Here is a 72,089-nt window from a genome sequence, read left to right on the forward strand (position 1 = left end):
TTTGTTGGGGGTGCACTCATCCAGGCAAGGGGAGAGTATTCCATCACACTCCTGACTTGCATCTTGTAGATTGTGGATAGGTTCTGGGGAGTCAGGAGGTGAGTTACTCGCCGCAGGATTCCAAGCCCCTGATCTGCTCTTGTAGCCACAGCATTTATATGGCTAGTTCCGTTTCTGGTCAATGGTAACCTCCAGGATGTTGATAATGGGGAATTCAGCAATGGTAATGTCACTGAATGTAAAGGGACAATGGTTAGATTCTCATTGGAGATGGTCATTTTCTGGCACTTGTGTGGCACAAATGTTACTTGCCACTTGTCAGCCCAAGCCTGGATGTCGTCCAGGTTTTGCTGCATTTGGACATGGACTGCTTCAGTATCTAGATGCGCATGGTGATGAATATTATGCAATCATCAGTGAATATCCCCACTTTTGATCTTATGATGGAAGTAAGGGCATTGATGAAGCAGCTGAAGATGGTTGGGCTGAGGACACTAACCCGAGGAACTCCTGCAGTGATGTCCTGGAGCTGAAATGACTGACCTCCAACAACCATAACCACCTTCCTCTGTGCTAGGTATGACTCCAACTAGTGGAGAATTTTCCTCGATTCCCGTTGACTCTAGTTTTGCTAAGGCTCCTTGAGGCCACACTCGGTCAATGCGCCCTTGATGTCATGGCCAGTCACTCTCACCTCACCTGTGGAATTGAGCTCTTTTGTCCATGTTTGAACCAAGGCTGTAATGAGGTCAGGAGCTGAGTGGCCCTGGTGAAACCCAAACTGAGCATCAGTGAGCAGGTTATTGCTACGCAAGTGCTGCTTGATTGCACTGTTGATGACCCCATCCATCGCTTTACTGATGATAGAGAGTAGGTTGATTGGACGGTAATTGGCTAGGTTGGATTTATCCTGCTTTTTGTGTACAGGAGATACCGGAGCAATTTTCCACATTACCGGGTAGATGCCAGTGTTGTAGCTTTACTGAAACAGTTTGGCTAGGGGCATGGGTAGGCAAGGGTATAAAAGGATAGGAGTAGGAGGGGGCTGAATGGTGTCTCAAGCCTGTTCCATAATTCAATTAGATCATGGCTGATCTGAATCTAAACTCCATTTACCTGCCTTGGTTCCATATCTCAATATTCTTGTCCAATAAAAAACTATAAATCTTAGTTTTGAGGTTTTTTTCCCCTACATTAATTTGTGGGATGTGAGCATCACTGGCTAGGCAAGCATTTATTGTTCATCGCTAATTGTCCTTGAGAAGGTAATAGCAAGCTGCCTTCTTGACCGCTGCAGTCCACGTGGTGTAGGTACCCCAACAATGCTGTTAGGAAGGTATTAAGGTCATGGTTTACTAGGTAGCAGTGATCCCCGTGCTCCTATATGCTTCAGACAACATACAGCAGGAAGCTCAAAGCACTGGAGAACTACCACCAGTGCAGCCCTTGTAAGATCCTTCAAACCAGTGGCAAGACAGGCGGTCCAACAGCAGCGTCATCTTCCAAGCCAATTTGCACAGCATGGAGGTACTAACTACTGAAAACCTGCTCCACTGGGATGAACATGTCATTCATATGCCTGAAACCAAAGTCTCCCAAAGCATTTGCTCTATTCAGAACTCGGTAGCGACAGGACAGCGGAAACACTTTGGGGGAGTTCTGAAAGCAACCCTGAAGAGATCAAAGATCCCACTCAACTCATGGGTGCCCCTGGCTTCTGACTGACCAAAACGGAGAAGGTTCATGTGGGAAGGCATCGAGCATATCAACTTAGTCAGGAACACGTAGCGGTGAAGCCGAGGTGCCAGAAGGAACGCACAAATCTCCAAACAATCTCCACTCCACTCAATCTTGAAAGCCTCACCTGCCCGCAAGTGACATTCTGCAGATCGCACATTGGACTTATCAACCAGCTCAGAATCTATTGCTTTGGAATGGAAGCAAGTCATCCTTGATCCCAAAGGACGGTCCAAGGAGAACGAGGAGGGAATTCCAGGATTTTGACCAGTCACAGAGAAGGAACGGCAATATAGTTCCAAGTCAAGATGGCGTTTGCCCTGGAGGAGAACTTGCAGGGGGCGGTTTATCCATGCATCTGCCGCTCCTGACCTTCAAGGTTGGAGAGGAAGTAGGTTTGTCAAAGGAGCCTTGGAAGTTGCTGCGGTGCATCTTGTAGATGGCACACACTGCTGCCATTTTGTGCTGGTGGCAAAGGGGGTGAATGTTCAAGGTGGTCAATAATCGATCGCTAGTCTCAACAGCATTTTTTTTTCGGGGGGTGGGGGCTGGTGCAGTGATGCGTGAGTGAGTTCCAGGTACCCTTTGTATAAAGAAGTGCTTCCTGACATCAAATAGCCTTTTCTTGACTCCCCCACCATAGGGAATAATTTCTCCCAATCTACTCCTGAAATAATTGGTGATTTTCTTTGGACATTATACCACCTCAGGCAATTAGGCTCATTAACATTGTTACTAATTAACTTCAATCTAGCATTATGATTATTCACAGTGGAAATGTACGTTTGAGTCTTGCTGCTCCTGTCTTGCGGCTGGCAACTGTTAACATGATGTATTAAAACAAACCATTAAGTTGAATTTCTATTGCCAACTGCTTGGAGATAGTTTGGACTGAACAAAAATCTGCCATTAATTATCAATTACAAATTTCATAGATTATATAATTTAATCTATGCACTAGTAGTGGTAAAATGTCCAACAATCTTTGCAAAGTAGTTGGTGTGTTACACTCTGATTATCTGATTACAGAACAGCCTGAAGCACAGGTTTAGCAAGTCAGTGTTTCAGGCGCTACTACAGGTATCTATGCTAAAGTTAATCAGAGTGGTGTGTATTTCTGCTAAGAGTCTCTAACGGTCCTACTTCTTCTGTTAACAGGCGGTTAGTAGCCATCCAATCCCCCCCACCCAGCCTGCTCCATCTTTCAATATCACAGCTCATCTTATAGCTCAATTCCAATTTCCTACCTTATCCTCATATCCTCGATTCTTTTAGAGCCCAAAATCTATCAGTCTCAGTCTTGAATATACTCAATAACCAAATAAACACAGCCATCTGGGCTGGAGAATTTCATAGATTCACAATCTTCTGAGAGAAGAAATGTCTCAACTCTAAATGGCCGACCCCTTATCCTGAGACAATAATCCCAAGTTCTAGACTGTCCAGCCAGGAAAAACAGCCTCTAGGCAGTTACATAAACTTGGAAGCATAAAAATCTAACCTCCTCTACATAATCTAACAACCCTAGGGCAGACATGCACCTGCTGTGACGACATTCTGACCTTCTGCACAATTGTTACAGTTTATGATTCTGTATGAACAATATACACCGAGGTTCCAGCAGGACTTTGAGCTCATTATATTGTTTAGTTTAATTTAACATTGTGACTGGGGAGATGATGGTGTAATGGTAATGTCACTGGAATAGTAATCCAGGGGATCTGGGTTCAAATCCCACTGCAGCAGCTGGTGGAGTTTCAATTCTTTTAATAAATCTGGAATATAAAGCTAGCATGGTGTCCATGACAACTATCATTGATTGTCGTAAAATCCCTTCTGGCTCACTATTGTCCTTTAGGGAAAGAAATCTTCCATCCTTACCTGGTTTGGCCTACATGTGACTCCAGCAGCAATGTGGTTGACTATTAACTGCCCTCTGAAATGGCTTAGCCAGCCACTTAGTTCAAGGGCAATTAGGGATGGGCGACAAATACTGACCTTGCCAGCGACACCCGCATCCCATGAAAGAATAAAGAAAAAGAAAATTACACATGCAGATTTCCGAAAAGTTGGTAAAGAGACTTGTGTTGCATAAAGTTATGGCATTTTAAAATTATTTTTTCAAGGGGTGTTGCCAGCATTTGCTGTCCATCTCTTTTTGCACTTAAGAAGGTGGTGGTGAGCCACCTTCTAGAACCGCTGCAGTCCATGTGGTGTAGGGACACACACACTGCTGTTAGGGAGTGAGCTTCAGGATTTTTGCCCAATGACAGTGAAGGAACAGCGATATAGTTCCAAGTCAGGATGGTGTGCAATTTGGAGGGGAACTTGCAGGTAGTGGTGTTCCCATGCATCTATCCTAGGTGCTAGAGGTTGGGGGTTTGGAAGGTACTGTTTAAGGAAACTTGGTAAGTTACTTCAGTGCATCTTGTAGGTGGCACGCAGTCATTGTGCGTCAGTGGTGGAGGCAGAATGTTGAAGGTGGTGCCAATCAAGTGGGCTACTTCCTCTTGGAGAGCATCAAGCCTCTTGAATGTTATTGGAGCTGCAATTATCCAGGCAAGTGGAGTAGACAAGCTTTGGAGAGTCAGGGATTGAGGTATTTGCCACAGAATTTCCAGTTTCCCTTGACCTGCTCTTGTAGCTAAAGTATTTATATGGCTGGTCTAGTTAAATTTCTGGTCAATAGTAACATTTATAGTAATTACTACATATCTGCTGTTTATCAGTGTCAATGCGGCTCAGTGGACGGCATTCTTGCCTCAGAGTGTGAAGGCCCCACTCCAAAGGCCTGAGCAAATTTCCACTGACTCCCCCAGTGCTGCCTTTCGAATGAGCCCTTCAATCTGCTTTCTTGGCTTGAGGGAAAAGACCCTATTTGCACTATTTCAACAACAAAAACACATTTCTATTTTGAAAAAGAGCAGGGGAGCTTTATTTGGTATAAGAGGCCATATTTATCCCTCAGCCAACACCTAAAATAGATTATCTGGTCATTTAGTTTGTAGGATTTGGCTACCTGAATTGGTGCTGCATTTCCCGGAATTACTGCAGTGCTTACACTTCAAAAGTATTTCACTGGTCTGAAAGTGCTTTATGAATTTCAACGGTTATGAAAGTCATTGTATAAATGTTGAAGTCTTTATTTTCACATTTTGATAAAGTAACATTTAACAAGCTGTCCAGTGCTGCCTTACACCTTTTAGTTCTTGTAACATTTCTAAGTATTTACCCTTACTTGCAGTGAAATGCTTGGGTTCCACTTTCACTCAGCCATCCACAGCAATATCCAGCTGTTCACTACATGAGGACCTGCGGGTGTGAATGTGGGGCCTACTGATCTGTGGTAGCATGCAAGAAACAGAATATCTGATCTTCATCAGTGCACATTCTATAAATAACACTCCATACACTGAACTCTGTCATGCCAAAAATAATATGATTCACAGGTTCTATTTGAACTTAAATGCATGCCATTTTTCAATTTTAAACATAGATAAAATGGTCAAAAATCTCAATCAGGAAGGGCACTCTAGTCCCCATAGAAAGGTTTAGTGGTCACCAATTATATCTGGGCCATGGATACAATGAGTGTTCCTTCAACAACAAACATTGCATTTATATAACACCTTCAGGTGCTTCACAGGAGAGATTATCGAACAAAACGTGGCACTGAGCCACATGAGGAGGTATTAGGACGGGTGACCAAAAGCTTGGTCAAAGAGAAAGATTTTTAAAGAGTTTCTTAAAGGAGGAAGGAGAGGTAGACAGGCAGAGGGGTTTAGGGAGGGAACTTCAGAGCTTAGGGCTAAGGCAGCTGAAGGCACAGCTGCTGATGGCGGAGCGACCAAAATTGGAGATACCCAAGAGGCCAGAATTGGAGGCGCGCAGAGATCTTGGAGGGTTTGAAGGCTTGTTCTTCAATTGTTTTTCTCTGTACAACGCAGCAGATTCTTTGCACAGCGTTGTGGAAGCACAATAATACTAACAAGAACAAATCATACTTCAGGCATTCACTTCTAAATTGAAAAGGTGCCAAATTCCACAGAGGGTTAACGTGTCGGAACAAACGGGTCTTGTGGGAAATTGAATTAGAATACTGAAGAAATAGGAAGTGTCCCTGGTCACGATAGAAAAGGAGGTCACTTTAATCGCGAAACAGTTGGATTTTACAACCGCTGGCTGTCATTCATCGGCCATCTCCCCACCCCAACAAAACTGAACCCTCTGCCAAATCACATCATGACAGCAAAAGGGTTCAGTTTGTACACTGCAGCTTGTTTGTTGAAAGCATCTGCATCTCATGGTTGACTTATTAACTACAGGAAACCTGTTGTGTACGTGTTTATATTGCAAGCACTGATATTCGTCTTTCTGTTGAGACTTTCAGCCAAGGGGCCTGTCTGCCCTCTCGGATGGGCATAAAGGATCACACGCCAACTGTTTAAAGAGGTGCAGTGCTAGCTCTCCCTGGCCAAGATTTACCCGTCAGCCAACGAGCTGCCGGGGCTATGGGGCCAGCAACTTCTCAGCAGCTCAGGAGGAGGCTGTGAGGTGGAGGGAGTTGAGGTACAGCCACAGGGGATTTGATCAGTGGGAGACAGCTGAGGCCACTGCAGGTTACAAAGATTTGATAAGTGGCAGGATGGAGGGTTCTGCACGGGATGGGGATACACAGAATGATACAGCATAGCAGGCCATTCAGCCCATTGTGCTTGTGCCATTTCTTTGGTAAGCCTATCCAAATAGTGTCTGCTCAGTTCCCAAAAGCCCAAGTGTATTTATCCCCAATACCCTTTTAAAAGTTACTACTGAATCTTCTTCCACCGTCCTTTCAGGCAGTGCTTTTCAAATCAAATCACCTCTGCTTATTTTGCCAATCACCTTAAATCTGTGCCTTCTGGTTACCAGCCCTTCTGCTGCTCAAAACAGTTTTGCTTCACTTCTTTATCAAAACCATGCATGATTTTCAACACCTCTATTAAATCTCTTTTTTAACCTTCGCAGCTTGAAGGAGATGCACCCAGTTTCTCCGGTCTCTCTGAAGGCACCCAACCCCACCCCACCCTACCCCGTCTCAGGCTCGAACCCCACCACAGCAGCTGGAGGAATTTAAATTCTATTATGTTATAAATCTGAAATTGAAAGCTAGTTTCATGGTCACCATTACTGAGACTATCATCAATTGCTGTAAAAGCCCAGTGTCCTTTAGGGAAGGAAATCTTCCACCCTTACCCAGTCTGGCCTACATACAACTCCAGATCCAAAGGACTCTTGTGCTCTTTGAAATGGTCTATCTAGCAAGCCACTCAGTTCAAGAGCAATTAAGAGTGGGCAACAAATGCTGGCCTTGCCCACATCCCATGAAGGAAGGGAAAAAAAAATACCACCCCACACTCCCTGCACCTCCCTACCCCCAGCCCCAGGCCTTCCTTAGAATTTATAACACAGAAGATGGCCATTCAGCCCATCATGCCTGCGGAGGCCAAAAAAAGAGCTATTCAGTCAATTCCCACTTTCCAGCTCTCTGGTCTGTGGCCCTGTAGGTTACAGGACTTCAATTTCGTTATATAAGTTTTTAAAATGTGAAGAGGGTTTCTGACTCTCTTACCCTTTCAGACAGCAAGTTCCAGGGCACCTCCACCACCCTCTCGATGAAAATAATTCTCCACTCCCTCTCATCCTTCTTCCATTTACTCTTAAATCTATGTCCTTGGTTATTGACCTCTCTAATGGAATCCCCAACTCTCCATCCAGGTCTCTCAAATCTCCCCTTGATCCCCGGTATTCTAAAGAAAACCCAAGCCCATTTAATCTTTCCTCTTAGCTAAAATTCTCCAGTCCTGCCTCCATCCTTGTGGGGTTTTTTTTATTTGTTCATTTATTGCCCATCCCTAGTTGCCTAAGGGCATTAGTGAGCCAGATGGGTTTTTATAACAATCGACAATGGTTTAATGGTCATCTTTTAATTCCAGATTTTTATTGAATTTAAATTACACCTTCTGCTGTGGCAGGATTTGAACCCAGGCCCGCTGGGCGTTACCCTGGGTCTCTGGATTACTAATCCAGCGACAATACCATGGTGCCTACTGTGCCCTTTCTAATATAATCACACCCTTTCTGTAATGCAATGACGAGAACTGAAGGCAGTAAGGGCTACCTGTATTTTATACAGGTTCTAGCCTAATCTCCCTTCTCTTAAATTCCACGCCTCAGCCAGCAAAGGATTCCTTACAAAAATAAAAATACCTGGAAAAACTCAGCAGGTCTGGCAGCATCTGCGGAGAGGAACACAGTTAATGTTTTGAGTCCGTATGACTCTTCAACAGAACTAAGTAAAAATAGAAAAGAGGTGAAATATAAGCTGGTTTAAGGGGGCGATGGGACAAGTAGAGCTGGATAGAGGGCCAGTCATAGATGGAGATAGCCAAAAGATGTCATAGACAAAAGGACAAAGAGGGGCCGAAGGTGGTGATATTAACTAAGGAATGTGCTAATTAAGGGTAGAAAGCAGGACGAGCAAGGTACAGATAGCCCTAGTGGAGGTGGGGTGGGGTGAAGGAATCAAAAAAGGCTAAAAGATAGAGATAAAACAATGGATGGAAATACATTTAAAAATAATGGAAATAGGTGGGAAAAGAAAAATCTATATAAATTATTGGGAAAAAAAAGAGGGGGATCGAAAAGCGGTTGGGGATGGAGGAGAGAGTTTATGATCTAAAATTGTTGAACTCAATATTCAGTCCGGAAGGCTGTAAAGTGCCTTGTCAGAAGATGAGGTGCTATTCCTCCTGTTTGCGTTGAGCTTCACTGGAACAATGCAGCAGGCCAAGGGCGGATATGTGGGCATGTGAGCAGGGTGGAGTGTTGAAATGGCAAGCGACAGGGAGGTCTGGGTCATGCTTGCGGACAGACCGAAGGTGTTCTACAAAGCGGTCACCCAGTCTGCGTTTGGTCTCGACAATGCAGAGGAAACCGAATTGGGAGCAACAAATACAGTAGACTAAATTGAGGGAAGTGCAAGTGAAATGCTGCTTCATTTGAAAGGAGTGTTTGGGCCCTTGGACGGTGAGGAGAGGGGAAGTAAAGGGGCAGGTGTTGCACATGTTGCATGGGAAGATGCCGTGGGAGGGGGTTGAGGTGTAGGGGGTGATGGAGGAGTGGACCAGGGCGTCCCGGAGGGAACGATACCTGCGGAATGCCGCTGGGGCAGGTGAAGGGAAGATGTGCTTGGTGGTGGCATCATGCTGGAGTTGGCGGAAATGGTGGAGGATGATCCTTTGAATGCAGAGGCTGGTGGGGTGATAAGTGAGGACAAGGGGGACCCTATCATGCTTCTAGGAGGGAGGGGTTTCCTTCTGCCTTCTTAACCACTTTATCGACTGACCCGCTGCTTTCAGGGAAATCTGTGGACATACAAACCTAGGTTTGTCTATACTTTTAAGAATCCTACCATTTATTCTGTATTCCTTCATCTTGCTTGCCCTCCCAAATGCACTGCCTCACACTTCTCCAGGTTGAGCTTCATTTTCCTGCCTACTTGACATTGATATTTTCCTTCAGTCTCCAGCTTTCCTCCTCACCACCAACTACATGGCCAATTCTGGTATCAGCTGCAAATTTCTTAATCACGCTCCCTACATTTAATTCTAAATCATCAACATGTATACCACAAAAAAAACAAGGGACTCAGTACTGAGCCCTATGAAACCTCACTGGAAACAGCTTTCCAGTTACAAACACAAGTTGACTATCACCCTTTGCTTCTTGCCATAGCCCACTCTGGATCCCACTTGCCACCTTCCCTTGGATCCCAAGCTTTCATTTTTCTGACTGTCTGCATATTGGACTCGATCAAAAACTTTGCTAAAATCTATAAAGGCCACATCAAACACACCAGTCACCCTCATCAACCCTTCCCGTTACCTCAAAAAATTCAATCAAATTAATCAGACACAACCTTCCCTTAACAAATTCATGCTGATTGTCATGGATTAATTAATCTGTGCCTTCCTACATCACTACTTATATTCTCAGAATTTCTTCCAATAACTCGCCCACCACTGAAGTTAGCCCAACTGGCTATCCCTTCCTCCCTTTTAAGCCACGATACAACTTTAGTAGACCTCCTATCTTCTAGCTGCATGCCTGTAGATAGAGAGGGTAGCAAAACGATGGTCAGAGCCTCCCCTATTTTCTCCATTGTTTCCTTAAACCTAGGATACATTTCATCCAGGCCTGGTGATTTATCCAATTTAAGGACACCTGAACATTTCCTCCCTATGTTTATTCCATCCAATATTTCATATTCCACCTCCTCACCTACAATTGTCTTCCACATACCTGTGAAAACAGACATAGTCATGAAGAATCATGCCCATATCTTCTACCTCCTGACATGAATTACCATTTTGGTCACTAATTGGCCCTACTCTTAATTATTCTCTTGCTGTTTATGTTTTTATAAAAGAGATCTGTTTTTGTTTGCCAGGATATAATCATGCCACCTCTTTGCCTTCTGATTTTTAAAAAAATTTCACCCCTGCACGTTCCATACCTCCTCCAGACTTCCTCCAATACTGAGCTCTTCCCTTCTTGGCTTTGTCCTGCTGTATATGCTCTTCAACATCTGGTTTGGGGGGGTTGGGGAGGGATGGGTTCTAGATTTGAGACCCCCACCCTTTTCTTTGTAGGAACATACTTGTTCTAAACTCTCTGCATCTCCGCCATGAATGACTCCAACTGCTCTGGCACTGATTTATCTTCAACTAGCCATCTCCAGTTTACTTTTACCAAATCAAATCTCTGATTAGTAAAATTGGTCTCTCCCTAGTTTATGACTTTTAGTTCATTTAGTTCAGTTCACCTGCCTCATTCACTAGACTGGCATCAAGTCTCTCTTCTGAATCGACATTCAGATTGCAGTCCCCCACTCCCCCTGCCAAGCTCGTTTAAACCTTCCCGAGCAGCACTAGCAAATCTCCCTGTCGCAATATTAGACTTGACTTTGTTGGGGTTTAACCAGTCTGGGCTCATAGCATCCATCACCCTAATCCAATTCCCCAAAAATCTGCCTGCAAGACTTCATCCTTCATTCTACCAATACCTTAGCTGGCAGCTGCGGCCAATGTTTCCTAATTTAAATAGGCGGGGATCGACAACATAGTGATTGCTGCAGTGGCTTCTCAGGGAGGTGCAAACCACTTTTAATATCAAGGGCTGGGGCTCCACCTTACGATATCTACAGCTCAGAGTTAACAGACAGTGCAATCATAGAAAGGGCGGCTCAAGGAGGGGGGAGGCAGAGGGAACACAAAGTGCGGGTGGGGTGAGGCATTGCAAGAGGGGCCGAAGACCCACCAGAGTGTTGGGGATCAGCAGCAATATCAGAAGGCTCCCATCAGCAACTCACCTTGCTGAGCACATAAAGCAGTGATGTACAGCTACAAAAAAAATTCATGGATAAAAACAAAAAGCTACTGCGGATGCTGGAAATCCAAAACAAAAACAGAATTACCTGGAAAAACTTCAACAAGGGTCATGTTGGACTCGAAACGTCAACTCTTTTCTTCTCCACCGATGCTGCCAGACCTGCTGAGTTTTTCCAGGTAATTCTGTTTTTGTTTTGAAAAAAATTCATGGCTATCTTTATTTTAAAACAAAGCACAGAATGGGCCTGGGGAATTAAATCGGATTTTCACGCCAGGCATTGCACTCAGTCTGGTGGGGTGCGGACAGGGAAAGAGAAAGTGGTTTGTGCTCCTTTGTCCACCAGGTACCCAGCACAGAAGCAAATCTACACCAACAGATTGCCCAAGACCATGATTTCAACACAGCAGAGGCACAAACCAGATTCCCTCTGCTCAGGGGTTAGCTCTAAACATATCCAGACAAAGTCTCCGACTGTTTCCATTCACCTGACATTGCCAGACACAAATGAAATTAAATAAAAATGAAAAGCAACTATGTAGGAGATTGTCAGCAGGGCCAGAGAGACTGCCTCATTTAAACTTTCCACCACATCCACACTCCCTGCGGAACAGGTTTAATGTGTAGGCAAAAATCACCTCAATCTGTCAATCACAGTGCAAATTTCTAGCAGGGCGACAGAACCGCAGGTGGCTTGTCTCTGCTAAAATTCCAGAGTCAAATTCTTGGAGGAAGTCAGCAGAACGGTTTCTGAGGTGACCTGCATATTAACTTTATGCGCTGCAGTATTGCTGAGGATTTTTAAAAAACTCTTGCAAGGCAGTGGACTATATTTAAAACGCAGCCACAGAGGAAATGATTCTTCAATGCAGCGATACAAACACAATTTGCATCTTTTTTTAATATTGAGGCTGACACTAAGGTCAAGCCAAAAATAAAAATACCTGGAAAAACTCAGCAGGTCTGGCGGCATCTGTGGAGAGGAACACAGTTAATGTTTCTAGTCCGTATGACTCTTCAACACAGCTAAGTAAAAATAGAAAAGAGGTGAAATATAAGCTGGTTTAAGGGGGTTGGTGGGACAGGTAGAGCTGGATAGAGAGCCAGTGATAGGTGGAGATAACCAAAAGATGTCATAGACAAAAGGTCAAAGAGGTGTTGAAGGTGTTGATGTTATCTAAGGAATGTGCTAATTGGTGACATTAAGGGTAGAAAGCAGGACGAGCAAGGTGGACGAGCAAGGTACAGATAGCCCTAGTGGTGGGATGGGAGGGGGGGGTGTTGGGGGTGGGGGGGGGGATCGAAATAGTCTAAAAGGTAGAGATAAAACAATGGATAGAAATACATTTAAAAATAATGGAAATAGGTGGGAAAAGAAAAATCTATATAAATTATTGGAAAAAAAGGGGCGGGGGGAGATTGGAAAGGGGGTGGGGATGGAGGAGAGAGTTTATTATCTAAAATTGTTGAACTCAATATTCAGTCCGGAAGGCTGTATAATACCTAGTTGGAAGATGAGGTGCTATTCCTCCAGTTTGCGTTGAGCTTCACTGGAACAATGCAGCAGGCCAAGGACAGACATGTGGGCATGAGAACAGGGTGGAGTGTTGAAATGGCAAGCGACAGGGAGGTCTGGGTCATGCTTGAGGACAGACTGAAGGTGTTCCGCAAAGCGGTCACCCAGCCTGCGTTTGGTCCCTCCAATGTAGAGGAAACCGCATTGGGAGCAACGAATGCAGTAGACTAAATTGAGGGAAGTGCAAGTGAAATGCTGCTTCACTTGAAAGGAGTGTTTGGGCCCTTGGACGGTGAGGAGAGGGGAAGTAAAGGGGTAGGTGTTGCACCTTCTGCGATTGCATGGGAAGGTGCCGTGGGAGGGGGTTGAGGTGCAGGGGGTGATGGAGGAGTGGACCAGGGCATCCCGGAGGGAACGATCCCTGCGGAATGCCGCCGGAGGGGGGTGAAGGGAAGATGTGTTTGGTGGTGGCATCATGCTGGAGTTGGCGGAAATGGCGGAGGATGATCATTTGAATGCGGAGGCTGGTGGGGTGATAAGTGAGGACGAGGGGGACCCTATCATGTTTCTGGGAGGGAGAGGAAGGTGTGAGGACGGATGCGCGGGAGATAGGCTGGACACTGTTGAGGTTGTTTTATCTCTACCTTTTAGCCGATTTCGATCCCTTCCCTTCCCCCCACCTCACCCCCACTAGGGCTATCTGTACCTTGCTCGTCCTGCTTTCTACCCTCTCCGCAGATGCTGCCAGACCTGCTGAGTTTTTCCAGGTATTTTTATTTTTGTTTTGGATTTCCAGCATTCGCAGTTTTTTGCTTTTAACCAAGGTCAAGCCGGTCAGTGTAAGCTTTGTCTTGTGGCCCCGCTAGCACGATCAGTTAAAATAAAGCTGCAGGCTTTGAAATGGGCCTAGCAAAGCAAGAATGCAAGCTTAAAGTCTGTCACCTCCTGATTCCCCAAAGCCGGTCTACCATCCACAAGGCACAAGTCAGGAGTGTGGTGGAATACTCTCCTCTCCACTGGATGATTGCAGCTCCCACAACACTCAAGAAGCTTGACACCATCGAGGGCAAAGCAGCCCACTTGATCAGCATCCATCCACCACTTTAAACATTCACCACCTCCACCATCATCAACAGTGTGTACCATTTATAAGATGCACTGCAAAAACTCACCAAGGTTCCTTCGACAGCACCTTCCAAATCCATGACCACTACCAGTTACAAGGACAAGTGCAACAGACACATGGAAACACCACCACCTGAAAGTTCCCATCCAAGCCATTCACCATCCTGACTTGAAAATATATCACCCTTCCTTCACTGTCACTGGGTCAATATCCTGGAACTCCCTTCCTAACAGCACTGTGGGTGTACCTACACATGGACTGCAGCAGTTCAAGAAGGCAGCTCACCACCACCTTCTCAAGCGAAATTAGGGATGGGCAATAAATGTTGGCACAGCCAGTGACACCCACATCCCATCAATGGATACATTAAAAAACGATATGTGGAGGAAGAATAGATTGAGCAAGTGGCTGAACATTGAAAGTCACATTCTTCAGCTCAATGTGAAGTATTTTATAACAGACAAAAGCATAAGCAATTAAAAAGCAGAGATACAAGTTTAACTTGTTTGACAAATCAGATACAAGTGCTCCCTGTAAAGTTTCAACAGAAGCTCAATATTAAGCATTGCTTAACACTCATATCTACCGACGTGCGTCAGCCTGAGCTCAACGTCAGCCTCCAAGTCAGCAGTGTGTTCAAATCCCACTCCAGAGACTTGAGCAGAGAAATCCAATGCCAGTCCTGAGGGAGGGCTGCACTGTCAAAAGTGCTGTCTTTCGGATGAGACTTTCAAATCGAGGCCCTGGCTGCCCCCTCATGTGAGCACAAAAGCTCCTATGGCCACTATCTTGAAGAGCAAAGGAAGTCCTCGCCGATTTCCTGGACAATATCCATCTCTCAACCAACATCACTGAAATATTTTATCTGGTTAACACGTTGTGCTTGTGGGAGCTTGCTGTGCATAACGTGGGTGCCGTGCTTGTCTCCATTACAACAGTGATCATGTTTTAGAAGTATTTAATTGGCTGCAAAGTTTTTTTGGGATGTCCTGAGGATGGTACAGGTGTTACATAAATGCACATTTCCAATCAAACTGACAGCTAGGGGAGTTAACTGGTTTGTGGAATGCAGGTTGTTGATTTAAATCAAAATAAATCAACACATTTTGTTTTATTTTCTTTTGACCAAGTTACTCATCAATGTCCCCTGGCATGGTACATGGTTTATGGTACATAAATAGGCCATTCGTCCCCACTGGACCATATGGGGGTTTGATTTCCACCTGTTATCTCACCTTATTGTATCCTTCATTTCTCTTTCTTCTGTCTGCTGATCTAGCTTCATATTTAATACATCTAATACTATGCACCTCAGTGACTGCACGCGGTAGTGAGTTCAGCAGTCTAACAACTCTCTGGGTAGAAGTAATCCTCTTCATAGCGTGACTGGAGGGCAACACCAGCTCCAAGAACTGCCCCAACTGTTGCCATCTAGTATTGTGGATTCAGGGGGTTTACACAGGATAAAACAGCGTAAGGAGAGCGGCGGAGGCGCGGGATAAAAGAGCACGAGGAGAGCGGCGGAGGCACGGGATAAAAGAGGGCGAGGAGAGCGGCGGAGGCGCGGGATAAAAGAGCGCGAGGAGAGCGGCGGAGGCGCGGGATAAAAGAGGGCGAGGAGAGCGGCGGAGGCGCGGGATAAAAGAGCGCGAGGAGAGCGGCGGAGGCGCGGGATAAAAGAGCGCGAGGAGAGCGGCGGAGGCGCGGGATAAAAGAGGGCGAGGAGAGCGGCGGAGGCGCGGGATAAAAGAGCGCGAGGAGAGCGGCGGAGGCCCAGGCTAAAAGAGCGCGAGGAGAGCGGCGGAGACGCGGGATAAAAGAGCGCGAGGAGAGCGGCGGAGGCACGGGATAAAAGAGGGCGAGGAGAGCGGCGGAGGCGCGGGATAAAAGAGCGCGAGGAGAGCGGCAGAGGCGCGGGATAAAAGAGCGCGAGGAGAGTGGCGGAGACCCGGGATAAAACTGAAAAAGTGACATCGCAGGAAAGCTGTGACCTGATTGGTTAGTAGGAAATCTGCACCAAATTTGAACAAAAAAAAACACTGCAAAGCTAATTAATAAACTAATTAACTAAGTCGAGATGGCTGGACAGGTGATGTGCTGTAGCTGTACGATGTGGGAGCAGGCAGATCCCATTGCGAGCTCCAGTGACCACATCTTCAGCAAGTTTTGGTTGCTGGAGGAACTCCGGCTCAGAATTGATGAGCTGGAGTCCGAGCTCCGGACGCTGCAGCACATCCGGGAGGGGGAGAGTTACCTGGACGCTTTGTTTCTGGAGGCGGTCACACCTGTTAGATTAAGTACCTCAAATTCGGTCAGTGGTCAGGGTCAGCAGGGTGTGACAGCAAGTGAGGCAGGTAGAGGAATCCTGTGTTCAGGAACAGAGGAGCCTCAGTTCTTGACCTTGTCCAACAGGTACGAGGTACTTGCTCCCTGTGTGGATGAGGATCGCTTCTCAGCCTTTTGGCTAAGATCAAGTGTAGTCGTGAAGCGATGGCTATAACCAATCAAGCCCCATACCATGGGGTACGTAACACCATTCGGGAGACGGTGAAGGACAGTGAAGGAGGAGCACCCATGGATCGGGCCTTCTTCATCAGTGGATCCTGTTGAAGGCGTGTGGATTTGAAGCGGAAGAGATCTACCCCCTGCAAGATTTCCCCAGCGCTGGATTTTTCGACGTGACTTTCAAGCCTGTGGCAGCTTGCGTCAAGTTCCTGAAGGTGTTCGAGGAGAAGAGAGACCAGCCGGAGATGAAGATCCTGATGGTGGAGTCGCTCTTCGCTCTGCCCTTGCAACGGGACCGTGTGGTGACTGTGCATCTCTGCAACCCCTACGTTCCTGGCGCCGACGTGTTCACTTTCCTCGCCAGGTAAGTCGACAAGGTTGGGAGCTGCACCGAGGTTAGAGACTCCTTCGGGATTTGGACATGCAAACGCCAGGTTAAGGTCATGCTCAAGACCAATGGTAAGGGAGCCATCTTCCACCCTCCTTCCAGCTTCGCTATCGGGGGAAGCTGTGGCTACCTTGTCTACACTGGGCAGCCCAAACTTTGTCGCTCATGCGGCAAGTCTGATCATGTGGCGGCCAACTGCAGCGCCGCCCTCTGCAAGGTCTGCAAACAGACTAAGTGCTGCAACCTGTGTGGCAAGGCAGGCCACCTCTACAGGACCTGCCCCAAACGCTGCCTCACTTATGCACAGGTAGCCAAAGCCAACGAGGGGGAAGCAGAGGAAATGCTTCGTGTCACTACTACCAAGGACATTTGCAATACTCCAACCACCAAGGCCCCCAGTGAGAACAACGGGACAAAGGAGGACACAGAGAGAGACAAGGTGGAGGAAAAGATTGAGGCAGCAGACAGCCAAACAAGAGCACTGCCCCCTGAATCTCCCACTCCTCAGGAGAGCGAATCAATGGAGGAGGAGGAAGCAGCGGAAAATCAGCAAGGGGAGTGGCAGCTGGTGAAGAGAGCCAAAAGGAAGGAGGGGCTAAGAAGGGACCAAGCCACTTCCCAGACAAGTGGCAAGAGGCGTCTCCCATCTAACAAGGGCAGCTGCTCTTCGGACGAAGAAGTGCAAAGGCGGCACCTACAGAAGAAGCGGCAAAGCTCTAGGGAGTTGGAGGACGAGACACCCGAGCTCCAGGATATTGGAGACAATGAAGAGACCAGCGCACCCCAACTTTGCCCACAACCCGAAGAGGCCAGCGCACCCCAGCCCCAGGAATCTGGGAGCAGTGAAGCGCTCAGCGCACCCCAGCTCCGGGAAGCCAGGAGCAGCAACGCCCCAGAGGGGGCGAGGATTGGAGAGACTTCTCTAGCAGAGGACATTTCAAATCCCGTTCTTTGCATGAACCCCTAGATGCCACCTGAGCAAAACATTGCCAATGTGGTGGTTCAGGACAGTTTCCTCAGCCCATCCAAAGTGAGGCAATTTGTGAATACTATGGGTATGCAAGAGCAGACCAAAGGTCTGGAACTCTCAAAGACAACAGGTTTGGTAAGAAACTTAATGCTTTAAAATGGGTGTAAAGATTGCATGCATAAATGTGTGTAGCATTAAATCTACTATGTGATGTGTTGCGACCTTGGACTACCTTGCCAAGGTCAAAGCTGACCTGTTGTTTCTGCAGGAGTGTGCGATACCGCACCTCAGCTCCTACAGGCAATGGTCACGATGGTGGTCCCATGAGCCATCGAACTGGTCGGGAGGAAATGACTCTCGTTCCTCTGGCCTGGGTATTCTGCTGCGGGGAGGCAACTTCACCATCTCCTAGGTTAAGGAGGTGGTGGACGGGTGCCTCCTTGTAGCAGAGGTAATGTACAAGAATGCTCCACCCCAGTTAATTAACATGTACGCCCAGGCACAAAAGGGCGAGCGGCTGGCAATCTTTCATCAGCTCCCACTGCTGCTGGCGACCTCCAGGCTGGTCATTCTGGGTGGTGAATTCAACTGCGGCTGGACGATCCGGCAGGGCCGACAGCAGATTGGACACTACGTCCAGATCCCTGATGGAAACAGTTAAGGATGCCAAGCTGCAAGACGTCTTCAGCAACCCTGCAGACGGAGCGCAGCGTAGATACACCTGGTCGCGGCTAGACGGGTCCATCCGTTCCAGGATAGACTTCCTGTTTGTGTCCCGTGCGTTCGCAGTCAGATCCACCGACGTCAAGCCGGTGTTTTTCTCTGACCACTGCCTCCTACTGGCTGACTGTCACTTAGAGAAAGACCAGAGGATGGGCAGGGGGGGGCATGGAAGCTAAACGTGCAACTGTTGACCCCAGAGAACATTGAGGAGCTCAAGAGGGATTACAAAGGTTGGAGAATCGTGAAACCCCTCTTTGAGTCCCTGACACACTGGTGGGAAGTGATCAAGGGAAACAGCAAGAGGTTTTTCATCCTCAAAAGCACCCAGAAAGCTAGAAAGGAACAGAGGGAAATGTCCCGACTCCAGAAAAACATGCAGAACCTGCTCCGGCTGCAGTCGATGGGGGTCGATGTCAATTAGGAACTCCAAGAGGTGAAGAGCCAGCAAGCCTCGCTCTTTGCCTTGGAGGCCTCCAAGATCATCTTCCGGTCCAGAGTTCGCTCCGTGGAGCAGGATGATACCTGCTCACGTTTCTTCTTCCAAAAGGTACACAGAGAGAGCTCTGTGATCAGCAGCCTGAAGGAAGAAGACGGCTCAGTAAAGTCATCGCAGTCCGACATTTTGAGGATCAGCAAATCCTTTTATGCCGGATTGTACGACGTGAAGCCCACAGACAGCACGGCCTCCCAGTCCTCTATCACGGAGGTCTTAGACGACAGTGCACGGGAGAGCCTGGACAAACCGCTAACTCCTGACGAACTGACTAAAGCCCTTGAATCCTTCGAGAAGAGTAAAACTCCCGGAAGCGATGGCTTGCCGGCAGAGTTGTATTCGGCTCCGTGGGACTGGATCAGCCCAGACCTGCTAGAAGTGTACGAGAGTATGCTTCTGGCCGGCAGCATGTCAGAATCCGTGAGGAAAGGCACCATCACCCTCATCTACAAACACAAGGGGGAAAGGGAGGAAATTAGAAATTGGCGACCCATTTCACTGTTGAATGTGGACTATGAGATTCTGTCCAAGATCATCGCCAATCGGGTTAAGTCCGCTCAGGAATTGATGATCCACCCTGACCAGACCTGCACTGTGCCGGGCAGGAAGATCTCTGACAGCCTCGCGCTGCTCAGGGATACGATTGCCTATGTGCAGGACAGGGGTGTGGACATCTGCCTCATCAGCCTGGATCAGGAGAAGGCCTTTGACAGAGTATCGCACACCTACATGGTGGATGTGCTCTCCAAAATGGGGTTTGGGGAGGGAATTCACAATTGGATCCAGCTGCTCTACACTAACATCAGTAGCGCAGTCTGAATCAATGGGTGGGTATCAGATAGCTTTCCTATTAAATCTGGAATCAGGCAGGGCTGCCCTCTCTCCCCTGTCCCGTTTGTGTGTTGCATAGAACCCTTTGCTGAGTCCATCAGGAAGGATCCGGGCATAAGAGTAGTGACGATCCGAGGTAGTGGAGGCACTCAGGTCAAAGCTTCCCTGTACATGGATGATGTCGCCGTCTTCTGCTCGGATCCGCTGTCGGTGCGCAGACTGATCCACATCTGCGACCAGTTTGAACTGGCCTCGGGAGCCAAGGTAAATCGTGGGAAGAGCGAGGCCATGTTCTTTGAGAACTGGGCTGACCGATCCTTTGTCCCCATCACCATCAGGGCTGACAGCCTGAAAGTCTGGGGATATGGTTCGGAGGGACCGGGGCACGCATTAGAAACTGGAAGGAGCGAGTGTCTACGGTGCAAAGAAAACTGGGCATGTGGGAGCGACGCTCCCTCTCCATTGCGGGTAAGAACCTGGTCATCAGGTGTGAGGCACTCTCGCTGTTGCTGTATGTGGCGCAGGTCTGGCCTATTCCAGACTCCTGCATGATGGCAATCACCCAAGCCATCTTTCGCCTTATCTGGAGGTCGAAAATGGATCGTATTTGCAGGGATGCGATGTAGAAGCCTCTAGATAAAGGGGGAAAAAATGTGCCCAACATCGCCCTCATACTGATGGCCACCTTTGTGTGTGGCTGCATCAAGCTGTGCGTAGACACTCAGTACGCAAACACCAAGTGTAACTAGGTGCTGAGGTTCTACCTGTCCCCGGCGTTGCGAAGGATGGGTCTGGCCACGCTGCCGCGGAACGCTCCAAGTAGTTGGACCGTGGGGTACCACCTGTCCCTCGTGGAAAAATCTATGCAGAGAAACACCTTTGACCACAAGTCCATCAGCCAGTGGTCAGCACGTAACGTCTTAGAGGCCCTGCGGGAAAAGGAGAGGGTGGATCCTGTGGGATGGTTCCCCGAGCAGACTGTCAAAGTCATTTGCGGAATGCCTCATCGCCAGAACTTTCCAACAAGCACCAAGATGTAGCTTGGCTGGTGGTGAGAAAGACCCTCCCCATCAGATCCTTCCAACATGCCAGGAGTCTCACCCCCTCCGCACATTGCCCTCGAGGTGGCTGTGGTGGGGACGAGGCCGTTGTTCACCTCCTTGTGGATTGTGCCTTTGGAAAGAAGGTCTGGAGAGAGATGCAGTGGTTTCTGTCGAGGTTCATCCCGGGCAGTTCTGTGACACAGGACTCTGTGCTCTACGGGCTGTTCCCAGGGACACACACCGAGACAAACATCAACTGCAGCTGGAGGATCATCAACTCAGTGAAAGACGCTCTTTGGTCTGCCCGAAACTTGTTGGTCTTCCAGCGCAGAGTTGTCCCCGACCGAGTGTTGCAGACTGGCACATTCCAAGGTCCAGGACTATGTGCTGAGGGATGCACTAAAGCTTGGGGCAGCCGCCGCAAAGGCGCAATGGGGAAAGGTCGCTGTCTAAGACTTTTCTGCCCACAGTGCACCGAGGGGCTGGGAACTGTTGAGAGCCCCTCGAGCTAGACAGCTCAAAATGAATGTATGCAGTGAATACTAATTGTATTGAAGCATCTCAGAGTGCAACATGATGTATGTTGATAACTCCAATATCATTGTCTGATTTTCTGCATTGACCATATTGAAAGGATTGTAATATTCATTGATTGTATTGATGCACCTGTGATTCATGTGTAAAAGTTGAATCTGATTGTACTTTTGTGATGGTGATTTTGAAATGTTTTGGAATGTTTTTCCAGATATTTTATGAATAAAGTATATTTTTCAAAAAAAAGTACTTGCTCCGTGTGTAGGTGAGGAACAGGGCTGTCGGGAGGATGAGCCAACTGACCACGGCACCGTGACACAGGAGGCCATTCAAGAGGGGGGAGCAAAAAGACAAGTGGTAGTTGTAGGGGATTCTATAATTAGGGGAATTGATAGCATCCTTTGTAAGCAGGATCAAGAGTACTGCATGGTATGTTGCCCGCCTGTTGCTAGGGTGAGGGGCATCTCTGACCGGCTTGAAAGAATATTGGAGAGGAAGGGAGAGGATCCAGTTGTTGTGGTCCACGTCGGGACAAATAACACAGGTAAGACTAGGAAAGAGGACCTGTTGGGGAATTTTCAGGAACTAGGAAATAAATTAAAGAACAGGTCCTCAAGGGTTATAACCTCCGGATTACTACCCGAGCCACATGCAAATTTGCACAGGGACGTGAGAATAAGGGAAGTAAACACGTGGCAAAAGGAGTGGTGCGGGAAAGAGGGGTTCCATTTCATGGGACACTGGCATCAGTATTGGAACAGGAGCGATCTGTACCGTTGGGACGGTCTCCACCTGAACCGATCTGGGACCAATGTTCTAGCGAAAAGGGTAAATAGGGTAGTCAACAGGACTTTAAACTAGAAAGTGGGGGGGAGGGAAAGGGTAAAATTCCAAGAAGTATGACTAATGGGAAACAAAGCAGCAGGTTAGCATGTGGGGGGGTGGATTCAACTTCATGGAAAATTATGAAAAAGCTGAAAAGGAAGGAGAGCCCAGGAAAGGCTATTAAAGTCACCAGAACACAAAATAGGAGTGTGTTTGGAAAGGGCTAGGAATCTAACTTCAAGCACATCAGATAAAGGGACGACAATGAGAAGGGGAACGGGAAATACAGGACTGAAGGTGTTGTATCTGAATGCACACAGTATACAAAATAAGGTAAATGAGCTTGTGGCGCAGATTGAAATTGGCAGGTATGATGCGGTGGGCATCGCAGAGACGTGGTTGCAGGGGGATCAGGACTGGGAGCTAAATATCCAAGAATATACATCCTATCGAAAAGATAGGCAGGTTGGCAGAGGGGGTGGGGTTGCTTTGTTAGTAAGAAATGAAATTAAATCGATAGCAAGAAACGACGCAGGGTCGGATGATGTAGAATCTGTGTGGGTAGAGTTGAGGAACCGCAAAGGTGAAAAAACCATAATGGGAGTTATGTACAGGCCTCCGAACAGTAGTCAGGATGTGGGGCACAAGATACACCAGGAGATAGAAAAGGCGTGTAAGAAAGGCGAGGTTACAATGATCATGGGGGATTTCAATATGCAGGTAGACTGGGAAAAACAGGTTGGTAGTGGATCCCAAGACAAGGAATTTGTGGAATATCAATGAGATGGCTTCTTGGAGCAGCTTGTGGTGGAGCCCACTAGGGAACAGGCAATTCTAGATTTAGTGAAGTATAGTGAGGCAGATTTGATAAGGGAGCTTAAGGTGAAGGAACCCTTAGGAGAAAGTGACCATAATATGATAGAATTTACCCTGCAATTTGAGAGGAAAAAGCTGGAATCAGTTGCAACGGTATTACAGTTGAATAAAGGTAACTACAGAGGCATGAGGGAGGAGCTGACCAGAATTGCCTGGATGATGAGCCTAGCAGGAAAGACAGTGGAACAGCAATGGCAGCAGTTTCTGGGAGTAATTTGGGAGACACAGCAAAAATTCATCCCTAGGAAGAGGAAGCATACTAAAGGGAGAACGAGGCAACCATGGCTGACAATGGAAGTCAGGGACAGCATAAAAGCTAAAGAGAAAGCATACAATGCGGTGAAGAGCGGTGGAAAGCCAGGGGATTGGGAAGCCTACAAAGACCAACAGAGGACAACTAAAAAAGAAATAAGGAGGGAGAAGATTAAATATGAGGGTAAACTAGCCAGTAATATAAAAGAAGATTGCAAGAGTTTTTTTAGATATGTAAAGGGTAAGAGAGAGGCAAAAGTGAACATTGGGCCGCGGCAAAATGACGCTGGAGAAGTTATAATGGTGAACAAAGAAATGGCGGAGGAACTGAATAGGTACTTTGCGTCAGTCTTCACAGTGGAAGACACGAGTAACATCCCCAAAATTCAAGAGAGTCGGGGGGCAGAGGTGAGTATGGTGGCCATTACCAAGGAGAAGGTGCTAGGAAAACTGAAAATCTGAAGGTAGATAAATCACCTGGACCAGATGGATTACACTCCAGAGTTCTGAAGGAGATAGCTGAAGAGATAGTGGAGGCGTTAGTGGTGATCTTTCAGGAATCACTGGAGTCAGGGAGGGTCCCAGAGGACTGGAAAATCACGAATGTAACAGTGTTGGGACCACAACTTTTCACTTTATACATTAATGATCGAGATGAAGGAACTGTGGGCATTCGAGCTAAGTTAGCAGATGACACAAAGATAGGTGGAGGAACAGGTAGCATTGAGGGGGCAGGGAGGCTGCAGCAGGATTAAGACAGGTTAGGAGAATGGGCAAAGAAGTGGCAGATGGAGTACAACGTGGGGAAGTGTGAGGTCATGCACTTTGGTAGGAAGAATAGAGGCATAGACTATTTTCTAAGTGGTAAGAGAATTCAGAAATATGGAGTGCAAAGGGACTTGGGAGTCCTAGTCCAGAATTCTCTTAAGGTTAACTTGCAGGTTGAGTCAGTAGTTAGGAAGGCAAATGCAATGTTGGCATTTATTTCGAGAGGACTAGAATATAAAAGCAGGGACGTGCTGCTGAGGCTTTATAAGGCTCTGGGCAGACCACATTTAGAATATTGTGAGCAATTTTGGGCCCCGTATCTCAGGAAGGATGTGCTGGCCCTGGAGAGGGTCCAGAGGAGGTTCACGAGAATGATCCCAGGAATGAAAGGCTTGACATATGAGGAACGTTTGAGGACTCTGGGTCTATATTCGATGGAGTTTAGAAGGATGAGGGGGGATCTGATTGAAACTTACAGAATAGTGAAAAGCCTGGATAGAGTGGATGTGGGGAAGATGTTTCCATTCGTAGGAGAGACTAGGACCCGAGGGCACAGCCTCAGAGTAAAGGGAAGGCCTTTTAGAACAGAGATGAGGAGAAACTTCTTTGGCCAGAGAGTGGTTCATCTATGGAATTCATTGCCACAGAAGGCTGTGGAGGCCAGGTCATTGAATGTATTTAAGACCGAGATAGATAGGTTCTTGATTGGTAAGGGGATCAAAGGTTACGGGGAGAAGGCGGGAGAATGGAATTGAGAAACTTATCAGCCATGACTGAATGGCGAAGCAGACTTGATGGGCTGAATGGCCTAATTTCTGCTCCTATATCTTATGGTCTTATGGTTTGTGGGTTCAAGGCCCACACCAGAGATTCAAGAGTCATAATCAAGGCCAAAATTCAGCGGCAGTGCAGAGAGAGATGGCAGAATTATGAAATAATTATTTGGGTCTGGTATTTACGAGGGCGATAGAGCAGGTAGACAGGACATTGACTGGAAATGAGTAGTGAGGTAAGTGCATTTAAAATAAAAATTGGGGATGGTGGAGTAAACAAATTCAGGATAAAGTCCCTGATGCAGATGGGTTGCATTCATATGTTTGAAAAGGATATAGGGGAGAGATAGCTGAGGCATTACTACTCACATTTAATAACTCATTTGAAAAAGATATAGCACCAGACAATGGATAATTAATGTAATCCCAATATTTCCGAAAGGGGACAGAACTTGTCCAGGGTATTATAAACCAGTCAGCTTAACATCAGTGGTAGGAAAAATAATGGAGACTTTAATAAAGAAAAGGATAGAAGAAAACCTAGAAATGGATTTCAAACAGGAAAATCTTGCTCGACTAACCTTCTTGATTTTTTTGAGTGGGCAACAGGGTCAATGGGAATGTACAGATGCAATTTACCTGGAATTTAAGAAAACCTTCGATAAGATGCCACAAATTGGCTAATAACAGAAAAGGGGGAGTCAAGGGACAAGTTGCAGAATGAATCACCAGCTGGGTTCAAGAATGAAAGCAGACAGTGAGAGTAAAGGGGAATTATTCAGGTGTGGCAAAAGGTAGGAAGTGGTGTTCCACAAGGATCAGCACAATTCACAATTTACATTAACGATTTGGAATCAAAGATCCACAATTTCTAAATCTGCAGATGACACCAAATTAGTGGAAATGGGGAATAGTCAATACTGAGGAGAACTGCACCAAATTACAAGAGAACATTAATAAACGTGCTGCATGGGTAAATAATTAGAAAATAAAGTTGAACACAGGAAAATGTGAGGCAGTACGTTGTGCAGGAAGAATAGGACACCTTGGAAGGTGCAAGTATCGGTGGAGTAGAGAAACAAAAGGATCCTGGAGTACAACAGTAATCACCAAAAGCTGCACCACAGGTGAGCAAGATTGTTAAAAAGCAAACCAAGCGCTAGGTTTTATTTCTAGAGGAATAAAATTGTGAAGTTACACTAAAGCTGTATCAAACCTTGGTTAGACCACACTGAGTAGTGCATCAGTATATATTATAAAACAGATTATAGGAAGAATATAGAGGCACTGGAGAGGGTGCAGAGCAGACTTACAAGGATGATAAGCTGAAATACCTGGACACACACATCAGGAAAGAGCTGATAGGCTGGGTCTCTTTTCTCTTGGGAAAAGGAGGCCAAGGTGGGACCTAAAAGAGATCTTGAAAATGATGCAAGCTTTTAACACCCACCACCACCACTCCCCCCGACTCTTGCAGGGAAGAGAATAACGAGCGGCCATCAATATAAGATAGTCAGCAAGAAATCTAATAGGGAATTCAGAAGGATCTTCTTTACCAAGAGAATGGTGAGAATTTGGAACTCGCTACCACAGGGAGTGAACAGTATTTAAAGGGAAGCTAGACAAGTAGATGAGGGAGAAGAGGATAGATGTTTCCAATGAGAGATTTAGATCAGAAAAGATGGGAGGAGATGCGAGTGGAACATAAACACCAGCATCAACTGGTTGGGATGAGGTGTAGTTAGAACATTCCAGACCATAGGGCCCAGTCAGTTGGAGACTTGGCTTTGGTTTGTTAATTTAAAAATTGGTGCTATTTATTGCACCCATTACAAAAAACTGACACTTGGCAGGAATGTACTTAATGGATTACACATTAAAACTGTACCATCTGGCTGGCAGACATGATGTACCCACAAGCTCGGACTATAGGCCTCACTCGCTGGGTCAGTAGAACATGTGATTGCAAATACAATATAGAAGGAGCTTTCCCCGTTGTAACAATCCATTACAAAGCTCAAGGTGTTGTAATAGACTATCACAAACTCCTTACTCCCCCTCACACCCCCATCCCTCCGCCGTCCCCCCTCCACCTCGCCCGTCTTCCCCCTCCCCCTCCAAACCCCCTAAACCCGCCGTCCTCCCCACCCACTGCTCCCCCCTCCCTCCCATCCCCTCCATTTCCCCGACCCCGCTTCCTCCTTACCCCAGTCTTCGCTGCTCAGCAGGTTCTCGGGAAAGAAGCGACTCTCCAGCTCGCTCACCAAATCCGTTGCCATGGCGTCCGCGCTTCCACAGGGTGAACAATAACAACACGAGTCAAAACTTTCAACGATAAACGCTCCCGACGGTAAAATCAGGCGTCAATAGCTTCCAAAGGGTATAAGTCCCGACACAAGAGCCAGCGGTGCCTCATTCCTGGACGCCCCGAAGTCCGAATACGACCGAGGCCCCAAACCGGAAAAACCGCCTCCCTCAAACTGAGTGTCAGGCGCTCCACCAATCGGCTACTCCATTCCTCGGAAACCCGCCTCCTTCCCTATGAGTGACGGGCGCTCCGCCAATCCTCTTGCCCATTCCTCGGAAACCGCCTCCTTCACTTTGCGTGACAGGCACCAGCACCAATCAACTTCACCGTTACCCGGAACAACTCCTCACTGCGAACAATGACCTTCTAGTATCCAGGAAAACCGGCTTAATAAATCTGAGTGACAGGCGTTGAGGCCAATCCACTTTCACTGTCACCGGAGACGCGCCTCTATCGCTCTGAATGAGAGGCACGTCGGCCAATCCGCTTCCCCATTTAACGAAAACCGATTTCCACCCCCCCCCCATCTATCTCGCTCTCTGAGTCACATGCTCATGGACCAAGCGGCTTCCCGACTGCCTGAAGACCTGCCTCCCTCAGTCTGAGTGACAAGCGGAGCGACCAAACAGCTTCCTAATTCCACGGAAACCCGTTGCTGTCAGTTTTAGTAACAGGCACACCAACCAATCCACATTCCGCGAAAGCCCGCCTCGCTCACTGAGTGACAGGTGCGCTAGCGAATCGGCTTCCTCATTCCCCGGAAACCCGCCTCCCTCTCTGAATGTCAGTGGTCATTTCCGTATTGGTCGGAAACCGCTGAATCACTCTGACTGACAGGAGCTCAAACCAATCGCCTTTTACAATGCCGCAGAAACCCGCCTCCCTCGCGCGGAGTAACTGCCGGTCCAGTCTGTCCGCTTTTAAATTCCGGAAACCCGCCTCTCTCACTCAGAGTGACACTGCCTTCGACCAATATGCTTCGCGATTCAAGGAAACCCGCCTCCCCAATCTGAGTGACAGTTTCTCCGGCCAATCGGTTTCTCCATCCCCAGAACACGCCTCCCTAAGCTGAATGACGGTCTCTTCAGCCAATCTCCTTCTCCAGTCGCTGGAAACCCGCCTCCCATCCTCTGAGTGACAGGTGATGTTGTTTAAAAATCATTGTGATAATGGACAGAATTCCAGGTCCGATTTTTCCTGACAGGAACAGGAGAAGCTGCTGGTATTTCGTATGGATTCCAGATGGGATTGATGTGGGTGCAGTGAATTGGAGCTAAGGTGAGTAAATGGAGTTGAGGTGCAGATCAGTCATGATTGAATCATGAAATCCCAGAGTAAACTTCAGTCCCATTTCCAGACAACTATCTCTCCATTTACTCCAGCCGGAGGCTCTTAAAATCACCCTGATGAAACTGGAATGGACGCTGGAAGGATCCAGACTCTGGAGCAATTTGTAAATAAAACAAACAACATGTTTAGTTTCTGCTTCTTGGATTTAATGATAGACTGTGTCCTTTTTGACAAAAGAAACCTGCTTCCATTCCAGTGGTTCTCAGGTATTTTTGTTTGAAGAAACAATTTACAAATGTAATCATGGACACCCAGTGTAAATTATAATTCTATATAATAGCCATAATATGAACAGGTTACATGCACAGAGAGCTTTAATAATGTTTTTAATAAAACAAGTAAACAGACAAAGCAGAGATAAATGATAACTTTAAGATAAAAGCAAAACATTGCGGATGCTGGAAATCTGCTCCAACTTTACCTCCACTAACTTTTTTTTTGAAAAACATACTTAATTCATAAAATATCTGGTAGAACGTTCCAAACCATTTCAAAATCACCATCACAAAAGTACAATCAGGTTCAACTTTTACAACATGTATCACAAGGTGCATCAATAAAATCAATGAATATTTCAATATGGTCAAAGCAGACAGTCAGACAATGGTAAAAACAAAAAACTGCGGATGCTGGAAATCCAAAACAAAAACAGAATTACCTGGAAAGACTCAGCAGGTATGGCAGCATCGGCGGAGAAGAAAAGAGTTGATGTTTCGAGTCCTCATGACCCTTCAACAGAGAAGGGTCTGTTGAAGGGTCATGAGGACTCGAAACGTCAACTCTTTTAATCAGACAATGGTATTGGAGTTGTCAACATACATCATGTTGCACTCTGAGGTGCTTCAATACATTTATAATACAATTAGCATTCAATGCAGACATTCATTTTGAGCAGTACAGCCCGAGGGGCTCTCAACAGTTCCCAGCCCCTCGGTGCACTGTGGCAGAAATGTCTTAGACAGTGACCCTTCCCCATTGCGCCTTTGCGGCGGCTGCCCCAAGCTTTAGTGCGTCCCTCAGCACGTAGTCCTGGACATTGGAATGTGCCAGTCTGCAACACTCGGTCAGGGACAACTCTTTGCGCTGGAAGACCAACAAGTTTTGGGCAGACCCAACTTTACAACCAATAACATTCTAGTGCAGCAAATGAACTGATTTTCATGTGGTTAAACATTATCTGTTAATGGCAGAGAAACCCGATCAGTTCACACATCATCTTCAATACAGACAGACTTTCAAAACACTTCTCACAGCAATCTCACATCATTTACATGTTTAAACAGTCTCAAGGCAACTTCTTTTACAGAACTGTACAAACCCAGTCCAGTTTCTCAGTGTTATATAATCACTCAAGTAAGTTTGGTTATTGAAACATGGTGACAGTTTCGATTAAGTCAAACTGACAGTTTTATCACGATTATAAGAAACAAACCAACTAGAGATTAATATAAACAGAAAATGATGGAAATACTCAGCAGGCCAGGCAGCATGATAACGGCACTTGCTCACTGCCTGAGCCCAAATTGCAGGACAGCCGAGGATCACAGCAGCAGCTGGTCTCCCACCTCCCATCCCCTCCCCTCCCCTCCGACCGAAAGGAAATGTCAGACTCACCGCTGAAAACCATGACAGCCGAAATATCCATCACCATGAAGAAGGGGAGAATTCGGGAGGTTTGGGAGTGGAAATCTTGACAGCTGCTCATGCAGGAATAACACTAACTCCTGGGAATTTATACAAAGCGGGGAACTTGTTATTTCCCCCACTTCATTTCTTTTTATTTAAGAAATTATTTCCTGGACCTCCTGGAAAGATTCACCGGGCCCCAGTCTGAGGATCACTGAACTGATTCATCTCAAACACGCTGATGTTCCACCACCTTCCGCCTGTGCAGCAACATTACAGGCAGGAAGGTCACCGGGTTCCTGCAGTTCACAGCTCATTCTACCCAGTCAGTTCCTCTCTGCAATTAAGCTTCTCTTTGTTTCTTCTCTCCCCCTCCTTCTTTCCCCCAGCCCTACAGAGGTCCTCGCTGGTCTTTCAGGGACCCCCACCCTCCCCACACACACAGGGACCCCCACCCACCCCCGACACAAACACACACAGGGACCCCACCCCCCTCCAAACACACACACACAGCAACCCCCCCCCCCCGCCACACACACTCACAGGGAGCCCCACCCCCCTTCACACACACACACAGGGACCCCCACCCCCACCACACACACAAACACACACAGGGATCCCCCAACCCAAACACGGCGACTCCCACCCCAGTCACACACTATCTCACACACACACACACACACACACACACACAGACCCCCACCCTCCAAGCACACACACACTCAGGGACCCCCACCCTCTACGCACACACACACACACACACACACAGGGACCCCCACCCGACACACACACACAGGGACCCCCACCACACACACGCACACACACACAGGGACCCCCACCCCACTCACACAGACACACACACAGGGACCCCCACCCCCCCCACACACACACACACACACTCACACAGGGACCACCACCCTCCAACACACACACACACAGGGACCCCCACCCCACACACACACAGGGACCCCCACCCCAAACACACACACACACACAGGGACTCCTACCCCACATACACACACACACAGGGACCCCCACCCCACACACACACAGGGACCCCCACCCCCCAAACGCACACACAGGGACCCCCACCCGACAAACACAGACAGGGACCCCCACCCCACTCACACAGACACACACACAGGGACCCCCAGCCCACACACACACAGGCACCCCCACCCCACACACACACACAGGGACCCCCACCCCCCACACACACACACATACACACAGGGACCCGCACCCCACACACACACAGGGACCCACACCCCACACACACACACAGGGACCCCCACACCACACACACACAAAGGGACCCCCACCCCACACACACACACACACACACATGGACCCCCACCCCCCCCCCCCCCCACACACACACACACACACACAGGGACCCCCACCCGACAAACACACACACAGGGACCCCCAACCAACACACACACACACACACACACACACACACAGGGAACCCCACCCCACAAACACACACACAGGGACCTCCACCCTCCACGCACACACACACAGGGACCTCCAACCTCCACACACACACACACACACACACGGACTCCCACACCAAAAACACACAAAGGTACCCCCACCCCGCACACACACACAGGGACCCCGCCCCACACACACACACACACAGGGACCCCCACCCCACACACACACACACACACACAGGGACCCCCACCACACACACACAACGACCTCCACCCCCCTCACACACACACACACACTGGGACTTCCACCCCCCTCACACTCACACACACACACAGGGATCCCCACCCCATACACACACACATACAGCAACCCCCACCCTAAACAAACACAGAGCGACCCCCACCACAAACACACACACACAGTGACCACCACCCCCCCCACACACACACACATAGTGACCCCCACCCCCCCCACACACACAGTGACCCCCACCCCCCCACACAGTGACCCCCACCCCCCCACACACACACACAGTGACCCCCACCACCCCCCACACACACACACAGTGACCCCCACACACACACAGTGACCCCCACCCCCCCACACACACACACATAGTGACCCCCACCCCCCCCCACACACACACATAGTGACCCCCACCCCTTCACACACACACAGTGACCCCCACCCCCCCCCACACACACACACATAGTGACCCCCACCCCCCCCACACACACACAGGGACCCCAACCCCAAACACACACACACATGGGCCCCACCCCAAACTCACACACACAGGGACCCCCACCCGACAAACACACACACAGGGACCCCCAACCGACACACACACACACACACACACACACAGGGACTCCCACACCAAAAACACACAAAGGTAGCCCCACCCCGCACACACACACAGGGACCCCCGCCCCAAACACACACACACAGGGACCCCCGCCCCACACACACACACACAGGGACCCCCACCCCACACACACACACACACGGACCCCCACCCCCCACACACACACACACACACGGACACCCACCCCCCCACCCGACAAACACACACACAGGGACCCCCAACCGACACACACACACACAGGGGCCCCCACCCCACCCACACACACACAGTGACCCCCCCCACACACACACAGGGACCCCGACCCCAAACACACACACACATGGACCCCACCCCAAACTCACACAGGGACCCCCACCCTACACAAACACTCACACACACACATACACAGACAGACCCCCCCCTCCCCACACACACACATAGTGACTCCCACCCCCACCCCACACACACACACACACACATAGTGACCCCCACCCCCCCCACACACACACAGGGACCCCGACCCAAAACACACACACACATGGACCCCACCCCAAACTCACACACACAGGGACCCCCACCCCACACACACACACACACACACGGACCCCCACCCCCCACACACACACACACACACACGGACCCCCACCCCCCACACACACACACACACACACGGACCCCCACCCCCCCACCCGACAAACACACACACAGGGACCCCCAACCGAGACACACACACACACAGGGGCCCCCACCCCACCCACACACACACAGTGACCCCCCCCCCACCCCCCCCCCACACACACACAGGGACCCCGACCCCAAACACACACACACATGGACCCCACCCCAAACTCACACAGGGACCCCCACCCTACACAAACACTCACACACACACACACACAGACAGACCCCCCCCCTCCCCACACACACACATAGTGACTCCCACCCCCACCCCACACACACACATAGTGACCCCCACCCCCCCCCCCCACACACACACACAGGGACCCCGACCCCAAACACACACACACATGGACCCCACCCCAAACTCACACACACAGGGACCCCCACCCCACACAAACACTCACACACACACACACACAGACCCCCCCCCACCCACACACACACACAGGGACCCCCACCCGACACACACACACACACACACAGAGCGACCCCCACCCCAAACACACACACAGGGACCCCCACCCGACACACACACACACACACACACACAGAGACCCCCACCCCCCCCCCTACCCCCCACACACACACACAGGGACCCCCACCACCTCCACACACACACACACACACACACACACAGAGAGCCCCACCCCCCACACACACAGGGACACTCCCCCCCACAGACACACACACACACAGGGACCCCCACCACCTCCACACACACACACACACACACACACACACACAGGGACCCCCACCCCACACACATACAGCAACCCCCACCCCAAACAAACACAGAATGACCCACACCACAAACACATACACACAGCGACCCCCACCCCACACACACGCACACACAGAGACCCACACACACACACAGTGACCCCCACCACCCCCCCCCACACACACACAGTGAACCCCGCCACCCCCCCCCCCCCACACACACACACACAGTGACTCCCACTCCCCCATACAAACACATACACAGGGACCCCCACCCCAAACTCACACACACAGGGACCCCAACCCCAAACTCACACACACAGGGACCCCAACCACAAACTCACACACACAGGGACCCCAACCCCACACAAACACTCACACACACACAGGGACCTCCGTCCCACACACACACACACAGGGATCCCTACCGCCTCCACACACACAGGGACCCCCACCTGACACACACACACACACACACACAGGTACCCCCAGCGCAAATACACAGGGACACCCACCCCACTCAAACACACTCACACACACACACACACACAGGGCCCTCCCCCCCCCCACGCACACACACACACCGGGACCCCCACCCGACACACACACACACACACACCGGGACCCCCACCCGACACACACACACACACCGGGACCCCCACCCGACACACACACACACACCGGGACCCCCACCCGACAGACACACACACACACACATAGAGACCCCCACCACAGTCACACACACACACACAGACCCCCACCCCACTCACACACACGCGTACACACACACACAGAGACCCCCACGCCACACACACACACACACACACACACAGAGACCCCCACCCCACTCTCACACACACACACACACACCGGGACCCCCACCCGACACACACACACACAGGGACCCCCACCCAACACACACACATACACACAGACAGACCTCCACCCCACTCTCACACACACACATACACACACACACAGGGACCCCCACCCGACACACACACACACACACGGACCCCTACCCCACTCTCACACAAACACACACACACAAGGACCCCCACCCCACACACACAGGGACCCCCCACCCCACACACACACAGGGACCCCCCCCAGCACACACCCCCCTCCAACACACACACACACAGTCCCCCCCCCCCACCACTCACACACACACACAGGGACCCCCACCCCACACACACATGGACCCACACACACACACACCGGGACCCCCACCCGACACACACACACAGGGACCCCCACCCAACACACACACACACACACACACAGACAGACCTCCTCCCCACTCACACACACACACTGGGAACCCCCCCACCCAGTTCCCAGACAGGGTTTATATCCGGAATGTTAACCTGGCTTCTCCCTCCACCTGTGACTGAGACCGACACCCATCAGTTTACAGCTGGCAGGAGGCAGGGAGCCGGTGTGAAATTATGGGATGGATCCGTTAGTGACCTTTAACCCCGCAGATTCTCAGCGGGGCCGAGTTTTTCCAGCCAATAATCCATCGCATACCGAAGATGGGAAAGATTCCAAATACCGGACTGAAGAAGGGAAAGATTCTCCCAGTGAAAGTGTGGGTGAAAGTGTGGAGATGGGACATGTTGTCCACATTGTAAAATGACACCTGTCCACCCTCGTAGTCCAGGAAAACCCCGATCTTCCGGGGGTTCACACTCGGGGTGAGGGGGGTCGGTGAGGGGGAGGTGGAGGCAAAATAACCTCTTCTCGGATCCCGCTCCACAGCCCAGAATCCGGACTCGGGGATCAGGGAGATTCTCCCTTTCCTGTTCACAGACTCTCGGGCCACTCCGAGCCCCCACCCAGTCTTCTCCCCCACCCCCACCTCCCAGTAATGTCTCCCTGATGTGAATCCCTCTGATCCCAGGACACAGACCCAGGAATCAAACCTCTCCGGGGTGTTAGGGAGCGGCTGCCGTTTGTCTCCGAGTCTCACACTGGTCCGGTCCTCAGACAGGATGAGCTGGGGATTCGCTGTGTCCGGATCCAGAGTCAGAGAGGCTGGAGCTGGGGGAAAGTTAAAATAACACAGTCAGTGATTTAGAGAGAGGGGCTGGGGAGGGGGAGAGAGTGTGAGGAAGGAGCCCGGAGGGAGAGAGGGGAGCAGATGTGGAGAGAGAGCAGAAGGATAGGGGGAGACAGAGAGAGAGAGGGAGCTGGAAAGAGATGGAGGTGGGAGGTGAAGTTGAGGAGAGAAAATGGCAGCAGAGGAGGGAGTGGATGAGGGGGAGGGAGCAGGAGAGTGGAGAGGGAGAGTGGGAGCGGAGTGCCGGAGAGGAAGAGGTGGGAGAGAGTGAGAGCAGGAGGGATTGAGAAAAAGGAAGCAAGAGAGAGAGAGAAACCAGGATGACAGGGAGATTGGGAGAGTGGGTGAGAAAGAGAGGTTCGAGTAAAGAGAGCAGGAGAGTGGCAGGAAGTGTGTGGGGATCCGAGTGAGTGAGATGGAGGGGTAGAGAGTGTAGAGGGGCAGGGAGAGTGTGATGGTGTGAGAGAGTGTAGAGGGGTAGAGAGTGTAGAGGGGCAGGGAGAGTGTGATGGTGTGAAAGAGTGAGATGCAGGGGTAGAGAGTGAGATGTAGAGGTAGAGTGTGAAAGGGGGCAGGGAGAGTGTGATGGTGTAAAAGAGTGAGATGCAGGGGTAGAGAGTGCAGGGGGGCAGGGAGAGTGTGATGGTGTGAGAGAGCAGGATGGAGGGGTAGAGTGTGTAGGGGGGCAGGGAGAGTGTGATGGTGTGAGAGAGCAAGATGGAGGGGTAGAGAGTGTAGGGGGCAGGGAGAGTGTGATAGTGTGTGAGAGAGAGGGGAGCTGGAGGGTGAATGCAAAAGTGGTAGTGTGTGAAAAGAGACAGGGGCAGGATTAGCGACAGCAGTAGTGTGGAAGGAAGAATGGGAAGGTGTGAGAGTGGGAGAGGTGAGAGAATGTGCAAGGCAGGAAGGAAAGCAGAAGGGGGAGAGGGAAGAGTGCGGAAGAGGGAAAAGTGTGGAAGAGTGAAGGGAGACCATGGGAGGAGGGGCTGCGTGGGAGGAGAGGGTGCGTGGAAGAGGTAAAGTGGAATGATGAGGGAAGGAGAGAGAGGTCTGGGTCAGTGGAAGAGAGAGCGAAAGGGCCGGAATGGGACAATAGGTAGGGAATGGAGGCAGGGAACAGGAGGGTCTGATGTTAGATCTAGCAGGAGGGGGAGGGGAGGGTGATGAGTGCATGGCAGAAGAGAGATAAAGTGTGTGGAAGGGGAGAGAGAAAGATTGTGGGTAGGGCAGAGGTAAGAAAGAGAGCAGAAGTTAAAGAGGGAGAGAGAAAGGGAGAATGGGAGGTGAGTGAGAGAGTGTGGTCAAGGGGAGTGAGAAAGTATGTGTGGAGAGAAGGATGGGGAGAAGTGGGAGAGCATGAGGGACAGGTAGTGGAATGATTCAGTGGGGTGGGGTGAGGGGAAAGGAAAGTGAGTGTGGGAGACAGATTGTGAGAAGGAGAGCAGGAGGGTGAAAGATAATGTTGTGGAGAGATGGGGAGGAAACAGAGGGGCAGGAGAGAAAGAGAGCTGGAGAGAGTGTGGTTGGGGAGTAATACTTCCGAGAAGCAGTGCGAAAATGTCACACAGGCTGTACGCAATCTTATCCTGTAAGATACCAAACAAAATTAAATTAGAAGAACACTAGAATTAGGAACAAGAGTAGGCCATTCAGCCCCTCAAGCCTGCTCCACCATTTGACAAGATAATTGCTGATCTGATTGAATATATTCAATGACCCAGCCTTCACTGCTCGCTGGGGAAGAGAATTCCAAACTTAACGACCCTCTGACAGGAAACAAATTCTCCTCATCTCAGTCTTAAATGGGAGACCCCTAATTTTTAAACTGTCCCCAAGTTACAGACTCCTCTCCAAAAGAAACATCCTCTCGGCATCTTACATGTTTCAGTAAGATCACGTCTCGTTCGTCCAAACTCCAATGGATATAGGCCCAACCTGCTCAACCTTTTGTCCTAAAATAACCCCTCCGAACCAGGAATCAGTAAAGCGAGCCTTCTCAGTACTGATTCTCATGTATTATCTGATTTCTTAAGTAAGGAGATCAAAATGGTACACAGTACTCCATATACATTCTCAGTAAGACCCTGTACAGGTGTAGGAACAATTGCATCGTTTAATACTTGATTCCTACTGCAACAGACATCAACATTTCATTTACCTTCCTAATCACTTGCTGCACCTGCGTATTATTTTTTGTGACTGATGTACCAGAATTCCCAGATCCCTCTCTGCTGTAGAGTTCTGCTGTCTCTCTTGGTATATTGCTAGGCCAGAGCCCAAAACTTGTTATAGTCCCAGACAAGACCCCCAAATTTGGTTATCATCTGGTTAGTGACCATTAACTTTTTTTTGTTAGTTGACCAAATTTGAAATCCCAGTTACTTACTAAAAGAATAAAGACTTTAGATAAATAAAGATAATAAATTAAGATAATAAAGCATTCCTCTCCCTCCCAGAAACATGATAGGGTCCCCCTTGTCCTCACTTATCACCCTACCAGCCTCCACATTCAAAGGATCATCCTCCACCATTTCCACCAACTCCAGCATGATGCCACCACCAAACACATCTTCCCTTCACCCTGCCTGGTGGCATTCTGCATGGATCGTTCCCTCCGGGACACCCTGGTCCACTCCTCCATCATCCCCTACACCTCAATCCCCTCCCATGGCACTTCCCATACAACCGCAGAAGGTGCAACACCTGCCCCTTTACTTCCCCTCTCCTCACTGTCCAAGGGCCCAAATACACATTTCAAGTGAAGCAGCATTTCACTTGCACTTCCCTCAATTTAGTCTACTGCATTCGTTGCTCCCAATGCAGTTTCCTCTACATTGGAGAGACCAAACGCAGACTGGGTGACCGCTTTGCAGAACCCCTTTGGTCTGTCCGCAAGCATTAACAAGACCTCCCTGTCACTTGCCATTTCAACACTCAAACCCTGCTCTCATGCCCACATATCCATCCTTGGCCTGCTGCATTGTTCCAGTGAAGCTCAACGCAAACTGGAGGAACAACACCTCATCTTCTGATGAGGCACTTTACAGCCTTTCGGACTGAATATTGAGTTCAACAATTTTAGATCATGAACTTTCTCCTCCATCCCCATCCCCTTTCCAATCCCCCTCTTTTTTTCCAATAATTTCAATAGATTTTTCTTTTCCCACCTATTTCCAATATTTTTAAATGTATTTCCATCCATTGTTTTATCTCTTCCTTCTAGCCTTTTTCGATTCCTTCACCCCCACCTCACCCCCACCAAGGCTTTCTGTACCTTGTTCATCCTGCTTTCTACCCTTAATTAGCACATTCCTTAGATAATATTTCCACCTTCAACACCTCTTTGGCCTTTTGTCTGTGACATCTTTTGGTTATATCCACCTATCACTGGCCATCTATCCAGCTCTACTTGTCCCACCGCCACTTAAACCAGCTTATATTTCACCTCTCTTCTATTTTTACTTAGCTCTGTTGAAGGGTCATTCGGACTCAAAATGTTAACTGTGTTCCTTTCCGCAGATACTGCCAGACCTGCTGAGTTTTTCCAGGTTTTGTTTTTGTTTTGGATTTCAAGCATCGCAGTTTTTGCTTTTATTTTTATTAAAGCCTAAAGATCCATGTTTTGAAACAAACAGAATAATTTTAATATCCAAGAGTCAACAAAGCAAACAGATAATACTATCTATTTTATGTTCTAACATAAAGAATTAACATGAAGTAAACATGAATTAACAGGAAAACTGTGGTTGAACACACCACAAAGTGCATACTTAATGACAGATGCGGCCAAGGCAAATCACATGAACTTTCTCATAATCCACCCAAATATCAATGATCAACATTAAAAACCTCCCAGAAATAGTGGAGGATCAAGGGACAAATATCAAGAAGGAACTGCAACACAATATCATTAGTAAAAGAAAAGTATTAGAGAAATGAATGGGACTTAAAGTAGATAAATCGCCTGGACCTGATGATCTACATCCCAGAATGTTGAATGAGGTGGCTGGAGAGAAAGTCGGTGCATTGGTGTTCATCTTTCAAAATCCTATAGACCTTGGAATTGTTCTTGCAGATGGGAGGGTGGCAAGTATAACCCCACTATTTCAGAAAGGAGGGACAGAGAAAAGGGGAAACTACAGACCTGTTAGCCTAACATCAGTAGTAGGGTTAATGCTAGAATCATTAATAAAGGATGTGATAACAGGACACTTGGAAAATAATGGTGAGCTTGGGCAGAATCAACATGGACTTAATGAAAGAGAAATCATGTTTAACAAACCTGTTGGAGATTTTGGAGAATGTAACTAGCAGAATATGTAAGGGGTAACTGGGGTTTGTGGTGTATTTAGATTTTCAAAAAGCTTTTGATAACATCCCACACAAGAGTTTGGCAAACAAAATGAGAGCAAATGCAATTTGGTGGAATGTACAGGCATGGATTGAGAACTGGTTAACGGACAGAAAACGGAGAATAGGAATAAATGGGTCATTTTCAGGTGGGCAGGTTGTGACTAGTGGGGTATCACTAGGATCAGTCCTTGGGCCCCAGATATTCATAATCCATTTCAATGATTTGGATGTTGGGATTAAATGTAATATTTCCAAGTTTCCAGATGTCACAAAACTAGATGGAAGTGTCGGTTGTGAGCAGGATGCAGAAATGATTCAAGGAGATTTGGAGAGGCTCAGTTAGTGGGCAAAAATCTGGCAGATGGAATTCAATGCGGAAAAATATGGGGATATCCACTTTCGTGGCAAAAACTGAAATACAGAGTATTTCTTAAATGATGAGGGGCTGGGAAATGTTGAACGTCAAAGGGACTTGAGTGTCCTTGTTGATGAGTCACTGAAAGCTAAAATTCAGGTACAGCAAGGAATACAGAATGCAAATGCCATGTTGACCTTTATTGCAAAAGGATTTGAGTACAGGAGTAAAGATGTCTTACTGCAATTATATAGTGCCTTAGTGAGAATGAACCTGGAATATTATGTGTAGTTTTGTTCTCCTTACCTAAGGAATGATATACTTGCCATAGACTGAGTGTAATTTAGGTTCACAAATTAATTCCTGGAATGGAGGGATTGCCCTTTAAGGAAAGATTAAATAGATGGGCCCATTAATCTCTGGAGTTTAGAAGAAGGAGAGGTGATCTCGTTCAAATATACAAAATTCTTACAGGGCTTGACAGGGTAAATGCAGGAAAGATGCTTCCCTGGTTGATGTGGCGGGTGGGTCTAGAACCAGGGGACACAGTTTCAGAATAAGGGGCAGGTCATTTAGGACCGAGATGAGGAGGAATTTCTTCACTCAGAGGGTGATGAATCTTTGGAAGTCTCTGTCCCAGACGGCTGTGGAGGCTCAGTCATTGAGTGTGTGCAAGATTGAAATGGATAGATGTCTACATGTTAAAAACATCAATGGACCCGGGGATAGTGCAGGAAAATGGTGTTGAAGTAGAGGATCAGCCATGATCTCATTGAATGGCTGAGTGGGCTCGAAGGGCTGGATGGTCTACTCCTGCCAATAGCAGTTCTAATCCAGCATCATACTTCTTAATTTTATCTGAACCTACCGCTATGTCTAGGTGCAGCCCGTACTTGCTCAGTAGAGGTGGAAGCAGCCTGCTGACTGCTACACCCTGTTTTCCGGGTATCTTTAAATAAAGACGCCTGGACTGCGAACCCATGAGGTAATGATAGGGACAGCGACTTCCTGCCTGCACTCAACACCAGATTTTCTGTGCTCCACATCAATGAATCAGTAATAAGCGGAAAAGGGCAAGATCACCCATGTTCAGCCGCCCTACCCGACAGCGGGAATCACTTCCACTTCTGTGCCCATCGCCGAACGTCGCCTTTAGAGTGGAAGATTCCACCTGTTAACTCTGATTATCTCTCCTAAGATGCTGCCTGACCAGCATTTCCAGCTTTCTCTGTTTTTACTTGAAAAATTGCAGTTCTGCCACATCCAGTCATCAATGAGGGTGGACAATTAAACTACTCACTGGAGGAGCAGGCTTCATTTACATATCCAGGCACAGTGAGGAGTGAGCCCCGCATGTCATACAAAAGACAAGCCTGAAACAACAGCAACCATTTTCAACCTGAAATGTCGAGTGGATGATCCATCTTGGTCTCCTTCCAACGTCATCAATGTCACAGATGCCAGTCTTCAGCTGATTCAACTGACATCACATGATCACAAGTAACGGATTATCTCACTGGAAAGAGCAAAGGCTATGGGCTCAGACAACATCTCAGCTGCACTACTGAAGATTTGTACTCAAAAATTAGCTACACCCATAGCCAAGTTGTTCCAGTAGAGTTACAACACAGGCATCTATCCAACAAAGTGGGAAATTGCCCAAACATATCCTGTCCACCAAAAGCAGGACAAATCCAAAATGGCCAATCACTGATGCAACAATCATCAGACAAGTGTTGCCAACAATGCCATCAGATGGCATTTACACAGCAATTAAAATGCTTATCAATTCTCAGTTTGCATTCCGGCAGGGCCACTTGGCTCAAGATCCCATACAGACTTCGTCCATCATGGACAGAAGAGCTGAAAGCCAGTGATAAGATGTCATTAGCAGTCAGGGAATCACCATTTATAGAAATCATATCAGCACCAAAGCAGATGTTTGCAGTTTTTGGAGACCAATAATCTCAGCCCCCGGTGATCACTGCAGGAGTTTGTCAGGTTAGTGACCTCAACCCACCAGTCTTCAGCTGCTTTCTCAATAATCTGCCTTGCATCAATTGACGGGATGGTCACTGATGATTGCAAAGTGTTCAGCACCATTTTCAGCATCTCTGGTACTGAAGCAGTCGATGGCCGTATGCTATAAGACCTGGACAGCATTCAATCTTGGGCTGATGAGTAGTACGTAACATAAGCGCCGGGAAATGATTATCACAAACAAAAGGGAATCTAAGCATCATCCTTGACATTCAGCTGCATTTCCATCACTCTATCCCCCACCATCAACACCTTGGGGATTACCATGGAACAGACACTGAACTGTGTGAGCATATAGACACTATGGTTATAAAGGCAAGTCAGAAGCCAGGGATTGTAAGAAAGATACTGCAATAACTATGGGCGATGTTAACCTTCATACAGATTGGATAAATCAAATTGGAAAAGGTAGCCTGAGGATGAGCTCATAGGTTGCACTCAGGACAGTTTCTTAGAAAAAAATATGTTCCTGAACCAACCAGGAAACAGTCTATTTTAAACCTGGAAATATCTAATGAGACAGGATTAAAGAATTACCTCATCGTAAAAGATCCTCTCAGTAAGAGAGATCATATATGATAAAATTTCACATTCAGTTTGAGAGTGAGCAATTTAGGTCTGAAACTAGTGCCTTAAACTTAAATGAAGACAGTTGCATGGACATGAAGACAGCGTTGGCTAAAGTGGATTGGGGAAATAGATTAAAGATAAGATGGTAGAGGAACAGTGGCAGACGTTTAAGGCGATACTTCATAACTCCCAACAAAGATATATTCCATCCAAAAAGGAAGACTCAGTGAACAGAGTGCTCTATCTGTGGCTAACTAAGGAAGTTAAGGGTGATGTAAAATTGAAAGAAAAGATGTATAATGCTGCTAAGATCAGTGGTAGTCCAGAAAATTTGGAAAAGTTTAGAAACCTGCAAAGGATGTGTAAAAAAAAGAGGGAGAGATTGGAGTATGAGAGAAAACTTACAAAAAAGCTAAAACAGACAGTAAAAGCTTCTGCAACTATATCAAAATGAAGAGTAATGATGGTCAGTGCCGGCCTCTCAGAGGGTGAGACTGGGGAATTAATACTGGGAACCCGGGGCATGGCAGAGACTTTGAACAAGTATTCTTCACAGTAGAAGAGACAAAAAAGCATCCTAAGAAAAATAAGGGCAAAAGGGACCGAGGAATTTGAAACGATCATGATTAGTCGAGAAAAAGCAGTAGGAAAACTACTAAAGGGATTAACAGCTGACAATAACCTTGGACCTGATGACTTGCATCATTGGGTCTGAATGGAAGTGGCTGAATGGAATGGTTGTTGTGATCTTCCAAAATTCCCTAGATTCTGGAAAGTTCACAACGGACTGGAAAGCCATGAATGTAACATCACTGTTCAAGAAAAGAGGGGGACAGAAATCAGTGAACTACAGGCCAGCTAATCTAACATCTGTCATTGGGAAAACCCTGGGAACCTTAATCTTAAAAAGGTATAGCAGGACATTTAGAAATCGTTACATTATATGGCAGAGTCAAAATTGTTTTTTGAAAGGGAAATCATGTTTGACAAATTTATTAGAGTTCTTTGATGATGTAACAAGCATGGTGGATAATGGGAAAGTAGTAGATGTAGTGTATTTTGATTTCCAAAAGGCATTCGATAAAGTGCTGCATGAAAGTTTACTGCAGAAGATAAGAGCTCAAGGTGTTAGAGGTGATACAGTGGCATTATTAGACGATTGGCTAATTGGAAGGACACAGAGAGCCAGGGGAAATAGGTCATTTTCAGGCTGGTAAATTGTAACTAGTGGAGTTCTGCAATAATCAGTGCTTGGCCCTCAACTATTTATGATCTATATTCGTGACATATTAGAAGGACAGACTATATTGCAGACAAATTTGCTGATGATAATATGCAGGAATGCAAATCATGAAGGCGGATTTAAGGTGTCTGCAAAGGGATATGGAGAGGTTAAGTAAGTGGGAAAAACTGGCAGCTGGAGCATAATGTGGAGTATGACTTTTTCAGGAAGAATTGAAAAGTATAATATTATTTAAATGGGGAGAAATTGCTGAATACTGGAGGACAAGGGGATCTTGTACATTAATCATAAACGTTTGGCACAAGAATACAAGGAGTATGAGCATGAGTAAGCCATTTGCCCATTGACCTGCTCCACCATTCGATAAGATCATGGTTGCTCTAATTGTCGCTTCAACTCCACTTTTCTGACTACCTCCCTAACCAGGTACGGCAAGTTATTAATAAGCAAATGGAATGTTGTCCTCTATTGAAAGGGAGATGGAGCATAATAATGGAGAACTCTTGAGAGAGCTGCTTAGGGCATTGGCGAGAGTAATGGTACAGTACGGTTTCCTTACTTAAAGGAGATATATATTTATCTTTGAAATAGTTCAAAGAAGGTTCACTAGGCTGATTCCTGGGATGAAGGAGTTGTCTTTTGAGGAAAGGTTCAGCAGATTAGGCCTGTACTCTTGATGTTTAGAAAAATCAGAGGTGATCTTATTGAAGCATATATGATTCTGAGGGAGCTTGACAGGGGACATACTAAGAGGGTGTTTCCACTAGCGGGGGAATCTAGAAGCAGGGGAAATAGTTTATAAATAAGGGGTCTGTCTCCCTTTTAAGACAGAGATGAGAGGGAATTTCTTCTCTTGGAGGGATGTTAGCCTTTGCAATTCTCTTCCACAGAGAGCAATGGAGACGAAGTTGTTTTATTTAGTCAGGGCTAAATTAGACATATTTTTGATCGATAGTGGAGTGAAGGGCTACAGGGGACAGGAAAAAAAGGGCAGTTAGGGCCACAGTCACATGAGCCATGATCGTATCAAATGGCAGAGCAGGTTGAGCCAAATGGCTTATTCCTACGCCTATTTCTTATGACCTTACGATGATCACACTACCACAACCCCTCACTGGAGGAACATCGGATTTCTTGATTCTCCCACACCCCCGCCCACCTCTGTCTAACAAGGACCACCGAGCACCTTTCCACACAACAGACCTATGACAAACTGGACAATGACATTATACTGCAGCTCAACCCTCAGAATGGATTTGGCTTCTTATCAAGTTCGTAGACAGAGAAGTGGGTTCACTGTTTCACTACCTGCTCGATCAATGGGGTCACTCAAAAAATCAACCTCGTTCAACCCAAACCGCTGTGTCCCCTCCCTTTTCTAAATTTGACGTTATCCTTACATTGATGCAGACTCTGTGATTGTGTGAAAACTATGAATGTTTATCCCCTCTGTACTGTTTCAATCTCGAACACTTGGATAAAACCCCTGGTGTCCTCCCTTTTCCAGTGCAGACTCACTTTCTCGTGACTAAGGAGTTTAATTCCACTTCACGCATTCGCTCTCTTTTCACACATTCTCTTCAAAGTCTGCATGACTTCCTGATTATACATTGATGAAAAATGTTCCCAGAATTCCAGTCCAATCTCCTCTACAAATTCTATTTCACATCCTGAGATCCGTGCTCTATTCATCTGGTTACACAGATCCCTTCACTGCTTTGACACACAGTGCTGATGGCTTCAGACACTTACCCAGAGGAAACCACAGAATAAAAAATATAAGAATGGAGAGTCTCTAGGGATTAACAACCGGCGATGTGAGTGTTTAATCTGGGGCCTATGATCAAGAAAATTAATATAGGAGTTTTACCGGGGTTGATGGAGTTTATCATTTCCCTCCACGCTGTGTACTGTAGAGGACCTTTGAACTTTCCGATAGTCAGGGCAGCATCAGACACTGAGAGCTCATAACCGTCATCACTAATCCTATAAATATGAAACAGTTTCTGTTATAAATTCATCGTATTAGAACACCTTAGGCATGATTTTAGACATGAAATGCAAGGGCAGAGCATGGAAATACCCATGTCCTGAAAAAGGCCCATAGCCCATAACAGTTCAGTTACCGGGATATGACAAATCACAGGAGAAGATAAACATTTAGCCTGTCCACCTGCTGTATTACAAACAAAGCTTGTAGAGTAAAGGCAATGGCTGAAAACGTCTACGCAACTCTCCGAGACACCTGCGCTCCTCTACTTCTGGCCTCTTGAATATCCCTGATTTTAATCACTCCACAATTGGCAGGTGGACCTTCAGCTGCCAAGGCCCTGAACTCTGAAATTCTGAAAGCTTTCTGCCTTTCTATCCCTCTTTCTTCCTTTAATACGCTTTAAAACATACCTCCGTTATTGGTATTAATATCTCCTTGTGGTTCGGTGTCAGTTTTGCTGTATATCTTAAAACAAGTTTCAGCTGCTGTGTTGATTTTTCTAATTCATTCATGGGATGTGGCCTTCACTGCTATGCCAGCATTTATTGCCAACGCCATATTGCACCTTCAGAAGGCGGTGGTGAGCTGCATTCTTGAACCGCTGCAGTCCACATGTTGTAGGTACAGCCATGGTGCTGTTAGGGAGGGAGTTCCAGGACTTTGACCCAGTGACAGTGAAGGAACGATGATATATTTCCAAGTCCGGATAGTGTGAGGCTTGGAGGGGAACTTTCAGGTAGTGGTGTTCCCATGCTTCTGCTGCCCTTGTCCATCAGCAGTTGTGGGTTTGGAAGGTGCTGTCTAAGGAGCCTTGGTGAGGCCCTGCAGTACATCCTGTAGATGGTACATACTGCTGCCACTGTTCGTCAGTGTTGGTGAGAATTAATGTTTGTGGATGAGATGCCAAACAAGTGGGCTTCTTTGTCCTGGATGGTGTCAAACTTTTCGAATGTTATTGGAGCAGCACTCATTCAGGCAAGTGGAAAGTATTCCATCACACTCCTGACTTTTGTCTTCTGGATGGTGGACAGGCTTTGGGGAGTCAGGAGGCGAGTTAGTCACCGCTGGATTCCTAGTCTCTGAACTGCCCTTGTAGCCACAGTATTTACACAGCTAATCCAGTTCAGTTTCTGGTCAATTCTAACCCCCAAGATGGTGATATTGGGGGAATCACAGAATCACACAGTGCAGAAGAGGCCCTTCGGCCCATCGAGTCTGCACCGACACGTGAGAAACACCTGACCTACCTACCAATCCCATTCACCAGCACATAGCCCATAGCCTTGAATGTTATGACGTGCCAAGTGCTCATCCAGGTTCTTTTTAAAGGATCTGAGGCAACGCGCCTCCACCACCCTCCCAGGCAGTGCATTCCAGACCGTCACCACCCTCTGGATAAAAAACCTTTTCCTCATATTCCCCCTAAAGCTCCTGCCCCTCAACTTGATCTTATGACCCCTTGAGACTGTTCCTTCAACTAAGGGGAACAGCTGCTCCCTATCTACCCTGTCCATGCCCCTAATAATCTTGTACACCTCGATCAGGTCGCCCCCTCAGTCTTCCCTGCTCCAACGAAAACAACTCAAGTCTATCCAACCTCTCTTCATAACTTAAATGTTTCATCCCAGGCAACATCCTGGTGAATCTTCTCTGCATCTCCTCCAGTGCAATAACATCCTTCCTATAATGTGGTGAACAGAACTGCACACAGTACTCCAGCTGTGGACTCACCAAGGTTCTATACAATTCCAACATGACTTCCCTACTTTTGTAATCTATGCTTCGATTGATAAAGGCAAGTGTCCCATATGCCTTTTTCATTACCCCACTAACATGCTCCTCCCCCTTCAGAGATCTATGGACACAAACGCCAAGGTCCATTTGTTGCTCAGAACTTCATAGTGTCATGCCGTTCATTGAATACTTCCTTGTCAAATTACTCCTTCCAAAGTGTATCACATCACATCTTTCAGGGTTAAATTCCATCTGCCCATTTGACCAGCCCGTCTATATCTTCATGTAGCCCAAGACACTCAACCTCACTGTTAAGCACCTGGGTAATCTTTGTGTCATTCGTAAACATACTAATCGTACCCCACACATAGTCATCTATGTTGTTTATATAAATGACAAATAATAGGGGATCCAGCACAGATCCCTGTGGCACACCACTGGACACTAGCTTCCAGTCACTAAAGCATCCTTCTGTCATCGCCCTCTGTCTCCTACAACTAAGCCGATTTTGAATCCAACTTATCAAATTACCGTGTATCCCATGTGCATTTGCCTTCTTTATAAGTCTCCCATGTGTGACCTTGTGAAAGGCTTTGCTGAAATCCATATAAACTACATCAACTGCACGACCCTCCTCTACACACCTGGTCACCTCCTCAAAAAATTCAATCAAATTTGTAAGGTATGACTTCCCTCTGTCAAAGCCATGCTGACTATCGCTGATCAAACCTTGCTGCTCCAAGTGGAGATAGATACTCTCCTTCAGAAATTTCTCCAATAGTTTCCCTACCACTGACGTGAGACTCACTGGCCTGTGGTTCCCTGGCTTTTCTCTACAACACTTCTTAAAGAGCGGAACCACATTAGCTGTTCCCCAGTCCTCAGGAACCTCCCCTGTGGCCAGAGAGGAATTAAAAATTTGGGTCAGAGCCCTTGCGATCTCTTCCCTTGCCTCCCTCAGCCGTCTGGGACACAAATGATCTGGACCTGGAGATTTGTCCACTTTTAAGCTTGCAAACACCTCCAATATCTTGTCACTCCCTATATCAATTTGCTTAAGAACCTCGCAGTCTCTCTCACCGAGCTCAATACCTTCATCTTCATTCTCTTGGGTGAAGACGGACGTGAAGTATTCATTCAACATTCTAGCGATGTCCTCTGGCTCCACCCATAGATTACCCCCTTGGTCCCTTATTGGCCCTACTCTTTCCCTGGTTATCCTCTTCCCATTGATACACTTATAGAATATCTTGGGATTTTCCCTACTTTTACCAGCCAGAGCTTTCTTATATCCCCTCTTTGCTCTCCTAATTGCTTTATAAAGCTCCACCCTGCACTGTCTGTACTCCATTAATGCCTCCACTGATTTGCTTCCCTTGTACCTCCTAAAAGCCTCTCTTTTCCTTCTCATCATATCCTGAATATCTCAGGTCATCCATGGTTCTCTGGGCTCGTTACTCCTTCCTATCACCCTAGAGGGAACATGTTGAGCCTGTAGAGTCCCTATTTCCATTTACAACGCCCCCCACTGCTCCTCTGTAGATTTCCCGACAAGTAGCTGTTCCCAGTTTACCTTGGCCAGATCCTGCCTTATTTTACGAAAATCCACTCTCCCCCAATCCAAACCATTTTTTTGCAACTTGTCTATTTCTTTGTCCATTATAAACTTAAACTGTACCATGTAGTGGTCGCTATCACTAAAATGCTCCCCCACCACCACCTCAGCCACCGGTCTGGCTTCATTCCCCAGATTTAGGTCCAGCACTGCGCCATCCCTTGTTGGACCCTCTACATATTAACCTAAAAAGTTCTCCTGTACATTTTTCAAGAAATCCACTCCATCCAAGTCCTTAACACTATGTCTATCCTAATTAATGTTGGGAAAGTCGAAATCACCTAATATAATTACCCTATTGTTATTGTTTTTATACACCTCCGCAAATTGTGCACATATTTGCTCCTCAATTTCCCGCTGACTATCTGGAAAACCTAACAATGTATCTGCCACTTTTGTATTCCTAAGCTCTACCCGCAAAGTTTCATTCGATGCCCCCTCCAAGATATCATCTCTCCTTACTGCAGTAACTGACTCCTTAACTAATAATGCAATGGCTCCTCCTCTTTTACCCCCTCCCCTGCCTCGCCTGAATATTCTATACCCCGGAAGGTTGACTGCCAATCCTTTCCCTCACTCAACCACGTCTCAGCAATGGCTACTATATCACCATTCCACGTGTCAATGCTCACCCTTAACTCATCCTTTTTACCTGTAATACTCCTGGCATTAAAGTAGACGCCATCCAGCCTTGCCTTACTCCCTTGAAACGTAATGCAGCTGTCCTCCCTCAGACTTGATTGTTTTACTGGATTATGATGTGTCCCTATCCGGCTAACATTCTGTGTCCCCTCCCCCTGCCGAATTGGTTTAAACTCCTCCCAACAGCACTAGCAAACCCACCCGCAAGGATGTTAGTCCCGCTTTGGTTCAGATGTAGACCGTCCCGCTTGTACGTGTCCCACCTTCCCCAGAAACAGTCCCAGTCATCCAGGAATCTAAAACTTTCCCTCCTGCACCAAATCTTAAGCCACATATTCATCTGTGCTATTCTCCTATTTTCGAGCTCGCTAGCACGTGGCACTGCGAGTAATCCAGAGATTACAACCTGAAAGGTCTCGTTTTTTAGTCCACTGCCTAACTCCCTGAATTCTTGATGCAAGACCACATCCCTCTTTCTACCTATGTCGTTGGTACCAAACTGTGCCATGACCTCTGCCTCATCACCCTCCACCTTCAGGATGCCCTGCAGCTGATCAGTGACATGCCGGACCCTGGCAGCAGGGAGGCAGTATACCATCCTGGAGTCACGTTGACGGCCACAGTAGCACCTATCTGTTTACCTGACTATAGAATCCCCTATTACTACTGCTCTTCCTCCCCTCCTTTACAGACAGGCTGCTTGTGGTGCCAGACGCTTGGCTCTGTCCGCACTCCCTGGAGGAACCAGCGCCCTCATCAGCCTCCAAAATGGAATAGCAATTTGCGAGCGGGACCCCAGGGGATTCCTGAACTACCTGCCTGTTTCTCTTCGACTGCCTGGTGGTTACCCATTCTCTTTCTTCCTCAAGTCCCTTCAGCTGAGGTGTGACCTCCTCTCTAAACGTGCTATCGACAATGCTCTCAGACACGCGGACGCTCCACAGCGTCCCCAGCCGCCGTTCCAGCTCTGAAACCCGAGATTCCAGGAGCTGCAGCTGGACATACTTCATGCACACATGCTGGTCCCGGGCACTGGAAATGTCCCCTGCTTCCCACATGGAGCACGAGGAGCACACCATGGCTTGAGCTCTCCTGCCATGTCTTATCCCTTTAAATTAAACCTTTCAATCAATTACTCTGGGGCCCTTCTTTCCTGATCTTCGTTACTGTAGTATATACAAAGTATAAACCACAAAAAGACCTTAAACTAGAAGCGATTAAAGTAGTAAATACTTACCTGACCTGACCCACTACTTACCAATCATTCCTTTCCCTTGTAGACTCTACTGCTGCAGCAGGACAAGACCACTCTTTGAAGATTTAAGAAGTTGAATATCCAAATAAACATGCAAAGAGCACCTTTTTCCCTATGCACCGAATTCCCACTGTGCACCAAATTGCCAATATCCATACTCACTCTGGCTGTATCTCACTCACGATGAGCTCTCTCTCCTGTTTGTGTGCAAGCACACGATTCAGCAATGGTAATGGAAATGATTGAACATCAAGGGGCAATGGTTAGGTTTTCTCATGTTGGAGACGGCCATTGCCTGGCACTTCTATGGCCCGAATGTTATTTGCCATTTGTCAGCCCAAACCTGCATATTGTTTAGTCTTGCTGCATTTGGACATGGACTGTTTCAGTATCTGAAGAGTCGTGAATGGTGTTGAACATTGTGCAATCATCAGCAAACATCCCCACTTCTGACTTTATGATGGAAGGAGTGTCATTGATGAAGCAGCTGAAGATGGATGGGCTGAGGAACTCGTGCAGTGATGCCTTGGAGCTGAGATGATTGACCTCCAACAACTACAACCATCTTTCTTTGTGCTCGATATGGCTCCAACCACCGGAGAGTTTCCCCCCTTATTTCCATTGATTCCAGTTTCGCTTGGGCTCCTTGGTGCCATACTCGGTCAAGTTAGGCCACGATGTCAAAGGCAGTCACTCTCACCTCACCTAAGGAGTTCAGCTCTTTTGTCCATGATTGAATCAAGGCTGTAATGTGGTCAGGATTTGAGTGACTGTGGTGGAACCCAAACTTAGCGTCAGTGAGCAGGTTATTGCTAAGCAAGTGCCTCTTGATATCATTGCTGATGACCCCTTCCAACACTTTACTGATGATGGAGAGTAGACTGATGGGGTGGTAATTGGCCAGGCCAGATTTGTCCTGCTCTTTGTGGAAAGGAAATACCTGGGCAATTTTCCACATAGCCAGGTAGATGCCAGTGTTGTAGCTTTACTGGAACAGCTTGGCTCGGGGCGCAGGACGTTCTGGAGCACAAGTCTTCAGTACTATTGCCAGAATATTGTTAGGGCCCATAGCTTTGCAGGAAACAGTGCCTTCAGCCGTTTCTTGATGTCACATGGAATGAATCGAATTGGCTGAAGACTTGTAGGCAGGGAATTTCTGGAGATGGCTGAGATGGATCATCCACTGGGCACATCTGGCTAAAGATTGTAGCAAAAGGTTCATCCTTAATCTTTTGCAATGATGTGATGGGTTCCCACATCATTGAGGGTGGGGATATTTGTGGAGACTCCTCCCCAAATTAGTTATTTAATTGTCCAACGCCATGCATGGCTGGAAGGGCCATAGCTGCACAATTTACATCTGATCCATTGGTTGTTGGATCGCTTAGCTGTGTCTATCGCATGTGGCTTACGCTGTCTGACATGTAAGTCGTCCTGAGTCCTGGCTTCACCATGTTGACACCTCCTTTTTAGGTATAAATGCTGCTGCTCTTGGCATGCCCTCCTGAAAAGGCGGAGTTTTCCACACCCGCCCGCCGCCACGATCTTCCAGTCCCATCGCCAGTCAATGGACTTGTGGCTGGGCTGCTGCCTTGCCCACGGTGGGTCGCAGCAGCGACAGGGCCGGAAAATCTGGGCCTTCATTGAACCAGGGTCAATGCCATGGCTTGGTGGTAAGGGTAGAGTTGGGGATATGCCGAGCCACGAAGTTACAGAGTGTGGTTGAGTACAATTTTGCTGCTGCTGATGGTCCACAACGCTCCATGGATGCCCAGTCTTGTGTGTGGGCATCCTCAATCTGAAGGCAGGAGTTCACCTCCACAAAGACTGTGTGGTGGTCACTCCTACTGATACAGCCATGGACAGATGCATGCTCAGCAGGCAGATTAGTGAGGAAGAGGTCAAGTATGTTTTTCCCTCTTGTTGGTTCCCTCACTACCTGCCACAGACCCAGTCTAGCAGCTATGTCCTTTGGGGCATATCCAGCTCGGCCAGTAGTGGCAAATTGTTTTTTATCAATGAATGAGATGTGGGCAGCGCTGGTGAGGCCAGCATTATTGCCCCCCTAATTGCCCTTCATAAGGTGGTGGTGAGCTGCCTCTTTGAACTTCTGCAGTCCATGTGGTGTAGGTACGCTCACAGTGCTCTAGGGAGGTAGTTCCACGACCGAGCCAATCTTGGTGATGGACACTGAATCCTATCCAGTGTACATTCTACTCCTTTGCCACTCAGTGCTTCCTCCAAGTGAAGTTCAATGTGGAGGAGTGCTTATTCATCAGCTGAGGCAAGGGTGAGGGGCTGAGGTGTGGCGGATGGGTGGGTACAAGATAATCAGCAGGTTTCCTCGTCCATGTTTGACCTGACGCCATGAGGCTTCATGGGCTCTGGAGTCAATGTTATGGACTCCCAGAGCAACTCCCTCCAAGGTTTATCCCACAGTGCCGCCACATCTGCTGGGTCTGTTTTGCTGGTGTTAAGGATACAGATCAAGATTCTATATTGGAATAAAAACAAAACCCATTCCCCCATTAACATATGACTCTCCCGGGTTGATCAGGAGCCTTGCAGGGACATGGATGGTCGACACCATGGAAACATGGGTGGTGTGGCTCTCTCAGGTTCAGTCGGAAGGTCACAGCCACACTAACAGCAGTCTGCAGCCTGCAAGTGAGCACTTCAGGATTGAATGGCATCTTGTAATTTAATACAATAATGTAGACCAGTTATATGAAATCTCATCTAACGGCTGGAATAAAGTTTGTCATTTTAATAAAAGACTACTGCTTAAACCATAAGCAGAGTTATTGTCGCCCGATGAATGACCCTTTAATGTTGCGATGGTAACTAGAAAAGAAATCATAACAAAACCTTTCTGAGTTATTTTACCAAACTGTGCAGAATTTCAGTAGAGAGCATGTCCTACCTTCTCTTCCGACAAGCTTCCTCCTGAAAGAAATGAATCATGAACAGTGAGGAGCAAAGTCACAGATTTAGAATCATAGAAAGTTTACGGCACAGAAAGAGGCCACTTGGCCCATCGTGTCTGCGCCAGATGGAAAAAAACACCCAGCCTAATCGCACTTTGCACCATTTGGTCCACGGCCCTGCAGGTTACAGCACTTGATGTCAATATTCAGGCAGTTTTTAAATGAGTTCAGGGTTTCTGCCTCTACTACCCTTTAAGGCAGTGAGTTCCAGATCCCACAACCCTCTGGGTGTAAAAGTTTTTCCTCATCTCCCCTCTCATCTTTCTATCCAAAACTTTAAACCTGTGCCCCCTCATCACTGACCTCTCTGGCATGTAAATAGGCCCTTCCCCACCCACAATATCAGGCCCCTCACAATTCTGTATGTCTCAAATCTCCCCTCAGCCTCCTCTGTTGCAGGGAGAACAGCCCCAGTCTATCCAATCTTTCCTCATAGCTGCATTTTTCTAGTCCTGGTCACATCCTCGTAAATCTCCTCTGTGTCCTAATGCAATTACATCCTTTCTGTAATGAGTTGACCTGCACACAGTTCAGGAGGACATAAACAGGGCGGCTGGTGAAATGAGCAGACTCAAAGCAGATGAGATTTAACTCGGAAGTGTAAAGTGATACATTTTGGAAGGAAGATTGTGGAGAGTCAAATAAACTGGAACTCAACTTCAGTCCCTCTCACAGACACAGTAACTCTCACACACCGTACCAGACAGACCCACACACACACAACATGAGCTGTAACTGGATCGAAATAGGCGTCCAGGAGAAAATTAAACTTGGCAACACGGAAATAATCACAAAGCAAGTGAGAAGATCAAGAAAACTCATTCTCGGGAGGTTACAAGTATTCCCGGGAATCTGCAGACAATGTGGAAGCCGATTATTTCGGGGAGACCGCAGAATTGCCACGAAACAGACAGAAATTTGTTTAACTCCGTTTTTATTTTTTCCGTACATTCTATATTTATTTGTTATCAGTTATTTTGTGACTGTGCGAAGTCTCATTGAACTGACCCGCAATATGTTCCCTCACCTTCAAAAATATCAACTCGTCTTTTTGCACCATCTGTTTCTGAAAGTTTGAGAGCTTCTCCTCAATAGAATTTAAATTCTCCTGAATCTCTCGAAGGTTTTTCTCCATTGTTTCTAGAATCCTCTCCTCTTCTTCCCTGAGATCTCTGAGTAAACGCTGCTCTTTCTCAGTGAGAATCTGGTGCATTTTAGTGAACTCGGATGTGATGTGGGTCTGCAGACTGCTCGACTGTTCCTAACAAATGGAAGATGAAACATAATTAATGTCCCGCGATAAAGGGAACAAAACTAACCGAGATCCCAGAAAATCAGCACAGGGAGACCTTACCCTAACTTCGGAAATCTTCTGTTTCTGTTTCTGTTCCGTTTCTAGAACCGCCGATTTCTTCTCTGTGAGAGAATCTAAGGAAGATTTCAGCTGATCCTGGGATTGGGAGAGAAAATCACAGAATGGAAGTGTTAGACCATGAAAATGTGATAAAACTATCAGCTTAGAAAATATTTTCCCTTTTACCTTGTAGATTTCAACAACTTCTTTAATCGGCATAAAGTCGTGAGATTTGTGTTCCCGCGAATCTCGACAAATCAAACAGATCAATTTCTTGTCAGTTTCACAAAACAGCTTCAGTTCTTCCTGATGTTCCTCACAGTGAAGTTTACTTTCCTTCTCTTTCGGATCGAGGTGTAATTTTCGAGCTTTCTCGGCCAGATTCGCTAAGGCCCGATTTACCCTGAGGTTTATTTCCGGAAACTGCTCTCTACATTCCGGGCAGGAGTTTACCTCCTTTTCCCAACACTGGGTGATACAGGAGCGGCAGAAGTTGTGTCCACAATCCAGTATTACCGGATTGGTAAAGAAATCAAGACAAATTGGACAATTTAAATCCTCTGTGAAATTTTCTCCCTGCTGTTTAGAAGCCATGTTCACACTCAACAACTGCTGATTCAATCCGGTTTCAGTTTCGACTTTACTGCGCTGTCGAACACCTTCAGATCACGGATTTGTCGACGAAATTCATCTCAATGCTCGGGTAGTTATTCTTATGACTAAACTATGTGCCGTAGTCTTTTACATTGGAAAACAAGGCAGAGAGTGGTGGGAGCGATGCACAGGTTTAGAAAATGGAGAATGATTGAACCCAGCCAGAGAAAGTGAAAGTCCATGGAGAGTTGGCAGTGGGTGGAGAGAGAGATTGGAGAGAGGGAGGAGGCGGAAATGGGCGAGGTTTAAGATTATATCGCACTTTGCTCCAGAGGAACTTGCTGACGGTTATAAACTATTCAGAGAAACATGGTGTAAATCCCGATCCATAAACTGAATTCTGTTAATGATTGTAGCCGCTCACCCTAAAATATCAATTACCATAAATGTTAAGGAGTTATTTTGATAACAGGCGCTGGGAAGAGCTTTAGAGGGATTTGGGCCGTCAGATTCCATTTGAATTAACCGCTAGAAAGAAAAATTCATTTAGCGCATTTATTTAGCGCCTTTCACGAAATCGAGTCGTCCGAAAATACTTGTAAGACCCAGGAAATGCTTTTGCAATATAGTCACTGTTGCAATGTAGCGAGACATATCGGGCAATTAGATCACAGCAAGGAACGCCCCCCCGGCAACCCTGTAGGTAGGTCGTGGTAGGATTGATGACAGAAGGTTTTCTGGTAATGGGCACTGTAAAGATACAAGGGATGTGTTGAAATGGGGTGTGAATGGAGGGATAACAGCCGCCTAAAAGGGCACAAAATGCAGGCAGAGGTTATGATGTAAATTTGTTCAACTCAGTGTTGCTGTAGGGAGCTGAGATTAAATATGGAGTGTTGTTTCTCGAGCTTGTTTTGAGTTCATTGGAAACTGTAACAGGCCAGGGACAGAAAGACCAGAGTGGGAGCAAGACGGGGAATTAAAATGACAAGCAACAGGAAGCTCAGTGTCATGCCTGCAGAGCGAATGAAGCTTTTCCACAAGATGGTCACCCAGTCTGAGTGTGGTCAATGTAGAGGCAACCGCATCATGAGCACCAAGTAAAATATAATACATTGGAAGGAGTACAAGTAAATTGATGCTTCACTTGGGAGGAGCTTTTGGGGCTTTGAATGGTGAGAAGGGAGGATGTAAAAGGGCAGGTGTTGCATTTCTTGTGTTTGCATGGAAAGGTGCTGTAGGAAAGAGAGGGGATGTTGGGGCTGGAATGGACCAGAACTTTGCAGGTGAAACAGACACTTCGGAATAATAAAAGGGGAAGACAGTGAAATATTATTTGGTGGTGGCATCACACTCCTGGTGGTGGAAATAGTGGAGAATGATGGTTCAATATGGAGACGAGAGGGGTGGAAGGTGAAGACAGGGAGAAATCTAGTGATGTTAAGGGAGGGAGAGGAAGGGATCAAAGAAGAAAGGCATGAAATAGATCAGAGACGGTGGGGGGCCCTGTCAACGACGATGGAGGTGGGGGTGGGGGTAGGGGTGGCGGCTGGATGGGGAGTAGAGAGGCTATCCTTAGTTGAGGAAAAAGGAAGACATGTTGGAAGAGCTAATATACATGGTTCTATTTTCTGAACAGATGAAATGGAGAAACTTGGAGAATGGAATAGAGTCCATACAGGAAGCGGATTGTGAGGAAGTGTAGTCAAGGTAGGTGTGGGAGTTAGTGGACTGGTGATGCATATTGTTTGTAGCCTATCTTCAGAAGGGGAGGTAGAGAAATCAAGGAAGGGAAGGGAAGAGATGGACCAGGTGAAGGTGAGAAAAAGGTGGAAATTCAAATCAAAACAATGAAATTTAATCTGAAGGCGGCGATATCCTGGAATAGGAATGAGGGAAGGAGCCTGTGAGACTGAAACAAGGAGTATTCCACATCATCCACAAAAAGTCAGGCATATAAAATGCACTTGGGGGTAACCCATAGAAACAACTTTGATTTGCAGGAAGTGAGTGGAGTTGAAGAAGAAGTTGTTCAATGTGAAAACAAGTTCAGCCTGGTGAAGGAGGGTGATGATTAATGGGATCGGTTGGGCCTCCATTCCAGGGCAAAGTGGAAATCTCTCAGGCCATCTTGGTGGGAGATGGACCTGCAAAGATTGGATGTCCGTGGCGAAGAAGAGACAACAGGATCTGGAAACTGGAAACAGTTGGAGTGATGTAGAACAATGGAAGAGTCACTGATGTAGGTTGGAAGAGACTCCACAAGGGGAGGGAGAAATAGTGGCAAAATAGGTAGGCCTCAGTTCAGTGGGACAGGGACAGCCTGAAACAATAGATCAATGAGGGTAATCCTCTTGTAGATTTTGGGAAGGAGGTAGAAGTGGGCTGTTGTGGTTGCAGGACTATAAGGCTGGAGACTGTAGAGGGAGGATCTCCAGAGGAGATGAGGTCAGTGTTGTCCCAGATGCATTGGCTTGATGTTTGATCATGGGGTCATGGCTTAGCGGAGGTAAGAAGAAGTTTCAGGGAGTTGGTTTTCAGGCTCTGCTAGGTGGAGGTCAATATGTCAGACAACATCAGCATCATCGTTGTCAACAGGCTTGATGGCGATTTTATGAATGGGCTTGACAGAACCAAGCGCTGCAAGTTCAGAGGGAGATAGGTTGGTGAGTGAGGGAAAGAGAAAATTAGAGACAGCTGATGTCACGCCAGTTCCATGCCAATGAAAATTATACGGCGGGTCAGAGGCCAGATGGAAGTGTCTAGGTGGCCACTTTAGAGGCGGGTAACATGTTCCACTGAGTGGCAGGAAGTCTCCTTGCAAAAGAAATGGGCACAGAGTGGAGATGACTGAAGAAGATCTCAAAGCGTTTCCAAGATCAAATTCATTGGAGTGCAGGTGTGATGGGATGAAGCTGAGGCCTTTGCTGAGGGCAGATCATTCGGTGTCAGGGAGGGTAAGGCCAGAGTGCATCGTGAATACATGGTAAATGGTGAAATCTGAAGGTGAGTTAGTGTTGGAGTGAAGCGAAGTGAAGATAGGATCCAGAGGGTCTTTGTACCCATATGTTGGAGAAGGTTGCAATCCGAACAGAAGATAACAAAAATAAGTTTTTTTTCAAGTGCTGAATGAGGCAAAGGCTGAGCTGAAACTGTGGAGTCGAAACTTTTTGTGATTGAAGAATTAGTGATTCTTCACAGAAAATCGACAGTGTCCATGGTGAATGGCGTTCAGAGGAGACCCTAGAGATTTTTATTTTATTAATTTATGGGAACTGGGTGTCGTTGGCTACACCAGCATTTATTGCCCCTACCCAGTTGCCCTTGAGAAGATGGTGGTGAACTGCCGTCTTGAAACGCTGCAGTCCATATGGTTTAGTACACCCGCAGTGCTGTTAGGGAGGGTGTTCTAGGATTTTGATGCAGCGACAGGAACAGCGTCATGTTTCCAAATCAGGCTGGTAAGTGGCTTGGAGAGGAACTTCCAGGTTGTGGTGTTCCCATGTATCTGCTGCCCTTGTCCTCCTTCATGGTCATGTGTTAAGAAAGTGCCACCAAAGGAGCCTTGGCAAGTTTCTGCAGTGCACCTTGTAGATGGCACACACCGCTGGTGCTGTGCATCGGTGGTGGAGGAGTGAATGTTTGTGGATGTGGTGCCAATCAAGGGCACTGCTTTGCCCTGGATGTTGTCAAGCTGCATGAGTGTTGTTGGAGCTGCATTCATCCAGGTAAGTGGAGAGTATTCCATCACGCCCCTGACTTGTGCCTTGTCGACGGTGGACAGGCTCTGGGGAGTCAGGAGGTCAGTTACTCACCAGAGGATTCATAGTGTCTGACTGCTGTTGCAGCCACAGCATTTATATGACTGGTTCATTTCACTTCCTGGTCAATGGTAACCCCCTTGGACGTTGATATTGGGGGATTCTGCGATGGCAATGTCATTGAAAGTCAAGGGGTGTTGGTTAGATTCTCTCTTGTTGGAGATGGTCATTGCCTGGTAATTGTGTGGCGTGAATGTTACTTACCACTTATCAGCCCAGACCTGGACATTATCCAGGTCTTGCTTCATTTGGATATGGACTGTTTCAGTACCTGAGGAGCCACGAATGGTGTTGAACATTGTGTAATCATCAGCGAACATCCCCACTTCTGACCTCATGATGGAAGGAAGGTCATTTATCAGGCAGCTGAAATGGTTGGGCCTAGGGCACTACCCTGAGGAACTCTTGCAGTGCTGCTCTGGAACTGGGCTGACTGACCTCCAACAAACATAACCATCTTTCATTGTTCTAGGCATGACTCCAACCAGCTGGGAGTGTTCCCATTGACTTCAGTTTTGCTAGGGTCCCTTGATGCCACACTTGGTCAAATGCTGCCTTGATGTCAACGGCAGTTATTCTCACCTCACCTCTGGTGTTCAGCTTGTTGTCCATGTTTGAACCAAGGCTGTAATAAGGTCAGGAGCTGACTAACCCTGGCGGAATCAAACTGGGCATCAGTGAACAGGTTATTGCTGAGTAAGTGCTGCTTGATTGCACTGTTGGTGACCATTTTCCATCACTTTACTGATGGCCGTGTGTAGACTGATGAGGCGATAATTGGCAGATGGATTTGTCCTGCTTTTTGTGTGCAGGACATAATAGGGCAATTTCCCATATTGTCGGGTAGATGCCAGTGTTGTAGCTGTCCTGGAACCACTTGGCTAGGGGTACGGCAAGTTCTGGACCATGAGCCTTCAGCACCATTGTCGGAAAATTGTCAGGGCCCATAGCATTTGTAGTTTCCTGCGCCTTCAGCCGTTCCTTGATAGCACGTGGAGTGAATCGAATTGGCTGAAGACTGGCACCTGTGATGCTGGGGGTCTCTGGCAGAGGCCGAGATGGATCACCCTCTTGGTGCTTCTGGCTAAAGATTACTGCGAATGCTTCAGCCTTATATTTTTCCCTGATGAACTGCACTCCCCCATCATTGAGGATAGGGATATTTGTGGAGCCCCCTCCTCCAGTGAACTATCTAATTGTCCACCACTAGTCACGATTGAATGTGGCAGGACTGCAGAGCTTAAATCTGATCCATTGGTCATGGAGTGACTTACCTCTTTTGCTACTTATGATGTTTAGTCCTCTGTTGTAGCTCAAGTAGGTTGGCACCTCATTTTCAGGTGTGCCTGGTGCTGCTCCTGGCATGCCCTCCTGCATTCTTCATTGAACCAGGGTTTTCTGCTGTCTTGGTGGTGGTGGTAGAATGGGGAATATGTCGGTCCATGAGGTTAGAGATCATGGTTGAATACCATTCTGCTGCTGCAGATTGCTCACAATGCCTCTTGGATGCCCAGTCTTGAATTGTTAGACCTATTCGAAATGTAACCCATTTAGCACAGTGGTAGTGCCACACATCAGAATGGAGGATATCCTCAATGTGAAGGTGGGACTTCATCTCCAACGACTGTGCAGTGACGATTCCTATCAATACTGTCATGGACAGATGCATCTGTAGCAAGCAGGTTTGTGAGTATCAGGTCAATTATGTTTTTCCCTCTTGTTGGTTCCCTCACCTCCCACCGCAGACCCATTCTAGCAGGTAAGTCCTTGAGGACTCGGCCAGCTCGGACTGTGGTGGTGCTACTGAGCCACTCTTGGTGATGGACATTGAAGTCCCCAATCCAAAGTACATTTTGCACCTTTGCCACCCTCAGTGGTTCCTCCAAGTGCTGATTCATCAGCTGAGGTTGGGGTTTGTGGCTCGTGATAACCAGCAGGCGGCTTCCTTGGCCACCTTTGACCTGTTGTCATGAGACTTCATGGGGGTCGGAATAAATGTTGAGGACTTTCCGGGCAACTCCCTCCAGACTGTATACCAATGTGCCGCCACCTCTGCTGGGTCTGTCCTGCCGATAGGATAGGACATAACCAGGGATGGGGAAGGCAAGGTTTGATTCCGATGACTATTTCAAGCTGTTGCTTGACGTGTCTGTGTAGCAGCTCCCCCAATTTTGACACAGGCCCCTAGATGTTAACAAGGAAGATTTTAACAGTCGACAGGGTTGGGCTTAGATACGAATTAGAAGCAGGAGTAGACCATTCGGCCCACTGAGCCTTGTGGCTGATCTGATTGTAACCTCAACCTCACAATCCTGCCTCCCCCCGATAGGCTTTCACCCCATTTGCCATCGTCGTTTCTGGTGCCTATTACCATGCCTTTGCATTCCTTGTTATTGACTTTTTAGCAGTTGGATACAATTGAGTGGCCTGCAAGGCCATTTCAGAGTGAACCGCATTGCTGTGGATCTGGAGTCATATGTAGACCAAGCCAGTTGAGGAACCAGATGGTTTTCTACGGCAATCAGCAATAGTTTCATTAGACTTTTTAATTCCAGACTTCTATTGAATTCCAGTTCCACTATCTGCTCTGGTACGATTCGAACCCGGGTATCCGGAGCACTGTCTCTAGGTTACTAGCCCAATGACAATACTACAAGCCACCACCAATGTGAGCTAACATGGAAGACAGGCAAATGCGTTCACTGGCAGCAGTTCAATGGGAATGGGGTCACTGGAGCTCGGAGGAAGATCCTGAGATCCAATCTCAGTAAAAAGCTGCAGCAAATACGGTGACAACAGCACAGCTGGAATTCAACTTAGGTGAAAGCCAATTTCTGACCAGGACCCGGCAAAGTAGCAGAATAAAGCTCAGAGACCAGCTGTGCAGTGAAATATTGTTCTGACCATGAGTTTATAACAAGTGACCTTAAACTTGAAGCGATTGTGTGGAAGAGCAGAGTCACGGCAGCAAATCAATACTCGGGGTGATATTGGAAATCAGTGGGGTTGTAAAGTCGTGGAATCACATTTGCCGACTGTTATATGACAGGGCGGATATTCTGTAACATTGAAGTCAATGAAAGTGAATATCGGGCGGAGAGCATTTAGTCTCGCTAATGTCCCCAACCTTTCCAGCATCCACAGTATTATAATTTTGTATGGATCAGACATGCTTTTTTGAATGGTCGCAAAAATCGAGAGGCTAAATGCTCCGCTTCCAAAATACCACATTGAGCTCGCTCTGTTTATCGTCAGACGTGTTACCTTTCAGGTGAGATTTTAAACCAAGGTCTTTTCTGCTTCACGCTATGTTTCGGATGCGACAGGAAAGAGAAGCAGTGGTGTTATCCTTCTGCCCTCAAAAGAACGCCAAAGAGAATTTAGCAGGTTATTATTTTTATATTCTCTCTGTGGACCTTGCTGCATGTTAAATGGCTACTGCACTTGCGGAAATTCATTGCGGGTGGTAAGTTTCTGGGATGGGTTGAGACCCTGTCTGAACGCAAGTCTTTCATTGTTACAAAGCACACCACTGCCACCTGCTGACAGAATCTCAGTGCTGCAGGAAACAATTCCCCAATAAAGAAATGACCTAAACCGATAACTGTCCTTGAAAGAAAAACAGAATTACCTGGAAAAACTCAGCAGGTCTGGCAGCATCGGCGGAGAAGAAATCAGTTAACGTTTCGAGCCTTCATGGCCCTTCGGCAGAACTGAAGCATAGTTAGGAGAAGGGAGAAATATAAACTGGTTTAAGGTGGGAGGGGGGTGGGGGGAGGTGGAGAGAGACATTGAGGGTGTGGTGATTTGATTGTGGAGATGAGCAGATAATCAAAAGATGTCACAGACAAAAGGGTCAAAGAGGTGTTGAAGGTGGTGACATCCGTCCAAGAAAAGTGCCAATCAAGAATGGAAGACAGGATACTCAAAGCACAGCTCCAGTGGGGGTGGGGCGGAAAGACCAACAAGGTTCTAGTTTTAGATTCAAAAACAATGGAAATAGGTGGGGAAAGAAGAATCTATATAAATTATTGAAAAAAAAGGGGTGGGGGGAGAAACAGGGTGGGGATGGGGGGAGGGGGAGTTTAAGATCTAAAGTTGTTGAATTCAATATTCAGCCCAGAAGGCTGTAAAGTGCCTAGTCGGAAGATGAGGTGCTGTTCCTCCAGTTTGTGTTGGGCTTCACTGGAACAATGCAGCAAGCCAAGGACAGACATGTGGGCAAGAGAACAGGGTGGAGTGTTAAAATGGCAAGCGACAGGGAGGTTTGGGTCTTTCTTGCGGACAGACCGCAGGTGTTCCGCAAAACGGTCGCCCAGTTTGCGTTTGGTCTCTCCAATGTAGAGGAGACCGCATTGGGAGCAACGAATGCAGTAGACTAAGTTAGGGGAAATGCAAGTGAAATGCTGCTTCACTTGAAAGGAGTGTTTGGGCCCTTGGACGGTGAGGAGAGAGGAAGTGAGGGGGCAGGTGTTGCATCATGACTGTCTTTGAAAGGTTCACTGTGACGCCTGCAACTGACTGAAACCCTTTTGATACAGGTGGAAACCGTGCACACGCGCAATGACTGCGATGGCGTCATGGAAACATGGATAAATGAAAATCTAAAAGTTTAACCGGACACTGGTGAGACCACATCTGGAACACTGTGTCCATATTGGTCTTCTTATTTAAGGAAGGATGTAAATGCATTAGAAGCAATTCAGAGAAGGCTTACTAGACTAATACCAGGAATGTGCAAGTTATTTTATGAGGAAAGATTGGACAGACTAGGTTTATATCCGCTGCAGTTTAGAAGATTAAGAGGCGACTTGATTGAAAGATCCTGAGTGTTCTTGACAGGGTGGATGTGGATATGATGGTTCCGATTGTGGGAGGATCTGGAATGAGGGGCCACTGTTTAAAAATAAGGAGCCGCCCATTTCAGACAGATGAGAAGGTTTTTTTTTTCTCTGAGGGTAGTGAGTCTTTGTAAATCCCATCCTCAAAAAGCAGTGGAAGCAGAGCCTTTGAATGTTTTTGAGGCAGAGGTGGATAGATTATTGATAAAGAAGGGGGTGAAATATTTCCGGGTGTCGCCTGGAGGTTACAGTCAGATCAGCCATGATCTGTATTGAATGGCAAAGAGTCTCGAAGGCCAGCTGAGTCGCAAGGTTATGGGTTCAAGTCCTCCTCCAAAGCATGAGCAGAAAAATCAAAGCTGACACTCCGTGCACCACTGAGGGAGTGCCACATTGTCAGCGATAACGTCTTTCAGGTGAGATGATAAACTGGGGCTGCATGTGCCTGCTCTTGTTAATGAGAAATTTCACTGGCATCATTTCAAAGAAGAGCAGTGAGTTATCGCCGGTGTTCTGGCCAAAATTTATCCCTCAATCAACATCACCTCAACTTTTTAAAATTTATATAAATGACTTGGATGAAGAGCTCATAGTTAAAGTTGCTAAATTTGCTGATGATACAAAATTAGGTCGGAAATTCATTTGTGAAGAGGACATAAGGGCACTACAAGAGACCATAGGTATGTTAAATGAATGGGTTAATATCTGACAAATGGAGGGCGCTGCTCCTGAATTGAGCTTTATCTGCTCAAACTGACATTTAAAAGGACATGCATTTATATAGCCCTTCAAGCTGCTTTATAGCATCTTTGAAGCATGGACATTTTTGAAAGGCAGGAAACAACTAATTTTATGCAAAGCAAAGTCTCAAAAATAACAATGTGATAATGGTCAGACATTCTGTGTTGTCATTGGTCAAACGAACATACAAACTCTGAACTGGGGGGAACTAGCTGCTCTTCTTTGAAAAGGTGCTATGTGACCTTTGCCACCCACCAGAGTAGGCACATGCAGCCTCAGTTTACCATCTCATCCAAAAGACGACACCTCTGACAGTGTGGCACTCCCTCAGAACTCCATGGACTGTCATTGACTCCTAGTTGGTATGTTCATTTGACCAGCGACAATGGCGATTGTCACATTGTTATTTGTGTGTGAGTTTGGTTTGCATAAAATTAGTTGCCGTGTTTCCTACAACCATGACCACGCTTCAAAGTTACTTCTTTGTCTATAAAGTGGCTTGAAGTACTATATAAATGCAAGTCTTTTTAAATGTAAGTTTGAGCAGATAAAGTTCCTTTCCGGAACTAGAAAAAAATCTCGAGATATTCAAACTCTGTGTCTGGAGGTTTGGGACCTGTGGATTCACATCTCAGGCAGTGCTCCACCCACAACGAGTCCCTGAAAAAGAGGCTGCACATCACAGAGTGTCTGAACAGGACTGTGGGACAGACCAGTGGAAAACGAGAGGGGATTAAATCACATTCCGATTGGGATTGGTATTGAAGTGTGTCCTCCTACATGAAGATCATTCCTGAAAATCCAGAAGGGAAAAAAACACAGGGTGTGACCCGTGTCACAACTGACTAGGGATAGTGCGCTGTATACGCAAGCCCCACTGCTCCCTGGGCCACGACAAATGTGAAAAGCTTGATCAAAGCACCAAATTGCCCCAATTCTACCTAAATGTTTAATTTAGGTTAACAGAATACGAGCACCAGGTTAGTAAACTTAATAAGTAAATAACTGTTTATTAAACAAATTGCCTCTAACAAGTGGTAAAAGAAAGAAATATGAACTGTTAACTTCTAACTCTATAACTTCAATTCTGCCCCTTCTTAAATCCCGCATACACACAACAAGATATAAAAGACACACAAAACCTGGATTTTAAGGGTGGGATAAAACAGTTCAATAGCACCAATCCGGAGTACAGGATTCGATGCGCTGATTTCGATTGATGTCTTCCAAATTCCTCTCAGTTCTCTGTTGATGACATGAGGTCGCCTTCCAGCACTTTCAGTCTTTAGTACATTGGTTGAGAACATGCTTTTTAATGTTTTTAATGTTGATTTCCCCTTTTTCCTCTTCACAGGTTTTTTTTTAGAGAGAGCAGGTTACAGAGATATGAGTAAAAATCCAGCCAGCTATTCTTGTAGAATTAATGGAATGTAACACACACAAGAGAAAGAGGATTTAGGTGTTTTCTCTTTGCAGGCTAAGTTTCTGTTGCATTGCTACCACACAAAACCTGGTCACCTCTTCAGGAGCCAATTAAAATGTTATGGTCAGGCATAAGTCCGGGACTCCTTTCCTGCACCAAAGTCTTTCATGGCGCACTCTGTTCCAGGATAGCAACATTTGTATATATTTCTCACCCTGTTCCAGTAGACATATCTTTCAAACTGTAGCCAACATAAATGGAGAAAAATAAAAATGTTAGAGTTAACTAAAAATTTCTATATAATGCTTCTATTTATGCGTTCTTAGTAAAATTAAGGGTTAGCAACATTTTCCAGGCAAACCTTGTTGGCCATGAAGGTCCATGTCAGCAGGGTTCTCCAGACATACTTTGGGAATCATAACATATTAACGGTTTGGGAGACAGAGCGGAGTTGAAGATAAACAGAAAAGGATGAGAACAGATGGTTCTAGGACGAGCCAGGCTAGGACAAGATAAGGGGAGCTTTACTTGAGTAGGGGAAAATATGTACATGGGACTGGGCAACACCTGCTTATTATGTGATTATGTATTGACAAAGATTGGAATTCAAATAATGTACTGTCTACGTGACCAATAGGGTATAGAAATGTTGGCTTTCTTGTAATCAGTAGAATTCTGCGTTAGCCAGACTAAGACAGTTTCTCCCTGCGTTTGCCTGAATAAACCAATCATTAAACTATACCTGAGTCTCCTGTGGTCGATCCTTAGAAGCTACCACAACAAAGGTATGTTCCTCCGGTTCGAAAGAATCCCGTCTCGGAAATGAGAGATAAACAGACATTTTATTAAGGTTGTAAAAATACAGAGTAAAGGGGGAAGGGGAGAGGAGAGGCCAATGTTGATTTGAAATAAATGACTTGTTTCACTGCAGAGAAATTCTGTGTTTCTATTGTGAATTCCACAATCTGGAACATCCGTGTCTATTTTTATTGTTACTGTTTGGCTGTTAAGCATCGCCTGGAAAGAAGCAGCATAGGATGGCAAACCTCATGTATGGGACCCCGACACCCCTTACACAGCCCAGCGGAATTTCCTTATATTCATTTCAAGGGGAGGAAAATCTGGGCAGTTCCTGTCATTGGCGATAATCCTTCCCGCCAGACGGAATTCTACTCAATTTTGGAAAATACTCTCGTCTATCATCAGCATGGGGAGAGTTCTGTCATTATCTTTAAAATAAGAGCGAGGTCATTCAGGGGTGAAATCTCGAAGCATTTTTTTAACAAAGTGCAAGTGCTGTTTTGGGGGGAGGGGGGTTTAAACTAATTTGGCAGGGGGATGGGATACAGAGTGGGGGCACAGGAGGGGATGACGCAAAGCCAAATTTGGAAAAGAACTAAGTCAGTCTGGAAGGAAGAGCAAATGTAGACCTGTTAAGGCAAGGGAATAATGCAAGGCTGGATTGCCTCTATTTTAACCAAGGTATCCTTACAAGGCATATGGATTGAGGATGTTGATTAACACATGGGAATATGATATTGTTGCTATCACAGAGACATGGTTGAGGGGAGGGCAAGACTGGTAACTCAATATTCCAGGGTTTAGAATCTCCAGACGTGACAAGGGAGGTGGAAAGAGAGGGGAGCATTGCACTATTGATCAAGAAGCCAATTACTGCAGTGAGGAGGGATGACATCTTAGAAGGTTCCTCAAATGAGGGCATATGGGTAGAACGTAAAAAGAAAAAGGGAGCAATCACGTTGCTGGGAGGCCTCCATATAGTCAGGGGAGATAGAGAAGCAGATATGTAGGCAAATGTCAGAGAAGCAAAAAATAATAGGGTATTAAGAGTAGGGGATTTCAACTTCCCCCATATTAACTTGGATAGTGCTAGTGTGAAAGGCTTAGAGGGGGCAGAATTCTTAAAGTGCATCCAGGAGAGCTTTTGGAGTCAGCACATAGAAAGTCCTACAAGAGAAGGGCGGGGAAAGAAGCCGGGCAAGTGAAAGAAGTGTCAGTGGGGGAGCATTTCGGGGATAGTGACCATAACTCTGTAAGATTTAAGGTAGTTATGGAAAAGGGAAAAGATGGGCCGGAAATAGAGGTCCTGAATTGAGGGAAGGCCGATTTCAAAGTAATAAGACATGACCTGGCCAAAGTGAGCTGGAGGCGCTACATGTTGCAAAGTCTACATGTTACAAAGTGGGAGTCATTCAAAAAGGAAGTAGTGAGAGTTCAGGGCCAACATGTTCTCGTAAAGGTGAAGGGTAGGACCAACAAGTGTCGGGAATCCTGGATGTCAAGGGATATAAGGGAATGGGTAAGGAAAAAAAAGGAGGCTTATGGCAGATACAGAGGGCTGAAAACAGCAGAAGCCCCAGAGGAGTGTAGAGGGATACTTAAATAAGTAATTAGGAGAGCGAAGAGGAGGCACGAAGAAACAGTCGCAGGAAAGATAAAGGGAAATCCCAAGGCATTTTATAAATAAATTAAGGGCAAGAGGACAACTAGGGAAAGAGTAGGGCCCATTAGGGGCCAAAGTGGAACTCTGTGCGTGGAGCCGAAGGACTTAGGTAAGGTTTTAAATGATTACTTTTCATCTGTGTTCATTATGGAGAAGGACGATGTAGGTGTAGAAATCGGGGAGGGGGACTGTGTACTTGTACAAATTAACATTGAAAGAGAGGAGGTATTAACGATTTTAGTGGGCTTAAAAATGGATAAATCCCCAGGCCCAGATGAGATGTATCCCAGGCTGCTATGTGAGGCAAGGGAGAAGATTGCAAGGGCTTGAACACTAATTTTCAAACCCTCTCTGGCCGCAGGAGAGGTACCAGAGGGCTGGAAGTCAGCGAATGTGATAACTTTATTCAACAAGGGTCGTAGGGATAAACCAGGTATCATGAATCTATTAATGTACATAAAATTTGGGAAGATATTTTTCTTTTAAAAAAGAGGTTTAGTTTGCGGGTATGTCTTAATTGCATTAAAGCCAGCTAGTCTGGGTGCTTTGATATGTACTAGTTTTGAGATGTAAGACAGATAGCATGCAGTTGCATGTTTTCAATAGAGCATTCAAGAAGTGGGGTGAAAATTAATGCCTTTCGTGCAGCTACGAAGCAATATGTTTATATTACTAATAAAATTGGTATTATGAAAGAGGTTTCATTGTTAAAAGGTGAAGTTTTGTGTGCGGGCAGAGACAATGTAAGATCAAAAGGCAGCTGCAAGCCTCCAACTGGCTCCACGTGAAAAGAACCTCATTTTGAATTCGTGAGGTAAAAATGCTTTGCCTGGTGTTTGGTTAAGTCTATGAATTGCTATTGCCTTAATGGAGATTAGTTTGGGAATTTGTTAAAAAGATATGATAGTAGTAATTTGTAGCCATGCGTACATATAGTTTAACCTGCGTAAGTTAATAAAATGTTTCATATAGTTTAATGTAAAACCTCGAGAACTAGTGGTCTGATTCCTGAGTTTAGAGTCGCTTCTCAAACATAACACTTAAAATTATTGGTTATGACCATTGTTTAAAGTTTCCTTCTGGAATTTAAAAAAATAACTCCACTTTACCAACAGCCAGTAAGTCTAACATCAGTGTTAGGGAAACTATTGGAAAAAATTCTGAGGAACAAGATTAAGCTCCACTTGGAGAGGCAGGGATTAATCAGGGATAGTCAGCTTGACTTTGTCAGGGTAATACCATGCCTAACAAATTTGATTGATTTTTTTAGAGGAGGTGACTAGTTGTGTAGATGAGGGCAGTTGATATAGTCAACATCGACTTCAGTAAGGCTTTTGACAAGGTCCAGCATGGGAGAATTGTCAAGAAGGTAAATGCCCATGGGTTCCAGGGCAATTTGGCAAATTGGAACCAAAATTGGCTTAATGGCAGGAGGCAGAGGGTGATGGTCAAAGGTTTTTTTTTGTGATTGGAAGCTTGTGATGTACTGCAGGGATCGGTGGTGGGACCCGTGCTGTTTCTAGTGTACATTAACGATTTAGATGTGAATTTAGGAGGTATGATCAGCAAGTTTGCAGATGACATGAAAATTGGTGGTGTCATAAACAGTGAGGAGGAAAGCCTTAGATCACAGCGCGATATAGATGGGCTGGTAAGATGGGCAGAGCAGTGGTAAATGGAGTTTAATCCTGAGAATTGTGAGGTGATGCATTTTGGGAGGACTAACATGGCAAGGGAATACACAATGAATGGTAGGAACCTAGGAAGTACAGAGGGTCAGAGGGACCTTGGTGTACATGTCAATTGATCCCTGAAGGCAGCAGCACATGCAGATAAGGTGCTTAAGATGGCATATGGTATACTTGCCTTTATTAGCCGAGGCATAGAATATAAGAGCAGGGAGGTTATGTTGGAGCTGTATAAAACGCTAGTCAGGACACAGGCGGATCACTGTGTGCAGTTCTGGTCGCCACATTATAGGAAGGATATGATTGCAGTGGAGAGGGTGTGGAGGAGATTCACCAGGATGTTGCCTGGGCTAGAGAGGTTCAGCTACGAAGAGGGACTGGATATGCTAGGGATGGCTTCCTTAGAGCAGAGAAGGCTGAGGGGGGACCTGATAGAGGTGTGCAAAATTATGATGGGCATAGATAAGGTAGATAAGAAACTCTTTCCCTTAACAGAGCTGTCAATTGTCAGGGGTCATAGAATTATGTTAAGGAGCAGGAGGTTTAG

The 72,089-nt window shown here is 46.9% G+C and overlaps 1 protein-coding gene across 1 annotated transcript; it reads right to left on the reverse strand.

Moving 5' to 3' along the window:
- Positions 1-35,229: 35,229 nt before the first annotated feature.
- LOC144695642 (zinc-binding protein A33-like) lies at positions 35,230-56,800 on the reverse strand. The gene is made up of 6 exons (XM_078566557.1): positions 56,157-56,800; positions 55,971-56,066; positions 55,644-55,877; positions 54,553-54,575; positions 46,261-46,376; positions 35,230-35,810 (listed from the first exon to the last, which is right to left on the reverse strand). Exons 1-6 carry the CDS (start codon positions 56,562-56,564, stop codon positions 35,230-35,232), a joined length of 1,458 nt encoding a protein of 485 aa, XP_078422683.1. The 5' UTR covers positions 56,565-56,800.
- Positions 56,801-72,089: the final 15,289 nt, after the last annotated feature.

The sequence above is a fragment of the Cetorhinus maximus genome, chromosome 21 (genome assembly GCF_964194155.1).
Source record: "Cetorhinus maximus chromosome 21, sCetMax3.hap1.1, whole genome shotgun sequence".
NCBI classification, from domain to species: domain Eukaryota; kingdom Metazoa; phylum Chordata; class Chondrichthyes; order Lamniformes; family Cetorhinidae; genus Cetorhinus; species Cetorhinus maximus.

Coding starts and splice junctions, on each gene's coding strand:
- LOC144695642 (XM_078566557.1), bottom strand. CDS start 56,564: ATGGCTTCTAAACAGCAGGGAGAAAATTTCACAGAGGATTTAAATTGT. Junction 55,878..55,970: donor AGAAGATTTCCGAAGTTAGG/GTAAGGTCTCCC, acceptor TCCATTTGTTAG/GAACAGTCGAGCAGTCTGCA. Junction 46,377..54,552: donor GAAGCTTGTCGGAAGAGAAG/GTAGGACATGCT, acceptor TCATATTTATAG/GATTAGTGATGACGGTTATG.